The 68,215-nt window shown below is 36.2% G+C and overlaps 3 protein-coding genes across 3 annotated transcripts; 1 reads left to right on the top strand and 2 right to left on the bottom strand.

Moving 5' to 3' along the window:
- Positions 1 to 1,039: 1,039 nt before the first annotated feature.
- On the bottom strand, positions 1,040 to 7,007 carry LOC128552451 (uncharacterized; the record flags this gene model as incomplete). Its single annotated transcript, XM_053533491.1, has 7 exons — positions 6,913 to 7,007; positions 6,238 to 6,367; positions 5,227 to 5,313; positions 3,305 to 3,493; positions 2,556 to 2,617; positions 1,787 to 1,886; positions 1,040 to 1,108 (listed from the first exon to the last, which is right to left on the bottom strand). Coding segments are annotated over exons 1-7 (690 nt in total), but the record flags the coding sequence as incomplete, so codon positions are not given.
- A 19,999-nt stretch (positions 7,008 to 27,006) lies between these two features.
- LOC128552450 (CST complex subunit CTC1-like) lies at positions 27,007 to 67,424 on the bottom strand. The gene is made up of 8 exons (XM_053533490.1): positions 67,292 to 67,424; positions 58,604 to 58,698; positions 38,756 to 38,817; positions 36,310 to 36,470; positions 33,696 to 33,947; positions 32,243 to 32,384; positions 30,742 to 30,874; positions 27,007 to 28,010 (listed from the first exon to the last, which is right to left on the bottom strand). The coding sequence occupies exons 1-8, from the start codon at positions 67,357 to 67,359 to the stop codon at positions 27,874 to 27,876; spliced, it is 1,050 nt and encodes a 349-aa protein (XP_053389465.1). The 5' UTR covers positions 67,360 to 67,424; the 3' UTR covers positions 27,007 to 27,873.
- LOC128552449 (uncharacterized) lies at positions 45,845 to 50,883 on the top strand. The gene is made up of 2 exons (XM_053533489.1): positions 45,845 to 45,978; positions 48,581 to 50,883. The coding sequence occupies exon 2, from the start codon at positions 48,582 to 48,584 to the stop codon at positions 50,685 to 50,687; it is 2,106 nt and encodes a 701-aa protein (XP_053389464.1). The 5' UTR covers positions 45,845 to 45,978; position 48,581; the 3' UTR covers positions 50,688 to 50,883.
- Positions 67,425 to 68,215: the final 791 nt, after the last annotated feature.

The following is a 68,215-nucleotide window of genomic DNA, read 5'->3' as shown; positions in this document are numbered from 1 at the left end:
GATCCCATGAAAAATATGGCCTCTAGAGAGGACACAAAGTTTTTCTATTTTTAGACCTACTGACCTAGTTTTTGACAGCAGTTGACCCAGTTTCAAACTTGACCTTGATATCATCAAGGTGAACATTCAGACCAACTTTCATAAAGATCCCATGAAAAATATGGCCTCTAGAGAGGTCACAAGGTTTTTCTATTTTTAGACCTACTGACCTAGTTTTTGATGGCACTCAACCCAGTTTCAAAGATATTATCAAAATAAACATTCAGACCAACTTTCATGCAGATCCCATGAAAAATATGGCCTCTAGAGAGGTCACAAGGTTTTTCTATTATCTGACCTACTGACCTAGTTTTTAAAGGCACATGACCCAGTTTCGAAATTGACCTAGATATCATCAAGGTGAACATTCTGACCAACTTTCATGAAGATCCATTGAAAAGTATGGCCTCTAGAGTGGTCACAAGGTTTTTCTATTTTTAGACCTACTGACCTAGTTTTTGTCGGCACGTGACCCAGTTTCGAATTTGACCTAGATATCATCAAGGTGAACATTCAGACCAATTTTCATAAAGATCCCATGAAAAATGTGACCTCTAGAGTGGTCAGAAGCAAAAGTTTACTGACACACGCACGGACGGACAACGGATGCTGCGCGATCAAAAAAGTTCACCTTGTCACTTTGTGACAGGTGAGCTAAAAAGGGGAAGTCCTGATTTCCCGATCGGGAAGTTTCCCCCACTGTTGAACTACTCTAGAGTATGCTTCCTGAAAAAACCAGTAGGTACTGGTGCCTTATCCATCAACCACGGTTGAGTGGCCAACATCTTAACCACTAGACTACTGCTGCCCTTAACACTGACTAATTGTAGATTCATTACAGTTTAAATGAGCATCATAGCATTATGACGTTGAACTGAAGCAAAGACTTTGTCTTTGTACAACATTACCATAGTTCTTTTTTGTAAAATGCTTCAGATGACAAAAAAGGAAATGTACAATTTAAGACACAGAACAGTAATGTGTATAACATCTGAAATACCTGCTGAACAATTTCATCTATACACTGTACTTTGGTCAGCATACAGCAATACACACTAACTCTTGGATACTGAAATTATATACATGTTATACATGTACATGAAGCTACAGTTTAAATGACTGAAAATCTGAGATTCTTCAAATGTAGTGAATTATAATTCATTCCCACGCAGCTGTACATGTTTGCTCTGGGATACTTCTAAAGAATAAGCTGGCCATGATGGCCCTATATAGCTCACCTGACTCAAATGAGTAAATGTTTTCAACAAACTTGGTAGAGAACCAAATATCTAGTCTCTAGGCCTTGAGAATTTTGACAATAGGATTTTTAAAGCTTTTCTTACACAAGTCTATATAAAACAAGTGACCCTATTGGCAAGGCCAACTGGATCCAAGGGGCATGATTTGAACAAACTCAGTAGAGGACCATGAGACAATGCTAGATTCTAAATATCTAAGCTCTGGGTCTTGCAGCTTCATACCAGATTTTTGAAGTTTTTTTTTAAATAAACAGGTGACCCCCAAAGCAGAGCAAATGTTTGTTCCAGAGGCATGTTTTGAACAAAACTTGGTAGATGAACACTACACAATGCTACATCCCAACCCTTTTGCACTTCAATAAAATATTGTGTACATCCACTGTATGATTTATCATGTACTTTTTACACATTGTCAAAAACAGGAAGGAATAAAATATGTTTAAGTCAAATCAAATATTAACCAATAATCACAAAGTATCAAATATTACCTGTTTAGAAGTGGTGTAGTGTGCATTTTGTACAAGAACTGTCATCCCCAACTTCAGCATGGAGAACTTGTGTACAGCAGGCACTGGACCAACAAACAACCTGAATACAAACTGATAATCTAAGAAAGTCCACAAACAAATATAATATGAAACACTGTACCTTTTGATTCCCCACTCAACAATATAAAATGCAAACAAATCAAGATTAAAAACCACTGCTGTTTGTCTTTTTTTTTTCAAATATCTGAATTAATTTTACAACGCTTTTTCCATTGAATGACAAATATTTAAGTAGTTTAAGCACAGTAAGACTTTTCCATTTCTTAAAGACATTTTAAATTATTCTCCCACTTCTACATTACACAGTCTTAATCCTATTTTTACAAGGAATATTGTATTAAGTGCATGTCTCATAAGGTCTTCATATGTAATGTAATAAATATTTAAAGTTTTTCCTTAGGTTGCCATGGCAACAAGAATTTTTCATGGATGACCTAGATTTGAAGGACTTTGAAAGAGGCTACGATGGAGGAAGATATCTCTGAAGTTTTGTTGAAATTGGTTTATTGGTTACCAGGAAATTTCTTTAAAGAAGTTGTTGAAAACAAACAGACATCGGATGGTCCAACGATGGACGGCTGATTTGGGCGACAATGGACATCCAAAATTCCTAGCACATTCTCAAGTCAGCTAAAAACTGCAGATCACAATCAAGGTTTTGAACCCACAACAGTAAGGGTCAAATGATTGTTTGCAGGCATGCTCCTACCTTACAGTGCTATCAAGTTCAAACACACTGAGGCCTTGATCCAAAACTGCTGTCACCTTTCCCTACAAAATATAATCCTAACTCAACTCAGCATTTATTCATGAATACATGTATATTAAGCCACAAGTTTTAAGATACAGTTTTATCCTGAATTTATACATTTGTATCCAGTAACAGGCTAAAAATATTAAACCCTTACCTTGCTAAATTTCTGAACTTGTCCATCTTTCAATTTTGACAGTACCATTAACTGTTAAAAGGGGTGCTTACCAAAAAGATACTCAGACTGAATGGCGGAAAGTGCAGATTTTGATCAGACTGCATGGATGTGCAGGCTGATCATGATCTACACTGGTTGCAGAGGCAGAATTAATCGTGTCCAGCATGATAAGAGTTAAACCACTCTATTCTTTGATGCTAAAATTGATTAATAAAGATTAAAAGAAATATCTTGCATAATGTGAACATTTTCTATTCCTTTTTCATCTTCTTTTCTGCTTGAAATGATTGCCCAAATCTCTTTTACAGACTTGTGAGTTGCAGACTTAACATGGGACTAGTGAGCTACAGAATAAATACTGAAAAGTGAGTTGCTCACGCAATACAAACTAGTGAGTTGTGGCCTTGATACAGACTTTAGTGAGTTACACACTTGATACCAACTGGTGAATTTCAGACGCATTACGAAACTAACAGGCAGCCTTGAAAGTTTGATTCTAAAAGATGATATTGTTGATTACAATTTATACCTGGTAGGAAAATAAACTATCAATTACTGGGTCCTGTCTGTGAACACTGGATACTTGTTCTACAGCACCCTGTAAGCCATACTGTTTCAACATTTCAGATTCTGTCATAAATCTCATGTCAACCTCATCCGGCAGAAGCAGCTTACTACTACTTGTCACTGTAAACACTCTCTGTCGTGTACTACTGCCCTGAAATTCATTTTTTATAAAAGTCCGACACTGAAAATGGCCTAATTTGTGTAATATTGCAATGGGTACAGTTATAATATTTAAGTAGGGAAAACAGGAACAAACATTGTAGAGGATGTTGGTACCACAATACAAGTTTTAAGTACTTGAACTCAGTGTTTTTATATTTTCTGGTTCTTTGGGATCATGAAGTCTATTCAATTGTACTGACTACTGTAATAGTATTTTCCTTAAGCCGGCACTAGGGGGCAATGAGAGGTGTTGCACATGACACATGCCCCCGATGGCACTTTGAATGAATAGTTATGGCCGATGTTAGAGTTTAGGACCTTTGACCTACGGAGCTGGGTCTTGCCCGCGACACGTCGTCTTACTGTGTCACACATTCATGCATAATTATTTTAAAATCCATGCATGAATGACAAAGATATGGACCGGACATGCCCATCAATGCACTATCATGAAAAATATCCTTTAACGTCTAAGTGTGACCTTGACCTTTGAGCTACGGACCTGGGTCTTGCGCGCGACATGTCGTCTTACTGTGGTACACATTTATGCCAAGTTATTTGAAAATCCATCCATCGATGACAAAGATATGGACCCGACACGCCCATCAATGCACTATCCTTTAACGTCTAAGTGTGACCTTGACCTTTGAGCTACGGATCTGGGTCTTGCGCGCGACACGTCGTCTTACTGTGGTACACATTTATGCTAAGTTATTTGAAAATCCATCCATCGATGACAAAGATATGGACCCGACACGCCCCATCAATGCACTATCCTTTAACGTCTAAGTGTGACCTTGACCTTGGCTACGGACCTGGGTCTTGCGCCCGACACGTCATCTTACTGTGGTACACATTCATGCCACGTTATTTGAAAATCCATCCATCGATGACAAAGATATGGACCGGACACGAAAATTGCGGACAGACCGACAGACTGACAGACTGACGGACTGACAGACGGTTCAAAAACTATATGCCTCCCTTCGGGGGCATAAAAAGGAGATCTGCCAAATAAAAACAAGAGCACTGCAATGCAGAGCAGTATACACAAAGCAAAGTCATATATGACCTTTGACCCTTAAGTGTGACCTTGACCTTGAAGCGAGTCATCCGGAAGATGCGCTCTGCACATCGTCTTGGTGTGGTGAACATTTGTGTCAAGTTTCTTTGAAATCCTTCAAGGGGTTCAAGAGTTACAGAGCGGACACGAAACAAAGTGATATGACTTTTGACCCCTAAGTGTGACCTTGACCTTGAAGCAAGTCATCCGGAACATACGCTCTGCACATCGTCTCAGTGTGGTGAACATTTGTGTAAAGTTTCCTTGAAATCCTTCAAGGGGTTCAAGAGTTACAGAGCGGACACGAATTGCTAACGGACAGACGGACAGACAGACAGACGGACACCAGCGTCATAACATAATACGTCCCTTCGGGCGTATAAAAATCATGTTTGAAATAAATTTTGGCAAAAATAATCAATTAAGATTAATATATTCTTTCTTCTTAAGAAGGAAATTAGGACAATATTTAAAAAAATATATATTTTTTAAAGATGTTTGAAATAAATTTTGTGTGTATTATCCTTTTTACATGTTCTATAACCAAGAAATGTGTTTCGATATGTGCACATGCAATCGTACTCAAGTTCATCCCCCACACCCCAACACAAGTGGGCTGTGCCGATATTTGTGCTACTGACAGATATAAACCACAGTACCTTCTGAAGGGTTGTGGGTCTCAGGTCTGTTAGTATATACTCCTTGTAAGGTGTCAGTTCAAGCTGCCAATGCAGAAATTCTTTTCTCTGAAAGAATAAATTTGAATGCATCACTATTACCATAGCACTAGCTGATATGTATAAATCACAGGTGACTTTTTTGTCATCCAATGTGTAACTGACTGCCCTGTTAGATCATCACACGATTCCAACAACTTACGTGTAGACTTTAGAAAGCATTCAGTCCAGTAGTTTCTTAGAAACCTGCTTACATACAAAACATCTGTAATGCAGAAGCCAACATTAATGAAAAGGAGACAGCAATAGTTTTACTTTCAAATACACGAGTTAAACACATATTAGAAAAAATTCCCCCAAAAATAAAAAAAATTGTCTGGAGACCAGTCTAAAATAGCCCAAAAGTATGAATCTAGTTACCTCATCGTATAATAATCTCAATTGCATAACCTTGGTAGACTATTATGTATTTCATAGTAAATTTAAAGGTTTTAAAGTTTTCTTGTATTCTCAGGCCTACTGACCCAGATTAAGAATATCTGAATGTATACAAATGAAAATAAAGCTACACAGGTATATATAAATGTGCTATAATAATAATAATAAAAAAAATATATGGATGTCAGTCATAACATGTAAATTATTATACCAATATTCAGACATGATATTCATGCTGATAACTAAATTAAGATTAAGTAATTAGCTGTACTAATCAATCAGAGTTTTCTCCATTAATCCTTTTATAATAAGATTTTATACTGTCTGAGTCCTGACCTCTCCCATTCTGGTAAGTCCTTGGGCAAGGCATTTTATCAGGAATGCATCAGTTAACCCGGCTGTAAATGGGTACAAGCAAATTGTTGAGGATAAGGTATACAAGTTATCTGTTTTAACTGTTCTTAAACTGGCACTGCTCGAAAGATCTACAGGACTTATGTCAATTGTTTCACAGAGCAACGGTAAATGTACATTTGGAAGATTATTATTGCTCACCTTAATAATAACATCAACATTTGGAATAAACTTGACCATGAAAAGATGGTTATCTTTAATCCTAACCACTTCACTCACACATGTCACCTTCCCATACACATTGACCAAACAGTCGGCCCCTTCTCTGCATCTGAAAGTAATATCTTGTATGAAATTGTGCTTTGAAGCTTTCTAGACTGAAGTGCATAAGAACTGGATAAAACTCTGAACTAATCATAAAGTCAATATCTATTAATATGCATTATCGACATAATTATCTATGTTATCAATACTGTTACACATTGGTAAGAAATAATTTAAAAGAAGAAGAAAACAATCAATTATTAAAATGAGCATTTGTAATTACAATTTAACTACAGAGGTTATATGAAATTTCTAATTTCCATTACCTATAATACTGATACATTATGAGAACATAATTTCAAAACTGCAAATGGTCATTTTCCAGATTAAAGAGATCTTACAACTAAATGCTGAATAATGTTCATGCCAAACAAATCAGGTTTTACATTTCAACAAAGCAAGGCTAGTGAAGAACACAAGAATATGAACAGCATGAAAATTGAATACATGTACTGCAATCTGTCAAGCTGAGCCTACTGAACACATAAAATCTGTCAGAAATTAAATGTGTGTAAAAAAGACTTTAGAACATTAGTAGAAATCTGTATATACCTTCCACTTAAAATTCCAATGGCTGTTTCTGCACTGACCACAGAAAATGACATTCTGTTCAAAGTTCTGCTTTGCGGTAACTTTTACATCACATCTCTTGAATCTGCAAACAAATAAATACCAGTTGTGACACAATTTAATTTCCTTGTTATAAATTCCATGTTTTTCCACTAAATGGCTGTTTGGTTTGTGCAAATTTTATTTGTTTTCAAACATCAGAAATGAAATTAATGTGAATGTTTGTTGGACCAGGTATATAATTTGTACATTTGTATCACTGACATGACAATCTTATCCATCTCCAAGCTCTGACAGCCATCCTTTTTGCTGAATCAAAGGAATTTCATCTCCCACATAACTCCCTAATGGGCCTCACAGAGAGATAACGCAGCCAGCAGCTTAGCTCATCAGAACGAGGCTTCAGCCTAGGCTTATCAGTCGCAAGAGAATTTTTTCAAAAAAATATCTACAAGAATCACGTGTTTTCACTGGATAATTATTATATTTTTACATTTTATAAGTTCACATACACTTCTTAGTTCTTATTGTGGATAAATTTCGGAGGTAAGTCAAACATTTTTCGGTTATTTCAAGGTTTTTCTCGGCCGATTCTATGCTGGGAATGATGGCCGGCTGAACGCCGAAACATTTGTCACATGATAACTTGAAAAGTCGACGTACTGCTGGAAAGTACTTCATTGAAAATGACCTTCACTCTTATATATAAAAATTTCTCCGAGACTCTGAAATTTCACTCGATTACAAACGGAAAAATTTTAGTTTTAAAAATGATTTTTATAAGTTACAGGTTGGGATCGACGATCCGCATATAGTCGGGAGGCTTAACATAAAACTGGTTTTGGATCGGAACTGATAGTTCCCCAGTCATGAAATGACAGACATTAGCCGTGAACCGGCGATAAAAATTTTTCCAACTGCCAACAACAATTAAAAGATTAATTGTGTATTGCCCGGAAATATTTTTTCGATTTCGCCGAACCACGTGGCAGTCCCGACATGTTTATGATTCGATATGAAATATCATTAACGGCCCATACAATCGACTATTTTATCGTTGGAAAAAATTTATGATATGAAATATCAGGATCTTTTAAAACGGTAGTTAACACGGGTTTTTGTTTGTTTGTTTTCCAGATAGATTTAGCAAACAACCAGGTCGTAGATGACAACGATATTAATGGTGCGCATGCGTGCACAATACCGGATGTAAACAAAGGAAAATTGGATTCTGTGATCCAATCTTTAGAAAAACAAGTCAAAGAATTTGGGAACGCCACGAGAGACATCAAAACGTTGGCGGAGGCTGTGGTAGAAATCCGGAAAGACATTGTGTCATTAAAACGGAAGTCGGAGGACCCGGAAAGCGTGACAGGCACGAAAAAACGGATTATTTCACTGGGGGACGATTATGAAAGCTCGGAACGGAGTGTCGTTGTTCCGGAAGGAAATGTCACGATTTCACACCAAATCAGTGACTGTGAGAGTGAAGATTACGGCGATGGCGAACAACAATCTGAGCTACTGGAAAATTATCTCAGTCGAGAGGACGACGGCAAGGACGACGGCTGTACCCGGGATGAGTTTCATGAACTTGAAGATTTTTTTCAAGGAAAAGAAGAAACCGGGGAACCAGTAGATGAGCAGCTGGCACGAATTGCAGAGATGGCACTGAGAGGGGGTAACCCCAAAAAAGATGAGGAATCCTTGACAGAATACAAACAGAAATACAAAAGACCATCAAATGTTACAAAACTACAGGTACCAAAAGTAGATGAATTGTTATGGAGACAATTAAAATCCAATGTAAAGTCTCAAGATTTAATGCTCCAAAAAATGATGTCTGCATTCAACCTGGCATTAATTCCAACAATAAAAGCACTGGAATCATTAAAGAAAAATGAGCCAATTCAAAAAACCCAAGAACATGTTATAACATTCAAAATACTATGTCTACTAGTGAAACAGACAACGGTCACGAGGGCTGAGAAGATCAAAAAAGAGTTGAAACCTCAATACAAATCAGTTTGTGATTTACCTGCGAGTGCTACCAGCTTATTTGGAGACAATCTCCAGGAATCGTTGAAGAAGCTAGACGGACCAAAATTCAACCTTACGGTAACAAAGACCTCTTTTTTAGAGAAAAAAGGGGGGAAGATAAACCACAACCCGTCTACTCACCACAACCAACGTCACTTTCACAATCGCCAACCGAGCCGCTACAACTTAAACAAATGATATTCGAACGGGTGGAGTATGGTCTAGCAATGAACAAGAACTACACATAAATGTGCTTGAACTTAAAGCTTGCCAATTAGCTTTGATGTCCCTTTGCAAACATGTAAAAAACACCCACGTAAGAATCTTCATGGACAACACGACAAGTTGTTCATATGTTAACAAATTTGGTGGAAAGAAATTAGTGCTAGACAAAATAGCTAGGGACATTTGGTTCTGGTCCAGAGACAAGAATATCCACCTGAGTGCCGCTCACATACCTGGAAAGGAAAATTGCGAGGCTGATAAACTTTCTCGGAAAATTAATGATGACGGGGAGTGGGCACTTGACAGTAGTCTATTTAAGGAAATATAGTGTCTCTATCCAAAAATGTCCACTGACCTATTTGCTTCTAGACTAAATTACAAACTTGATAAATATGTTTCGCGTAGACTAGAACCTGATGCGATAGCAATCGATGCATTTTCATTAACATGGAAAAATGAACTTTTCTATATGTTTCCTCCTTTCAGTCTCATAGCAAGAATCTTACAGAAAGTGGAAGAGGATGGAACAGAAGCAATACTGGTAGCTCCAATATGGAAAACACAGAGCTGGTGGCCAAGCCTTCTTCATCTAATTTCCGGACCATGCTTCAAACTATCGAAAGTGGTACAAAATCTTCATCTCCCTCACAAACCAGACGTAAAACATCCTCTAAAGAAGATGAACTTAGGAGTTTTTCCTATATCAGGGCAGCGCTTAAACAAAGGGGTTTTCCAAAAAGTGCTAGGGAAATCATACTTAACTCATGGCGCAAAAGTACAAAACAACAATACCACTGTTACATTTCCAAATGGATTCAGTTCTGTGGGGAAAGGATTAACCCCCTTCAACCCTCTATCAACCATGTGTTAAAATTTTTATCAACACTATTTCATAGTGGTATGAAATACAAGACCTTAGGACTTGCAAACTTTGCCGTCAGTGTATTCCTAAAACTGTGTAGTAACATTGACATTAGCAAATCAGAAGAAATAATCAGATTCATGAAAGGTGTCTTCATAGAAAGGCCAGCTTTACCGAGGTATAAGCTGATTTGGGATGTAAATAAAGTATTGTCATATTTAGGGACACTCACTGAAACAACTTTGTTACAACTATCACGTAAACTATGTATGCTATTTATGTTGTTGACAGCACAACGATGTCAAACCTTGCATTTGATTGAAATGTCTGACATTAGAATTGCAGACACAGGAGTTACTATTTTCCCAAATCACATGTTGAAGCAAACTAAACCGGGAAAACATCTTGATGTTATTCAGCTGAAAGCTTACGAAGAAAACAGTTCCTTGTGTATTGTTAAGACCTTTTCTGAATATCTAGGTCGTACTAAGCACCTAAGAAATGGTGAAAGATTGTTAATAAGCACTATAAAACCGCACAAACCTGTTTCTAAAAGTACAGTTTCCAGATGGATTAAGTTTATAATGTTAAAAACAGGCATTGATGGGGGGTTTGCGCCTCATAGCACACGATCAGCTTCAACGTCGAAGGCCAGGTTTTCGGGGGTTCCTTTGGAAACTATTATAAGTACTGCGGGTTGGTCTAATGCCCGGGTTTTTGGGAAATATTACAATAAACCCATACATACTGGCAACAAATCCTTTCAAGATGCGATATTACATGTATCATAATTCTGACAGTACATGTGGTTTTTGCTAACAACAAATTTGATTTAAAACTATTGTTTAAGGCACACATGCAATGATGTATATATTCAATAAACAAGTTGTTTGTCATACAGTGTAATAATTTCTGAAAATCATCTCTAAAATCTCTGTGAGGCCCATTAGGGAGTTATATGGGAGATGAAATTGAATAATTAAACAAGACTTACCTTCGCAGAAGGGAAGGTGAAGTTTGGTTATAATTTCATCGACCACAAACTCCCTAAGGGGTCACACACCCACCCTGCGCCCACCCAGGTAATGATTTTCAAAAATACATAGTCAACATGTTGGACACTATGTTGACTACTTCTCTAAAGACTGATGAGCTAAGCTGCTGGCTGCGTTATCTCTCTGTGTGACCCCTTAGGGAGTTTGTGGTCAATGAAATTATAACCAAACTTCACCTTCCCTTCTGCGAAGGTAAGTCTTGTTTAATTATTCAATTTAAAAAGTAGTTGCAGAATATTTGGGAAAAAAACTAGTGGAAAAGAAACAATTAGCATTAGGAAAATTTAATGGTAAGGAGGCATCAGCAACCTTAAATAACATGGTTGTCAGTATTATTAAAATATTCTACAATTCTTTAACCCTTATCATGCTGCTTTTGTGACCAGTGCAAATCATGAACAGCCTGCACATCCATGCAGTCTGATCATGATCTACACTGTTCGCCATTCAGTCAGTATCTTTTTGGTATGCACCCCTTTTAACAGTTAATGGTTTTGTCCAAATTGAAAGATGGACAAGTTCATTATAGAAATTTAGCAGGACACGGGTTTGCAAGAAATATGTAAACTACAAACTTAAGTGTATAAGGTGCAAAACAGAAAACAATCCGATTTTTTCCCCCCAATTTAACATTAATTGGTTTAACAGTCTTTTGCATTGCAGATTGCAAGACATAAAATGCATACATGATGACATCATAGATTTAATGTAAAGAATAAGATACTAGCGATATCACCCTCACCTAAAAATATGAGCAAAAGGGGCAATAAATCTTGCAAAAAGCAGGATGGAGTTATGTTTCTTGCTGTGCAGGGTCAGCTTATGATTTTGAACAAGTGTTGCAAGTTTCAAAGCAATACATTGTAGCTTTGATAGTTTAGGAGAAAAGCTGACCTAAACATAACACTCAACCTGGCAATGCCGACGCCGATCAAGTGATGACAATAACTCATCATTTTTTTTCTTCAAAAAGTCAGATGAGCTAAAAATGATAATTGGCTGCAAGATGTTTAAGACTTTTTATCATTTTGGCTACAGCTATATTGTATATTTTGCTGTATGTATAAGGGCGATGCTTTTTCCTTGATGTCATACATGCGTAACTTAAACAAGAAGCATGTAGACATAGATTAGCTCTAAACTTAGTATACAGTAGAACTTTTAAAGCCAATAAAAGATGAAATGCCCCAATTTTCCATGTCTTAAATATACAACTGTAGAGAATATATAAGATGTGTCCAAGCACCTTAGTTTCGTAGCATTTTTTTCGAGTAAGCAGGGTTAAGTTTTCGTACATAGTTACATGTCTGTTAACCTAGCTAAATCAGGGACCTACATACAGGTTTTAGTAACAACAGTAGTTATCAGAATCAAGATCTGATAATGTAGGCAACCAAAATGTTTTTCAGTCAATTACACTGACAAATGAACAGACACATTTAATGATTAATAAACAGACAGACAAACAGAATCCCTGCCACTTTTTCTAATTGCACTTAATAAGACTATGGACTCGGGAGTTTAGAAGTATCGAAGGAAAGCTTTGAGTATCAATACACAGGTGAATATTATTTTTTTTTATTAATGGTTACATTCTTTTCAGTACCTGATGCACTACGTTTACTAGGTAAATCTATGTGTTTTATATGGGAGTGGAATACTGTCTAAATGTGAAAATTGTAAAATTTTAAAATTGTACAACTTTGAGATAATTGGTGTTGTACAATTAGAACCTACTGTCTGTTGAGGCCTTTATCGACACCCTTACTGAAACAGTTCATTTATGCTAATGCCACATGCTTTGATATTTTCTGCGACATTTTTATGAGGTCACAAGTTCTTCATAAATGTCTGTGAATCCAAGTGAAACTCCTGCATACTATCATTTTACATCAAGATATTGTTCATACTAATAGGGCATTTATCCCATTTCTCCAACAGCAATGTTCTGAAGACTTATTGCAAGTCTTAAGGTGGACAGTGTCCCTTGAAATTGCTTTTGAAAATTCAGTTATTTTTGCATTTGCAACACAGGGCAGATAGGAAAGATGTCCTTGACAACAATTATTGAGGGAAATATTACCAAGATGTCAAGGATACAGGACAGAATGGGGTGTTGATATCTGCAGTTTTCGACGCCTTTAGAAAATTCAGTCTACATTGTTTCCCTAACTTGTCGATATAGATCTTTTATGCTTCTTTCAGAACAGAAAACATGTAGATCTTTATTAAACCTGTATACATATATAAATTCTGTAAAAAAAGGGCTTGTATTTCACAAGTTAATATGAATAGGCAGAAAAAAAGTCTCTTTTGTATTGTATGCTGCTGGACTACTTTCACTTGAATTCGAAAAATAAACAAAAAGCTAAACAAGAGGGCCATGATGGCCCTATATCGCTCACCTGAATACCATTGCTTACAAAAAAAACGAAAAGAAAAAATTCTTACAAGGTACAGATATGTCAAAATACACCTAAAAATTGGAGGAACCATCCATATTGTACCACAGAAAAGTGGTCTCCGTTTTTCCCTACAGCCAATAATAAAAAAGTTACTAAATAAGCTATTTATAGTAACATAAAACGGAAGTAATTAACAAAATATTTATTGTAAGGTGAACATTTGTGTCAGGTTTCTTTGAAATCCTTCAATGGGTTCAAGAGTTACAGAGTGGAAGGGAAATTGCAAACCAACAGACAGACAGATGGACACCGAGGCGATAACATAATACGTCCCTTCGGGCGTATAAAAAGGAATCGAGATCTTATGGTAATACAAGTTGTGTGCAAGTCTGGTTAAAATCAAATCATAAATGAAGCTGCTGTTGTGCAGACAAGGTCAAAATAGCTAATTTTGGCCCTTTCAGGGGCCATAACTCTGGAATTCATAATGGGATCAGGCCATTCAAAAAAAGAACCAAGATTTTATGGTGATACAAGTTTTGTGCAAGTTTGATTAAATTCAAATCATAAATGAAGCTGCTATTGTGCAGACAAGGTCAAAATAGCTAATTCCGGCCTTATCAGGGGCCATAACTCTGGAACTCATAAAGGAATGTGGCCAGTTCAAGAAAGGCAACGAGATCTTATGATAACACAAGTTTTGTGCAAGTTTGGTAAAAATCAAATCATAAATAAAGCTGCTATTGTGCAGACAAGGTCAAAATAGCTAATTTTGGCCCTTTCAGGGGCCATAACTCTGGAACTCATAAAGGGATCTGGCCGGTTCAAGAAAGAAACCAAGATCTTATAGTGATACAAGTTGTGTGCAAGTTTGGTAAAAATCAAATCATAAATAAAGCTGCTATTGTGCAGACAAGGTCAAAATAGCAAATTTTGGCCCTTTCAGGGGCCATAACTCTGGAACCCATAATAGAATGTGGCCAGTTCAAGAAAGGCACCAAGATCTTATGGTGATACAAGTTGTGTGCAAGTTTGGTAAAATTCAAATCATAAATAAAGCTGCTATTGTGCAGACAAGGTCAAAATAGCTGATTTTGGCCCTTTCAGGGGCCATAACTCTGGAACCCATAATGAGATCTGGCCAGTTCAAGAAGGAACCAAGATCTTATGGTGATACAAGTTGTGTGCAAGTTTGGTTATAATAAAATCATAAATGAAACCACTATCGTGCAGACAAGAAATTGTTGACGGACGGACGCACGGACGGACGGACTGACGACGGACGAAGGGTGGTCACAAAAGCTCACCTTGTCACTATGTGACAGGTGAGCTAAAAAAAGCCAGAAGATCAACCCAGAAACAGGACCTAGACAGGTTCAAGAGATTGTAGAAAGAAGTACAATTATACCAGATACCCATTGCCAACAAGAAATACCTTGTGGACATAGTCAAAGGGCAAACATGTATTCAATATATAATTTCTAAAGGTCTAATAAGTGCGTCGAAAATGTGCGATAATCAATCTACATTTTAAATGATTCCACCTTTTAAATTAAATTATTGTTTAATTGACCGTTTTCAATCATCTCTTCCATAAAATTTTTAGCTACATGTAGCTTCAACGCTGACGTGCTAAAAACGACATATTTTCATCTATTATTCCCAGTTAAAGTATCATAAAACAGTAATAGATTGCAAAATCCTGTCAGTTCTTAATCAGGGTCATTCAAGGTTGATGAACCCACGTGACGGCCTGCTGATCAAAGCTGCTATAATGGACGGTACAATACATGGAACATGTCCCGCGGACATTGGCATATCTGGCTGGTTTTGAAAGGGCAATCTCTCAAAACTATAACATCATAACAATGCCTTGATGCTATTTTCATTACACATAACATTGGATAATATTCAAATGGGGTTTTTTTGAATGCTGATCAGGGTGATCGGGTTTTGGCTTCCTAATCGGGATAATCCTGATTGAATCGGGAGGGTTGGGAAGCATGCTCCATGTACACCAGGAGTTGAAAGTGTTACTAATAATGTACATTTCAAAAAACTGCAAACATTGAAAAAAGAAAGTGAAAGTAGAGCTGTAGTATTCCAACAAATATAAAAAACTATTTTTCATTTCCCGAAATACCTAGAATGATAAGCATATAAGACACAGAACAATAACAAACTTGGGGAAAAAATATGTTTGAAAAAGAAGATATTTTGTATAAAATATGTGGACAGTTGAATTAAGTACGTGTATTGTCAGACAAAATACATATTACCAAACAAGGTGACCTCTACAGGAAGTATTTTCTACTTCTTCTGAAAAACTGGAGCCGAAATGGATAACTCTGCCCATCCATGGCATCAACCTATTAAACAAGAGCTGTTGGATGACAGCGCGCTCGACTATTCGAAGAATTGATTGTAGAATGGGGTCAAAATATTACCCCAGATATTCAGATAAAAGAAAAAAAAAGATTAGACAAACAATATTCCTGTATTTGTGGATTTCAATAAGTCTTGCACTAAATGGCAATGTGTGAACCAATTTCAAAGTCCAAAAAGGGCCATTATTCAGCCAAAATAGTTGGCAGAGTTATGTACATATGTCAAACATTTTACACAAAATATTAACAGGTACAAAAACTTAACCCAGATTTCTAAGTCAAAAGGGGCCATAATTCAGCCAAAATCCTTGATGGAGTTATGACTCTTGCCTATAACTGGACATGGTGATGGTAAACAGGTGTTGAAAGTTTCAAAAGCTTTATCTCAAAAGACTTTGTCAAAATATGAACTGGTACGAAAAACTTAACCAAGATTTCTATGTCAAAAAGGGCCATAATTCAGCCAAAATCCTTGATGGAGTTATGTCCTCTTGCCTATAACTGGTAGGGGTGTAACGATACATCGAAATATCGATGCATTGCGATACTGAGTGTCCCGATAGTATGCATCGATAGAAAAGTCACGATCCAATAACAATCGCCGATAGTTCCTTCAACTATCGATAGTTTCGAAAGTTTTGAAATTTTAGTAAATACAGAAATAATTTATAATTTATAAACCAAGAAACAGAGCCAGTTTTCATTTGCGCCTCGGAAAATGTTTACGTCTCCATTACAATAATTACCCTCACGGAAATAAACTACCATAAAGGACTAGGAAGTCTGGGAGATAATTAATAAATTTATTTTTTTAGAAACTTTGATTAAATATATTTAAATAACCTGTTAATCTTAAATGAGAACAAGAGCTGTCACTAACGGTGACAAATGCCCCCGCAGCACCTTGACCTTTGACCTGGTGACCCCAAAGTCAGTAGGGGTGGTGTACTCAATAAGTACTATCAGCATGTGAAGTTTGAAGGTCCTGAATGAAGTGGTTTGCATGTAAAGTGCCTTCATGCAAAAAGTTAACGTTGGCCCCTGTGACCTTGACCTTCAACCTGGTGACCCCAAAGTCAGTAGGGTTGGTGTACTCATAAAGTACTATCAGCATGTAAAGTTTGAAGGTCCTGGGTGAAGTGGTTCGCAAGAAAAGTGCCTTAATGCAAAAAATTAACGTTGGCCCCTGTGACCTTGACCTTTGACCTGGTGACCCCAAAGTCAGTAGGAGTGGTGTACTCAATAAGTACTATCAGCATGCAGTGCTCCAGCTAGGATTAAAAAAGGGCAGGCTGCTGGCACTGAAAAGGGCACTTCTGGGGTGGTGGTCGGTCCGGGACCGTGCTCCCCCGGGAAAAAAATGTAACTGGTCCATGCGTACAGTGCATTCTAACATACTTTAGGCATGAAATTTGGCATAATTTAGGCATGTTTTTTGGCACACTTTAGGTATGGTCTTTTAATAGGCTATGTCTGTCATCTCTAATGCACCTATTTACTAACTAAAAATTCTGCTGTTTGTATTTTACTTGGCATTGATTTTCAACTTGGAACATTTCTTTGTAATTGCATGCTGGCCTATTTTGTTACAATTTCAGTATACATCTTCTCCATGTAGGCTACTTGATATTTATAAATTTATACGTGCAACATATTATAAGTATATAAACTTCCACTTAAATAAATGAAATCAGGCAAAGTTTTTAACTTTCAACAGTCTAAAAGCAAGTTTAGCACTTGTAATAGACATACAGGGTATCCAAAATTTTTATCCGGATATGGTTACACTTTTTTCTAAAAAGTCGTCGAATGTCCAGTTTAAACAGTATTTTTGAAAAATTATTATGATGCAAAGACAGTTTAACAGCATTTTACAGTATCTGACATTAAAGTGTACCCTGTCATTACATCTTAGTAAACTAATTTCAAAGAAATCTCCATGAAAAATCGGCAATTTCACAAAGCAGACGACAACCTACTTTCGATTTCAAAAACATGTAAAACGATAAAATCAAAATATTTTCCTATTTAATTTGGATTGTGATCGATTTTTATTAATTAATAGATTTAAATGTCTGTTGTCTGGACTTAAGTTTCAGTTGTGTATAAAGGGGTATTTACGACTATATTACCGAAAACGAAAGTACAATTTGACAGGTGGCGCGAAATTATAATGATTTCAGACTGGTTTGCAAACTGTTTAACACTAAGGTTCAGTGATTTTAATGCTAGTGGAGCAGTCTAAAATATCATGGTCTGCCTCGGGCACGATTACAGCAGGTAATTGTTTAATTGTTTGCTAATTATGTCAATGCCCCCCGGCGTGTATCACTCGATAAAAAGGGGGCAATAAAGCAGTGTATTATAATCACTGAGGCAAAAAAGGGAAGTCTGGCTAAAAAAAGAAATGAATGGTTGTAAAACGGGCAGGGTGCCTGGCAGGGCAACAGGGCGGAACGAACGAATTTCGGAACGGGCGATGCACCCTGCTGTAAATAGCTAGCTGGAGCACTGAGCTGCATGTGAAGTTTGAAGGTCCTGGGTGCAGTGGTTCGCGAGTAAAGTGCCTTCATGCAAAAAGTTAACGTTTGCCCCTGTGACCTTGACCTTTGACCTGGTGACCCCAAAGTCAGTAGGGGTGGTGTACTCAATAAGTACTATCAGCATGTGAAGTTTGAAGGTCCTGGGTGCAGTGGTTCGCGAGTAAAGTGCCTTCATGCAAAAAGTTAACGTTGGCCCCTGTGACCTTGACCTTTGACCTGGTGACCCCAAAGTCAGTAGGGGTGGTGTACTCAATAAGTACTATCAGCACGTGAAGTTTGAAGGTCCTGGGTGCAGTGGTTCGCGAGTAAAGTGCCTTCATGCAAAAAGTTAACGTTGTGGCTATCGAACAAACGAACTAACGGACTGACAGTTGAAAACTAATATGCCTCCCTTCGGGGGCATAAAAAGTACTATGGACATGGAGAAAGTAGAATACTTGTATGATATAGCAAACTGTTCGGTAGGGTCCTTCATTTAGTGCTGGTACCTTAGTCCGATCCTTTCGGTTTTCTTCGATGCTTTGGGTTAATAAACACGTTGACATTTGCAACAAAATGGCCGATTCGTTTGAGTATACCTTGCTGAAGTTTGGGGCTGTGAAAATATTGATATAATTGACCGTTTTCAATTAAAGTATATAAAATTAATCCTCAATCTTAAACAATCTACTCCTACTTTTATGATTTTTGGGGAGCTGGGTATTTTACCTATATCTCTACAAATAAAAAGTCGTGCATTAAATTTTTGGTGTAAACTGTTGCATTCTAAATCTGATAAAATTTGTCATGTATTGTATTCCACAACTAGAAAACTATATGACGTCCATAACTTGAAATTTCCATGGCTAAAATATATTCATACTACTTTAGATAGTTTGAGTCTTACAAACTTTTGGAATAATTTTCCATTAGATACTGTTTCTGTTAATCAGTTCAGAAATATATGTAAAACAAGAATTAAAGACCAGTTTATGCAAAACTGGAGCTCTTTTGTACATGAATCTAGTAAATGTTTAAATTATCGGCTGTATAAGAATCAGTTTGGATTTGAAAGTTATTTTAATATTTTGCCTCAGGATTTAGCTATTTCCTTTCTAAAATTTCGTTGTAACAATCATAAGATGCCTATTGAATCTGGTCGTTTTTATAACTTGCATCGGAATAATAGAATCTGTGAATTATGCGATCTTGAGCAATTAGGCGATGAGTATCATTATCTATTATGTTGTCCCTTTTTTAATAATTTTAGAAATAAATATATTGATAGTGAATATTTTTCATATCCTAATACTTATAAGTTCTCTCAGTTAATGAACATAGATGATAAGGCAAAATTGTTAAATCTGTCAATATTTTGTAAGAAAATTATTTCTTTTTTTAACCAGTAATACAGACTCTCATTCTCCAATATTCATCATCTGTTTTACTGTCATCCATTCAACTTTGTGTATTTTGTCATATTATATCATGCAAATAAGTTGTTTCTTCTTTTTTATATTGATCATTATTGTTTTGTTTTCTTGCCGTTTGTATGTGCTATTCTGTTTGTTGTTTATTGTCATATCACATGCCCAGTTGGGCCTTGATTTATTCAATAAACTAAACTAAAACTAAGCATAGGTTTATTGTTTTACTTATTGTTTCAAAGCCAAGGAAGGCAAGAAATAGAAAAACTGTTAAAAATATTTAATGTTAGATTTATTTCTGTCCATTTCAGTTATACAAACATCTCAATGTGTATTAACATTAACATTATAAACAGTGCCGTGGCTTACACTGTGTAATAATGCCAGTTGGTAGTTTTACTGTATAAAACATGGTGGCCGATAACTATTGCAATAGTATCGCAATAGTAACCTGCAATAGAATAGTATCGCAATAGTTTTTCAGCAGTATCAATAGTATTGCAATAGTCAAAATTGGCCTCAATAGTCACCCCTAATAACTGGGCATGGTGATGGTAAACAAATGTTGAAAGTTTCAAAGGTTTATCTCAAAAGACTTCGTCAAAATATGAACTGGTACGAAAAACTTAACCAAGATTTCTAAGTCAAAAAGGGCCATAATTCAGCCAAAATCCTTGATGGAGTTATGTTCTCTAGCCTATAACTGGGCATGGTGATGGTAAACAAGTGTTGAAAGTTTCAAAGCTTTATCTCAAAAGACTTTGTCAAAATATCAACTGGTACGAAAAACTTAACTGAGACTTTTAAGTCGAAAGGGGCCATAATTCAGCCAAAATCCTTGATGGAGTTATGTACTCTTGCCTATAACTGGACATGGTGATGGTAAACAAGTGTTGAAAGTTTCAAAACTTTATCTCAAAAGACTTTGTCAAAATATGAACTGGTACGAAAAACTTAACCATGATTTCTAAGTCAAAAGGGGCCATAATTCAGCCAAAATCCTTGATGGAGTTATGTGCTCTTGCCTATAACTGGTCATGGTGATGGTAAACAAGTGTTGAAAGTTTCAAAGCTTTAATCTCAAAAGACTTTGTCAAAATGTGGACTGGTACGAAAAACTTAACCAAGGTGTGACGTCGACGCCGACGCTGTGGTGAATAGGATAGCTCTACTTATTCTTCGAATAGTCAAGCTAAAAGGTATTATTCTATTTATCCCGTCACCCTTTTCTCCAGTTCATTAGGGTCGCTACCTTTAAACCGATACTTCCTGAGTTGCATCCCTTTTGTTTGTTATTGTTTACTAGGAACTGTTACTGATATACTACAGGCGCTTGCTTCGGGTCAAAACGTGTACCGATTGACACTGTTATTGATTTAGAAATGTAACAAAACAGAACAAAAATCAGATGAACATAATTTTTATTTTATTTCTTTTTTACCGGGCAGTGGAATCTGTTATAAAATGCATTTTAAACATGATATTTGTTTTGAATGCTGAAAAGTCCAGACCTTTGTGACGTTTGACAAAAATGTACGGCTAGTCACGTGATCACCTGCCTTAGATCAAGGTCATGTGATCAAGTGCCACAGATCGAAAAAAATATACGGCACCTTACTATTGGATCAAAAGTGACAGGATAAGTTATGAATATTATGGTTCTGTCAGGTATAATTTCCAAAAAGAAAATTTAACCAAGAGGCAGTCTCAAATGCTTTACATGAACCTTAACATTTGGGAAGTGGCTATTCTTATGGCCCCGTAGGAATAGCCTTGCAGGCTATTCTTACGGCTCTCCGGCTCTCCGTAAGACTAGTGAAAAGCTTGCAAGTGTTTATTCCTATGGCAGTTTTGTGTTACAAATAAAATATCAGGTCTGAATTGATGCAAACATGTCAAGACTTCAAGCTGATGTGTGAAAAACGTCAAGTTGAAACTGAAGTAAAGTGCAATAAACTTGTTTAAAGTGGTAAGAGATTTGTACTGTTGTGAAAAATTTGCATGTGTATACACCAAACATAGATCATAATTCTCTAACTGGTTTAGTTAAAAACACTTGGTCAATAATTTTTAGAATGAATGTGTTTTTGTAACTTACTTGCTTGCTCAGGATGCGTAAACGGTATGGAAATGGGCTTTTAAGTAAGGTTTTTCTGAAAGATTATTCTTTTGCCCAAAAGACAGCCAATCATTGATAAGGAAATATTGTTTTTAAAAAAATATATGGACCTGGAAGCAATGCACATGTCAAACTGTTCTTACCTACCTTTCTCATGGCTCATTTTCACAGGTGCACATTTTTTTCAAAATGGCTTTTTGTCATTTTTTTCCTAGGAAAACATTATAATTGTAATAAATTTAAGTGCATATGACTCATGGACCCATACTGTATCCTAGGTACGTTACTGCCACCTGTGTCTGCAACTAACCATTTTGTGACAATGTAATTCATTCCGTAGAGCTGATTCCCCGGGGTGTTAAAGCAGGAGATTGCCTTATCTGCATCTATAACGTTACGCCATTTTTATAGTGGTTACTTACATGTCATCGCTTTTCAAGTCCTCCAAAATAAATCCAAAACTTTATTGCAAATGGCGTATCACCAACAAAGGGGCGAAACTCCTTACTGTACACTAAAACTTAAGGAAGTGTCTAGGGGTTCGGATCCGTACCTCTAGAATCTGTTTCTAGAGCTACGGATCCGTACCTCCAGACAAGCCTTTTAGGAGTTTTCTAGGGGTACGGACCTCCTTATTGTAGAGATTTAGGGTTATTTAATCTGAAATTTTGTTGAAAATGAAATAACAGATAAGACCTTACCAGTGTTCATTTAAAACTTGGATCTAAATGGTTTACAGATACCAGCGTTCCTCAGTGTTTACCTTCTCTTTCAAAAACTAAATAACCGAGGAACTCCAAATCAACACAAGTCAAGTCAAGTCAATATTGTCGGTTAAATAACATTATAAACATAAGCTATGTAGATCTACAGCTTTCAAGACCGACATATTCATACATATATAAAATCTATCATAACTGATATAAACTAGAAGTTGCTTTTGTAGAAAAGCGCATGTCAATAGGGGACAGGAGCAAAAGTCAAAGCAACACTGGTGGCTGGATGCAGTAGGGACCATCTCTTTGGAATGTCCATTCATTCCACAAAATTCCAACATTCTGGGCTAGGTGGTTCTCAAGTTATGAATTGGAAACTGTGACCTTGGCCTATGATCAGGTGACCCCAAAATCAGTAGGGGTCATTTACTCTGCATATCCAATCAAAATTCTGGGTCAAGTAGTTCTCAATTTACTGAACAGAAATGTTTTTCCATGTTCAGGCTCGTGACCTTGACCTTTAATAGTGTGATCTCAAAATCAATAGGGGTTATCTACTATACATATCCAATTATCCTATGAAGTTTCAACATTCTGAATCAAGTGGTTCTCAAGTTACTGATCGGAAATGGTTTTCCATGTACAGGCCCCTGTGACCTTGACATTTAACGGAGTGATCCCAAAATCAATAGGGGTCATCTACTCTGCATGACCAATCATCCTGTGAAGTTTCAACATTCAGGGTCAAGTCGTTCTCAAGTTATTGATCGGAAATGTTTTCCATGTTCAGGCCCCTGTGACCTTCACCTTCAATGGAGTGACCCCAAAATCAATAGGGTTCGTCTACTCTGCATGACCAATCATCCTGTGAAGTTTCAACATTCTCGAAATAAGAAAGGTAATAAGCACTGATAAGTACTATTTGTTTAAGAGTATGGAAATAAAATTTCTAATTCATTGGTTAAGTAAATAAATAAATATACTGTAATAAATAACTAATCTGAATAATAAATAACTAAACTTAAAATATCTAAGCACATGCACATGCAATGACAGAAATGGATAAAAAGCTTGAAATAAAGTACAAGCAGTTTGCAACTAAGACAAGGCAGTCTGAAAGACAGCTAAATGCCCCGTCACTGCTATGGATAGTAAAAGGATGAACCTTTAGCTGTGACCTTGGCATTGAACTGACATTGCTGACTCATGAATTCTGCACAACCTCTTGATGTGATCATTTGATCCAAGTTTCATGAAAATCCTTCAAGGGGTTTAGGAGACACAGAGCTCTAACCTTTGACCTTGAGTTGTGACGTTGACCTTGATTTGCCATGGCTGACTCATGAGTTTTTGATGAGGTGATCATTTGACCAAAGTTTGAAGAAAATCCTTCAAGGGGTTTAGAATATACAGAGTGAACACAAAATGGAAGGCTCAAACTTAAGTTATGAACTTGACCTTGAGCCGGCATGACTGACTCATAAGTCCTGCACATCGTTTTGATGAGGTGATCATTTGACAAAGTTTTATAAAATTCCTTCAAGGGGTTTAGGAGATAGAGCGCGGACACAAAATAGAAGGCTAAAACCTTTGACCACGAGTTGTGACCTTGACCTTGAGACAGCATGGCTGACTCATAAGTTCTGGTGATCATTTGACCCATGTTTGATGAAAACCCTTCAAGGGGTTTAGGAGATATAGAGCGGACACAAAATAGAAGGCTCAAACCTTTCACCCTAAGTTGTGACCTTGACCTTGAGCCAGCATGGCTGACTCATGGGTTCTGCACATCGTCTTCCTAAGTTTCATGAAAATCCTTTAAGGGGCTTAGGAAATATGGAGCGAACAAGAAAGTGTTACGGACAGATGGACGGAGACCATTCCTATAACCCCCACCACTTGTGGAGGGGGATTAAAAATAAACCATACCCAACTAAAACAGCCTAAAAGCACATATTCAATATAAGAAAACATATAAACTTCTAAAGACTAGAAATTAAGACTCAGACATAGTTAAAAGATAACAAATAAAGCAGATTAACACAAGCTAAGGTAATTCAGGTTTACTGGCAAAATGAACATGAGCAGCTATCTCTGTTCCATGCACCAATCAAATTTTTAAAGTTATTGTATTCTATTTTGGCTATTTCAAGGGCTGTAACTCTGTAATAAGCGCTTAGATTCTCTAGAAGAATTCCAAGCGCACAAGGTCACATCATAATAAAGACTCGAGCATTGTTTTCATGAATTTACATCAATTACTTTTTGAGCTATGCACATAATTAGGTGAAAATGTTCATGTTTTAACTATTTCACAAAAATATCGTGCGGGAAAAAATATTCCGCTGGCTGGATTCAAACTTGGTACCTTTCGGTCAGTAACTTACAATGACAGCGGCGTTGTCCTCTATGCTACGTATCCATGCAGGCTGCAGGTAAAGAAACATAATGATAATCCAGGTACACACTGGAAAGTAAAAACAATATGACGTTACTATCAGGTATCCCTGGTCGGATAGTATTTCATTAACTTTTTACCTTAGCATATTTTGGTTTATTTCAGATCAGTGAACTTGTCAATGTAAACAAACACCTGTCAGTAAATCCCCTACAACGCAATGATTTACGCTTCAAAAAAGACGATTGTGTAATCATTCGGTTACACAAATTTAAAACTAATCAAAGGGGTAAACAACTATACTTAAAGTTGCCCAGACAGCCCAGTTAAGGCAATTAAGGAATTTCTGTCTGTGTGGTCAAGCATTCAAGCCCCACTTTTCTGTCATCGGGATGGGTCTGTTACAACTTAAAGGACTCAATTTTCTGCAGTCTTAGCAAAAGCCATCAGTAAAACCTGCTTATTTTGGTGCACAGTACAAAACACACAGTTTTAGGATTGGTAGAGCCACTGACCAAACTTCCGATGGATACCCGTCGGAAATCATAATGAAACTTGGTAGATGGACATCCAACTGTGTTAACCTTTATGTTCGAACATGATGTTAAATCTGCAGGTCATATATGGTGCAACACAATCAACTTTATTTCACAATAGTATTAATTACCATTCTAAATGTAATATTTTCATCTATTTATTTTACCAGCTATAAATGAAAACTATTTTTTATTCAGACGTATGGGTTCTGGGTGACTCTATCCCGTTCTGGGTCGGTGAACATACAAAGATGACTAGGAAACCAAATGTAAGTGTAAGGGTCTGTTACAACTTAATTAAAGGACTCAATTTTCTGCAGTCTTAGCAAAAGCCATCAGTAAAACCTACTTTTTTTGGTGCACAGTACAAAACACAGTTTTAGGATTGGTAGAGCCACTGACCAAGCTTCCGATGGATACCCGTCGGAAATCATAATGAAACTTGGTAGATGGACATCCAACTGTGTTAACCTTTATGTTCGAACATGATGTTAAATCTGCAGGTCATATATGGTACAACACAATCAACTTTATTTCACAACGGTATTAATTACCATTCTAAATGTAATATTTTCATTGATTTATTTTACCAACTATAAATGAAAACTATTTTTTATTCAGAGTATGGGTTCTGGGTGACTCTATCCCGTTCTGAGTCGGTGAACATGCAAAGATGACTAGAAAACCAAATCTTGGTATCCCGAACATTTCTATTGCTTGGTGGGCAGTCAGAGGTCTTTGTTGGAGAGGTTTTAGACATGCAATTGAAACTCAGGTCTTACTTTCATCTCCTCCTTCAATCTATTGTCTGGCGAGAACTTACAAAGCACTGTATTTTCGGCGTGTGTTACTCTTAATATGTGGTTACTCTAATGTTGTTGTGTGGCTAGGGTTGAATAGGTTTTGTCCATAGTACCTGGCGAAATCTTGTATTGTGTATTGCTTTGTATTGTGTTATCAGCCCTCTAGCATGCAACTTACTACTTTCCTTCACAGTGGTTTTGGTATGTGGTGACCCGTCATTCCCGGAACCTGGTCGTGTCTGGTAACTATCATGCCATGACCACTGGCATCGAAGTTTCCTTGCATTACCACATTATGTTTAAGTTAGTCAGTATTGCTACATCATTATATCCGACAGTGCAGTTACGTTATGTTGAAATTAGCCGGTTTTGCTACCACCTTATGAAAGTGTAAATTATATGCGACAGTGCAGAGTTTCATTGTAATAGTTTGCAAATTTTAGCAAGATGGGCCTGGTCTTCTTCCGGTTACTTTATTCACGTACTTGGTGAGATACCTCGTCAAGTACATCTTTGTTTTTGAGCGACCAGTAACTACCCAACCTTGTATTTATTTAGTAAACATTTTGTTTGTTCGAGTTGTAACATTAAAATATCAACATTGCAATATAAAATCTTATCGTGTAGTAATTAAAAGATATAAAGCTGGGTTTAGTTGTAATCTTTTTGAGTATTAAAATGAATTAATATCTTACAATTACTATAGTGTTGGCAAGTTCATATTTGGTAAACAATAGCGTAATTGTCAAGTACACTTGATTACATTCTGATATTGCACATATTGCCAAGTCTTGGAGGAAATAAATAAACTAGAGATGCTTTTGAGAAAAGCGCATGTCTCCCACAACTGCCTAATCATCTAAATAATAAGTCAGTCTTTATATACTGTTTACTGAATCAACATGTGCATGTGCTTTCTTTACACCAAAAGGACCCCTATACTACTAGTAGTATAGGGGTCGGTTTGGAGGTAAAACTAGGCAAGAAATCTGAGTGGTTTTGGTAATTCAAGGGCCATAATTCCAAAGTGCCTAGGCCGATTTGGCTACTTATCGAACTTGGCAGAGCACTTATTGGCAGACACATTTTATTGAAGTTTGATGAAGATCGGATGAGAAATGTTCGACTCAGAGTGCGGACAAGCTTTGTGACAGACAGACACACAGACTGGAGTAAATCAATATGTCTCCCACACCACTGTGTGGTGGGAGACATAATAAATTGGGTCATTCATCCGTGAATGATCACTTTCTTCACACAGAAATCTCTGCAGACCATTAATTTTTTAAACTGGACCTGTTTCTGTCACACAAACCCAACAACACATATAGCTTATTTCAGGTGTGTATTTTGGCCGTCAGAATCCCTTCACGAATCCCAATTTTCACTGGCCGTCATGCCATACTATGTACCACTGATTAATGACTTCACGATTTATCAGCTCGTCACTACCTGACACTGAGGTGATGTATAGCCCAAACAGAGGGTTCAAATATGTTCATGGCCACACATTCTAGTTGCAGAAATGGTAAACATTGTGTGGAAATCCTAGATGACCCAGTGTCAAACGTCTTCATACAAAACTCTGCAAAGTATGAATAAACTATAGTCAGATTCTTGTCAACAAATGCAATTTCAGTAGTTTTCTTTACAGAAGTTAAACAAACATGGGTATTGCTGTGGACTGGACTCATAACCCATGTTGTTACTGTACCTAGCTGAATCAAAACAAAAACAGTTTTTGGAGTTCTCAATACTGTCTGGTAAATTTAAAGAAACTGCATACATGTGCATTTAATACCTAATGATTACTGTTTCATTGCAATAATAACAAGAGCTTGTCGAACACGAAATGCCCCCCTTGATGCATTCAGTAATTGCACAAGGAATAGAAATTATATGCTCACTGTAAACAAAAGTTCTACTGTTCTGGTTCAATCTGACCTTGACCTTTAACCTACTGACCTAACAAGAGGGCCATGATGGCCCTATATTGCTCACCTGTTATCATTGCACTTGAGGACAAGAAGGTCATCAGAAAAAATATCTAAGTCCAAAGGACAGGAACAACAAAGAAAAGAAATTTAACCAAAAAGAAAAAAAAATTCTTACAAGGTACAGATATGTCAAAATACACCTAAAAATTGGAGGTACCATCCATGTTGTACCACAGAAAAGTGGTCTCGGTTTTTCCCTAAGGCCAATAATAAAAAAGTTACTAAAAATAAGCTATTTATATTAACGCAAAAGGGAAGTAATTAAAAAGAAAATTATTGTAAGTGAACAAAAGAAGGATCTGCCAAATAAATCTGTTGACATAAATGAAATTTCAGATCAGTATCTTCAATAGTTACGGAGATATACCCATTTTAATTTGAAATAAAGGGAGGTAATTTGACATAAAATCAGTCCATAGTTGTCTACCCTGATTGTCTCAGTCCAACTAATGACAATAATGAAATTTCAAATAAGTCCTGTAAGTACTTACTGATATAAATCCATTTTGACTACAATCAGGGGAGGTAATCAGATATAAAATAACTCTGGAATCTACGATTGGATCTGATTTGTCATGGAATCCAAGATTTATTGTTGTTGAAGATATTTTGGAAGTTTGTATCAAATAAAACCATAAATGAAGTCTCTATATGGCTGCAAAAGCCGAAATAGCCAATTTTGGACCTTTAAGGGGCCATAACTCTGGAACCCATGACAGAATCTGGCCATTTCAAAAAAGGAACCAAGATCTTGTGGTGATACAAGTTGTGTGCAAGTTTGGTTAAAATCAAATCATAAATGAAGTTGCTATTGTGCAGACAAGGTCAAAATAGCTAATTTTGGCCCTTTCAGGGCCCATAATTCTGGAACCCATTACGGGATCTGGCCGGTTCAACAAAGGAACTGAGATCTTATGGCAATATAAGTTGTGTGCAAGTTTGATTAAATTCAAATCACAAATGAAGCTGCTATTGTGCAGACAAGGTCAAAATAGCTAATTCTGGCCCTTTCAGGGGCCATAACTCTGGAACCCATAAAGGAATCTAGCCAGTTCAAGAAAGGAACCAAGATCTTATGGTGATACAGGTTGTGTGCAAGTTTGGTTAAAATCAAATCATAAATGAAGCTGCTATTGTGCAGACAAGGTCAAAATAGCTAATTCTGGCCCTTTCAGGGGCCATAACTCTGGAACCCATAAAGGGATCTGGCCAGTTCAAGAAAGGAACCAAGATCTTATGGTGATACAAGTTGTGTGCCAGTTTGGTAAAAATCAAATCATAAATAAAGCTGCTATTGTGCAGACAAGGTCAAAATAGCTGATTTTGGCCCTTTCAGGGGCCATAACTCTGGAACCCATAATGGGATCTGGCCAGTTCAAGAAAGGAACCGAGATCTTATGGTGATACAAGTTGTGTGCAAGTTTGGTTAAAATAAAATCATAAATGAAACCACTATCGTGCAGACACGAAATTGTTGACGCACGCACGCACGCACGGACGGACTGACGACGGACGACGGACGAAGGGTGATCACAAAAGCTCACCTTGTCACTACGTGACAGGTGAGCTAAAAATCAACAGGGGTCATCTGCTGGTCATGATCAACCTCCCCATTAAGTTCCGTGATCCTAGGCCCAAGTGTTCTCAAAGTATCATCCGGAAAGGGTTTAACTTTTACAGGTCAATGTCACCTTCACCTATGGCCAACTGACCTCAAAATTTGCAGGGTCATCTACTGGTCATGACCAACCTCCCTATCAAGTTTCATGATTCTAAGCCAAGCGTTCTCAAGTCATTGTCTGGAAACAGTTTAAATGTTCTGGGTCATTGTAACCTTGACCTTTGACCTACTGACCTCGAAATCAATAGCGGTCATCTGCTGATCATGATAAACTTCTCCATGGTCTTTTATGACCCTTGGCCTAAGCATTCTTAAGTTATTGTCTAGAAACTGTTTAACTGTTCCTGGCCAATATGACCTTGAACTTAGACCTAATGACCTCAAAATCAATAGGGGTTATCTGCTGGTCATGACCAAACAAACTTTAGTTATCATCCGGAAATCAATTAACTGTTCCCAGTCACTGTGACCTTGACCTTTAACATACTGACCTCAAAATCAATAGGGGTCATCTGCTGGTCATGACCAACCTCCTTTCAACTTTTATGATCCTAGGCCCAAGCCTTCTTGAGTTATCATCCGGAAACAGATTGGTCTACATTTTGACCAACAAACAGACCAACTGACCCACCGACATCTGCAAAACAATATACCCCTCCTTCTTTGAATATAAAAAAAATGAAATAGAAAACATTTACCATCATGGCCAATTTTATTGATGTCTAATGATGACCTTGTTTTCAATGACATAAGCCAGGTCTGTTTTACAGCATGGTTGTCACACAACATGTAGACAAACCTCTCTACTGATGTAGAGAGAGTAGGACTGAACTGAAAGAGAAAGTTGTATCTAAATATCAATAAAGAATATACAAGAGATCACAGAGTGATCTTGGCGCCCACCAATGTGCCATTTTTGAGTGTCCCATATTTCAAGACTTATTGACTAGCTCAAGGTCAAATTTCATTTCCGTACATAACACTGTGCATGTGGTCCAAATTCGAAAGCTGTAGTTTGAGTAATGTGAAAGTAGGTCACTAGATTAATTTCAAGGACAAAGTTCTTTGTACACAAAACTATGCATGTGCATCAAGTTTGAAGGCTGTGGCTTGAGAAAATTGAAAGTAGGTCACTAGGTCAATCTTAAGGTCAAAGTTTAATTTGGTACACAAAACTACGCAAGTGGTCCAAATTTAAAGGCTGTAGCTTGAGAAATGTGTAAGTAGGTCATTAGGTCAGAATTAAGGTCAAATTTCACTTCAGAACACAAATCTATGCATGTGGTCCAAATTTGAAGCCTGTACCTTAAAAAATCTGAAAGTAGGTCACAAGGTCAATGTCAAAGTTTGTTTCGGTACACAATCCTATGCATGTGGTCTAAATTTGAAGCCTGTAGCTACAGAAATGTGAAAGTAGGTCACAAGATAAATCTCAAGGTCAAAGTTCATTTCGGTACACAAAACTATGCAAGTGGTCCAAATTTGAAGGCTGTAGTTACAGAAATGTGAAAGTAGGTCACTAGGTCAAAATCAAAGTCAAATCTTATTTTGAAATATAAAACTAAACATGTGGTCCAAATTTGAAGCGTGTACCTTTAAAAATGTGAAAGTAGGTCACTGGGTCAATTTAAAGGTCAAAGTTTGTTTCGGTACACAAAACTATGCAAGTGGTCCAAATTTGAAGGCTGTACCTTGAGATATGTAAAAGTAGGTCACTAGGTCGAAATCAAGGTCAAATTTTATTTCGGAATACAGAACTATGCATGTGGTCCAAATTTGAAGCTTGTACCTTCAAAAATGTGAAAGTAGGTCACTAGGTCAATGTAAAGGTTAAAGTTTGTTTCGGTATATAAAACCATGCATGTGGTCCAAATTTAAAGGCTGTAGCTTGAGAAATGAAAAAGTAGGTCACTAGGTCAAAATCAAGGTTTAAATCAAATCCAATAAATAGTAATAACAGAAAAGTTCTTATAAAACACTGTTGGTGACAAATAATGGTCGGACATCAAAATATCCTAGAAGTGCACCATGAGCATGTGCTAATGTCAGCTAAAAAGGATTAAGATTTTAAGAGAATTACTGAGATGTACAAAAGATAATGAGGTTGTTAAGCCTGTCAATTTTAAATGAATGGGAAGGACTATCTTGTCTAGATAAAAGTTTTACAAACTAAACTTTCTACTGGTAATTTGTAATTACCTGCTGTATAAACACTTCTCCAGTTTGGCCAATTTTTTCTTCCAGACATTTCCACTGGTCATGTGACAGCTGGAGCAGGCTCTGTACACTACTTCCTGTTAGTGTTACCATAGCAACAGATGTGCTGTCATCAATTATTGCACTAACAAATAAAGAACAATAAGATTAAGTATAGAATATTTATCAAACTGCCTTAATAGACATCATTTATAGTCTATGCAAAACAGTATTTATGCAGTGTATACAACACTGACCTTTCTCAGACTTGCATAGACTTATAAAGAAGTACTTTTTAAGCAGCAGTCTACAATAAACTGATCTGTTTGTTCATATATGGTGAAAGTGAACAACAGACTGTACCTGCCACAGCTGAAGGTAAAACTTTCAATTTGTTCAGTTTTAGACTAAATGACCTCTGACACTTTCCTTGTGATCATGAACTTTGACCTATTAACCTCTAATTCAACAGGGACCATCTACTGTCTACAAGCAATAATTCAATGACGTTTCTTTAGTTACTGGGCAGAAACCATATTCAGTGCCTAAGCCAGACCTTCAACATACTTGCTCTCAAAACACAAGCTGCCCTGTACTGTCTACAGGAAATCATATTATGAACCATATGCTAAAGTATTCTTTAGTTATCAAGCTCAAACTGTCTGCAGCCTCTAGGTCACTGTGACCTTGACCTCTGATCTCTTAAACATTTGCTGACCACAGTCAATAATGGTATGAAGTTTCACTGCTGAAGGCGTAAGCGTAAGTTATTGATGAGAAACCAATGAGAAACTAATAGTTCATCAATAGACTGACTGACCAACTGACAGACATGAGCAGATCAATATGCTCTATCGAAGCATAAAAATGTTATGATGAACCTTCCAAGGACTTGGTCAATCATGTATTAGTAGTCAATATCAGATCATAGATAAAGGAACTGAACTTTCTGATTACATATTTCACACTCACTCCTCTATATTTTTTTAACCCTTAGCCTGCTGGCGGCAAGTGATTCACCCTTTGGGACCAGTGCAGACAAAGATCAGCCTGCACATCTGTGCAGTCTGATCATGGTCTGCTCTGTTCGCCATTCAGTCAGTATCTTTTTAGTAAACTCCTCTTAACTGTTAATGGTATTGTCAAAATTGAAAGATGGACAAGTTCATTATAGAAATTTGGCAGGGTAACGGTTAATAAATACATACATTTAAACACAGCCTCTATAATTTTAGTCTAGATTCTACTTCTGCCATTTGTTGAATGAAAGAATGCAACATTTTTACTAGTCTACTCCCCCCAGTAATACAATCTAAGGCCTCTACGCATACTGCCAGTTCAAAGACTCATTTATGGCTTTGTCTGATGTGATTCCTGTTATGTCAGTTGTTTTCGACAGATCTATTGTCATAGCTTGCTTGATTTGTCAAATATCTCTAAACTGGCAACAACCTACCTTGCCCTGGCTAGGAATTTGTATGCTCCACCACCATTACATGCAGTATTCAAACACGCTGTGTTAATCACTACACTTCCACAGGTCTCACACAAACATTTCAGAGAAACTTTCAGAATCTTTTCAATATCACAGATTGCCTGGAAAACGTGTCCAGTATTTGATGGAACCCACAAATCAACGAGGGACAGTAGTGGTATCTGTTTACTTCTGTCTGCTTGATTTTGGTTCAATATTTGTCTTCCAACAGCCCTGAAATAAAATTTCATAAGCTATGTAGGTCCACTTGTTTCCTTATACTGTGAAATCATTTAATTTCGTGGGCATGAAATTTCATGGTTTTGGACAAAATGGGAACTTCATGGGGATATGAATTAGTGGATTACAACTTTTGAACATAAAGTGAATAGGAAATTTACTTGTTCATTGGGATTAAATTTCGTGGATTGACTCAACCACGAAATCCACAAAAATTAGTCCACCACCAAAAATTAATGATTTCACAGTACCCTTGATAGAAAATATGGTAACATCTGTTTGGTCAAACATTGGTTTCCAAATACAAAATTTTCATGAAAATATTCCGGTAAATTTTGTTAGTCCAACATTAATTTTGTTTCCCAATACCCTTAAAATAAAATATGGTAACCTTTGTACTAGGTCAAAACATCTGATTTCCAACACTCCTAAAATTCAGCATTTTAACATCCAAAACACTGGATTCCCAACACTCCTAAAATGTAGCATTTTAACATCCAAAACATTGGATTCCCAACACTCCTAAAATAAAGCATTTTATCATCCAAAACGTTTGATTCCCAACACTCCTAAAATAAAGAATTTTAACATCCAGAACATTGGATTCCCAAAACTCCTAAAATAAAGCATTTTAACATCCAAAACATTTGATCCCCAACACTCCTAAAATAAAGCATTTTAACATCCAAAACATTTGATTCCCTACACTCCTAAAATAAAAGCATTTTAAAATCCAGAACATTTGATTCCCAACACTCCAAAAATAAAGATTTTAACATCCAGAACATTTGATTCCCAACACTCCTAAAATAAAGCATTTTACCATCCAGAACATTTGATTCCCAACACTCCTAAAATAAAGCATTTTACCATCCAGAACATTTGATTCCCAACACTCCTAAAATAAAGCATTTTAACATCCAGAACATTTGATTCCCAACACTCCTAAAATAAAGCATTTTAACATCCAAAACATTCGATTCCCAACACTACTAAAACAAGAGCTCATCAACACGAAATGCCCCCTTTGAAGCATTCAGTAATTGCACCAGAAACATAAATTATTTGCTCACTGTAAACAAAAGTTCTATTGTTCTGGTTCAATGTGACACTGACCTTTGACCTATTGACCTTAAAATCAACAGTGATCATCTCCTGGTCATGATCAACCTCCCTATAAAGTTTAGTGATCCTAGGTCCAAGCGTTCTCAAGGTATCGTCTGGAAAGGGTTTAACTGTTCCGAAGCAATGTGACCTTGACCTTTAGCCTACAAATCTCAAAATCTATAGGGGTCATCTACAGGTCATGACCAACCTCCCTATCAAGTTTCATGATCCTAGGCCCCAGCATTCTCAAGTTATTGTCTGGAAATGGTTTAAATGTTCCGAGTCACTGTAACCTTGACCTCTGACCTTCTGACCTTAAAATCAATAGGGGTCATCTGCTAGTCATGATGAACCTCACTATCATCTTTCATGACCCTTGGCCCAAGTGTTCTCAAGTTATCGTCCAGAAACTGTTTTAACTGTTCCTGGCTAATCTGACCTTGAACTTTGACCAAATAACCTCAAAATCAATAGAGGTCATCTGCTGGTCAAGATCAATCTCCCTATCAATTTTTCTGATCCTAGGCCCAAGCCTTCTTGAGTTATCGCCCAGAAACCTTTTTACTGTTCCTGGTCAATGTGACCTTGACCTTTGACCTACTGACCTCAAAATCAATAGGGGTCATCTTTTGTCATGACCAACCTCTCTATCAATTTTCATGATCCTAGGCCCAAGCAATCTTGAGTTATCATCCGGAAACAGTTTAACTGGTCCGGGTCACTGTGACCTTGAACTTTAATATACTGACCTCAAAATCAACAGGGGTCATCTGCTGGTCATAATCAACCTCCCTATCAACATTCATGATCCTAGGCCCAAGCATTCTTGATTTATCATCTGGAAACCGTTTAACTGTTCAGGGTCACTGTGACCTTGACCTTTAACATACAAATCTCAAAATCAATAGGGGTCATCTGCAGGTGATGACCAAACCTTCCTATCAACTTACATGATCCTAGGCCCAAACGTTCTTGAGTTACCATCCGGAAACAGATTGGTCTACATACAGACCGACCGACAGACTGACCGACAGACCGACCGACCGACATCTGCAAAACAATATACCCTTCCTTCTTCGAAGGGGGGCATAATAAAGCATTATCTGTATGTTCAGTATCTGATTTTACAACACCCCTGAAATAAAACATGAAAACGTCTGTTTGGTCCAACATTCCCAACACCTCTGATTTTATCAATCAAAAAGCTTTTAAGTCAACTGCCGATGATATAAACCTGTCTGGTTCTCACCTTTCAGCTTCAGTACATAATATCTGGATGCTAGACAATGGAACAAGTCTACAGTAGATATTATTCAGTTGTGACAATTTTCTCTCCAGCCCATAGAACCTGACTCTGTTTCCTGGTATTAGACCTTTCTCACTGAGAATATTGCTGTCATTTAAATACACCTGTAATGATGAAATAACACTTGTTTAAAGTTTATTCATTGCATCACTTAGTTAACAGATATCTCACAATTACTAAATGGAGCCTAAATGGCTGAGGGGGTAAGGTGAATGGTTTGAAATCACTTGCAATGATTCTTCTTTTTAACTCTTGTCATGCTGGAAACGACTAATTCTGCCTTTGCGACCTGAGTGCATATCATGATCAGCCTGCACATCTATGCAGTCTGATCATGGTTACACAGGTTGCCATTCAGTCAGTATCTTTTTGGTAAGCACCCACTTTAGCAGTAAATGGTTCTGTCCAAACTGAAAAGTGGACAAGTTCATTACAGAAATTTAGCAGGGTAAGGGTGAAGTTCAAAAACTTGCTCAAGGTGAAAAATTCATTTCATAAAAGAAAGCCATCAAGGTGGCTTGCTGAAGGCTGGTAATTGCACCACCAAGATGGACTGCAGATTTTGAAACTGGAACAACATGTGGAGTCTTTCACCGATATTAAAGTTAATTATAGCTAATAAGGTCATCTCTGTAGGGAGCCCATTAGACTGTGAGTCTAGGTCTTAACCTTGACCTTTGAGCTAGGGGTCTGCATTTAGCGCACGACACATTGTCTCATCATGGGGAACATAAATGTTGTGCCAAGTAATATTAAAATCCCTTCATGGATGGCAGAGTTATGGACCAGACAGGAAAAAAGCCCTGTTGACCTTTGACCCACAACTGTGACCTTGACCTTTGAGTCAGAGGTCTGGATTTTGTACATGACATGTTGTCTGATCATGGGGAACATTTGTGCCATGTAACATTAAAATCCCTTTAATAATGACAGAGGTATGGACCAGACACAAAACAGACCCTGTTCATGCCATGTTTACATTTGACTGCTGTGACCTTGACCTTTGAGCTAGGGGTCTGAAAGCTGTGCATGACATCATCTTATTATGAAGTACATTTGTGCCAAGTAATACTAAAATCCCTTCATGGATGGAAGAGTTATGGACCGGACAGGAAAAAAGCCCTGTCAACCTTTGACCTCCCATTGTGACCTTGACCTTTGAGCCAGGGGTTCGGGTCTTGGGCAAACAATCAGAAAACATTTGTGCCAAGTGATATTAAAATCCTTTTATGAATGACAGAGTTATGGACCAGATACGAAACAGACCCTGTTCGTGCCATGTTAAAATTTGACTGATGTGTGACCTTGACCTTTGAGCTAGGGGTCTGAAAGTTAAGCATGACATATTGTCTTATTATGAGGTACATTAGTGCCAAGTTATATTAAAATCCCTTCATGGATGGGAGAGTTATGGACCGGACAGGAAAAAAGCCCTGTTGACCTTTGACCTCCAATTGTGACCTTGACCTCTGAGCTAGGGGTCCCGGTCTTGCACATGACATGTCGTCTCATCATGGGGAACATTTGTGCCAAGTAATATTAAAATCCCCTCATGGATGACAGAGTTATGGACCAGACACAAAATTGTGGATGGACGGACAGACGGAATGATCGAAGAGCGCATTAAAAAAAGTTAGTACTTTCTAAATGCAAAAAGGATAAAAAGTGGAAATTACATATATCCCTTCTGTCACCTGAGTATTGTAATGTAAAATTTACCAGAAAGAAAAGAAAAGCTTTTTTCTCAATAAAGTGTTTGGAATTAAAATATGATTAAAAGAACAGGGAAAGTTGTTCTACACATATACAAATAACTCTAACAATTTTAAAGCATTGTACAGTCATGTTTCATGAAGGACAATTATTTCTTTTTGTTTTAGAAAGGAACTACTAGATGTGTGTCCATAGAACACAGGTGCATCCCCCCACCCCCACTCCTGTCACTGTACAATCATGGTTTCATAATTCTAGATGAAATATTTTTAAGATATACTGTAAAAGCATATATTTTCGCTGGGTCAAAATTCCGCGAATTTGAAATTCTGAGTATGTTCGCAAGGTTTCATATTTGCAAAACTGTAAGACAGGTATCATACTTGAATTTGAATTATACTAAGGGTGAATATCTACACTAGGATTAATTTTTTGCGATATTTAGGGCCTCGCGAATATAGCGAAAATTAAGCCCTCGTGAAAATTTCTGCTTTTACAGTATGCAAAAAAACTTTTTGTCACTGAGTGAAGGACCATAACTTCACGCCTTGCTGGGTGAAATCCCAAAGAGAATACCATGTGCACAATTTCACATCCTCTAATGTTTTATGACTCGGGGTCAAGCATGGGAAACGGACTTTTATTTTTACTAAAATATGTCAGATTACATTCTTACCCAAATATCTTCACTCCTGCTGGAATCCTGAAGATGTAGTCTTGTATACATACAGGAACTACCTGCAACAACAATTAAGCACAGCAAAGCTCTTTAAAAAGTAACAAAATTACTGTTGCAGTAGATCATAAACAAGAGCTGTCTGTTTACTGCACACTCGACTATTCTCAGTGCTTGATAGTATAGTACAGTCAAACTTGTGCTAGCGACTACCCGTGAATAGCAACCACCTGTCGACAACGACCGGTCTCTGGTACCCCCGTAAAAAACTACTTATAAAAAGTCTGTGAATAGCGGCCACCTGGCAACCGTGACCAGCGACCGGCCTTATTCATTCCCATGGGTCATATCTGCCCCCAAAAAAAGACCAAGCTGGACCATTCCGGCATAAAAATACTTAAATTCCGCCGAATTTTCACAACTTTCATTTTATAGCAAACATAATAATTACTGCTTGATTGAAAATTTGCAAGTTTGCACCAGCCGAATTAATACATAGAACATAAAGAAAGCAAGAAGCTGTGAAAATACTTTTTATCAGCATGATAATGGCTAACTGAGAAGTGACTCCCCACCCCCCACCCGGAATAAAGACCACCTGTGAACAAAGACCACTTTTGCTTGTTCCGAAGAGTGGTCTTTGTTCACAGGTTTGACTGTATAAGCTACGGGTGAAACTTTAACAATACAATCAGCATATTCTAAGTCGAAAAGAGGCCATAATTTAGTCAAAATGCTTGACAGAGTTGCCTCCTCCATTTTACATGAAAACAATATCTCAATGGACTTTGAAAATATTTGCGGTGGTACAAAAACTTTAACATTTGTGTGACGCTCACACTAACGCCGATGCCGGGACGAGTAGGATAGCTCCCCTATTCTTCGAATAGTCGAGCTAAAAACAACACTTATTTATTTCTAAATAAATAATGATGTTTACACGGTGATTTTGTCTACTTAAAATTAGTCTAAACCTTTGTGGAGCAGAGGAAGGAAAATTTGCATAAGTAAGTCCAGTATTTTACTTTTTAAAGTAATATGTGGTCAAACCCTTTAAATCATTCATCAAATTTTATCCAAACCCCTCAAATAGGTTTTTATCCAAGTAATACAGATGCTTAAAACAGTCAGAAAAGAATTAATTGGCATTTAAAAGTATTTTTTGCAATAAAGAACTATCTTTATTAATGGCTGACTGTGTAATATTAGTCAATGATCTGTACGTTATATATCAGCAAGGTAATTAGTATACTTTCAATGATTGGTAAATTCTGTATAAGTGTACTGGTACACTCATGTAATGTGTGTGAGCGTGTTCTGGTTTAATGTCTTTTTCAACAATTTTTCAGTCATATAAATGACGGTGTCTACTTGTAGCAGTCAGCACAATGCCCAACTTTATAGCGCTGCCTCACTGGAATATCATTCCGTAGACATGTAACATGATTTCCCACCCAGTCACATTATACTGACACTGGGCTGAAGAATCCTGGTACTATCAATTCTTAATACAGAGCGCCAAGCGAGGAAGCTACTAGTACCATTTTTTGTGTCTTTGGTATGATGTACTAATACAAATTAAACACTCACTATTTTTGTTTCTACAGGAATTTGATTGTTTTTTGAAAGTCAACAACTTTTAGCATAAATAACAGCTTATCTAGTATACACTAAAATCATTAATATTTTAGCCACTACATGCGATTTTGGGCCTTCCAGCGAAAATTTGTCATTCTGATCTGTAAAATACAGTCTATACCTAGCTCAATAGTTTTTGTTTCTTGAATTTTGACCCGTTATTAGCAAATATATGGCGATTTTTCATTTCTACCAGTTTCTGAAATTTGAAAAGTCTGACGCTGTTTTGACATTCTGCTGACACCCAGCTGTAACGATCCTTGTTCAATTCTAAGGATGGTAAATTATGACATTATGTCATTAAAATCACATTCTAAGACCCAAAATCGCACACTGTGGCTCATCTGGGGGACTGATTTTCATGCACTTTGTGTGGATTTCATATTGGTTCAGTGAAACCATGATATTAAATCCCAGTAATCCTTTATAGGCAAAGGTCAAAACCCATGAATTCATATCTCTGCAAAACAGCCATTTTAGTAAAACTAAAAACTTTTTGTACCCATGAAATTAAATGATTTAACAGCACCTGAAATGCTAAATGATCAATCATAAAACTCCTGTTTTAAGCTCCTTCTATAACGTACTACACTTTGAGTGCTCAGAGTTCAGAACAAAATACTGCAGCATCTTTAAATTTTGTGGCATAAAATTTCATGACTTTGCCCAAAATGACTATTTCATGAGGACATTAATTTATGGATTTTCACTTATCATAGTAAAATGAATGGGAACTTTGCTTGTTCGTTGAATTTGAATTTCCGCTAAAAATATTAATGATTTCATAGCAGACATAAATTTGCTTCCCTGGTACAACAAGGCTGCCTAGAAGACAGCTATATCCCCTGCCCCTGTTATGGATAGCAAAAGGGTTGATGGTATTGGATGGAAGCATCGACGTTATTAAATATATTTTATAGTCCATTTATGACAACATCAATGAATTTGAAAATCATTGAAGGCGTTTAGGAGATACAGGGCAAACACAAACTGGAAGGCTCAAACCTTTGACCTGGAGTTGTGACCTTGACCTTTGGCCGACATGGCTGACTTATTTGTTCTACATATCAACTTGATGAGGTGATCATTTGACCCGAGTTTCAAGAAATTACTTAAGGAGTTTAGGAGATACACAGTGGACAAAAAATGGAAGGCTCAAACCTTTAACTTTGAATTGTGACCTTGACCTTGATCTGATATGGCTGACTCTTCAGTTTTGCACATAGCCTTGATAAGGTGATCATTTAACCTAAGTTTCATGAAAATCCTTCAAGGGGTTTAAGATATATGAAACAGACAGAAGTGTTACAGATGGATGGACAGACGAAGACAATTCCTATAACCCTCACCACTCATGGCGGGGGATTAATCAAATCCATTTAGGGACTGAGTGAAAGTTCACAAACACTTTAACCTAAAAACCTAAATAAAAAGAGGGATAATTCAAGAAATATTGGTGAAAGATTTATGACCCTTATGCAGTATGATGTGGGTGATGATGAGGAATATCTATTTTAAGTTTGGAGTCCATCAAGTAATTACAGAGATAATTAGAAAGTGCATTAAAACTATAGCCAAGGTGTGTATGCAGATGGATGCTGAGGCCGGGTAGAGTAGAATAGCTCTCCATATACTTCATACAATCAAGCTCAGGGTTTCCTCTGGGTCAATTTCACTTTGCGCCAACAAATTCGCCAATCAGGAAAAGTTTGCGCCAGTGGCTCTCAAGTTGGAGCCAATAGTCTGTGATGGGCGACATACCATTTTCTTTTTCAATCTCTTTTTCATTTGATTCTTTACAGTAACCATGCAATTTGCTCTTGAACCAGTCACATATATCACATTAAATCAAAATAGTTTTTAATCTTCTCAACCATTTTCAAGAACATTTTCTAAACAAAAGTAATTGCTCAATCTATAAAATTATCCCTTTATATAGTTTGCCATTTTTAATTATCTCCCTTTAACGGTCATTTTCACTAAATAGATGTTTTTAAAACATGAATATTTATCCTAATATCACATTGAATCAAAAAAAAGTTTTTAATCTTCTCAACCATTTTCAAGAACATTTTCTAAACAAAAGTAATTGCTCAATCTATAAAATTATCCCTTTATATAGTTTGCCATTTTTAATTATCTCCCTTTAATGGTCATTTTCACTAAATAGATGTTTTTAAAACATGAATATTTATCTCTTTATTCTTTTAACTTTTTATTTCAAATTTAATTTAGGTCATTTATCAAAAACAGTGTTGTTTTATATTATTTTGTAACTTTTGAAAAGCTTTTTAAAATGCTTAAGTTCCATTATATATATAACTAAATTTCTATTTCCTTTCATACATACTAATGTATAGCGAAAATACCACCTACAGGTATTATTAGCACTTTGTTTTGAAGCTCTGGGGTTGAGCTTTTTAAAATTATCCCCCCTGTATCAATGCTTTACGTTGGGCAGGTAAAAGAACTGCTTTAGTTCATTTGTATCTCAAATATTCTCCGACTGAAATTATACGACCGCGACTGAAATTTACGAACGCGTAGATTTATTTAACAACGCTTGTGCAAAATTTATCTATTTACGATCGGAGAATATGTGTATCTTTTGATCGCGCTTTGACGTGTCATTATTTCCGGCATTTTCTCGGTCTCAATTACTTCGGCGAATCGGATTGTCATTCGCGTTTTTTGCATCATAAAAAAGGTGGTGCATTAGACGAAGCACGCAGCTAATATTTCGTTTCATTTGCTTTCGTGTAAGTAGGCGGGGCTAAATTTGGCGAATCAGATTTACTGATAATCGTTCTTGCGTGGAGGAACGCTCTAGTGACTCGGCGAAGTTTTAAATTATGCCCCGAGGTGTAAATCGATATTGACACGTTGTGTATTGTCTTCGTGTAGTGTTAAATATCGGATAATCCGTTATTGCGTCATTGAGAAAGATCAGAAGATCAGATCAACGATTATCTTGTAGGCGCCAATGAAATTCGCCAACTGAAGATTTTTAGCGCCAGAATTTACATTTTGTCGCATTTGGCGCCATTGGCGACCGACAGCGGGAACCCTGAAGCTTATAATTTTTTTTTTCAACATAAATCAAACTGAACAAGGAAACTGACACATGGTACTAGAGTAGGCCATCCTGCTTACTGGGCATTTATTCTAAAAACTTCCATGTCTGATTTCACCATAAAAACAAGAGCTGTCCGTAAGACAGCCAAGCTCGACTATTCGAGATATTGTCACAAAAGCAGGAAATTATTACCCAAAATGTTAAATATCAAAAGAGTTTTAAGTTCGAAAGGGGACATAATTTGACCAAAATGCATATCAGAGTTATGGGACTTGATGCTATTAATTTTATAACCCCCAAGAAACATTTTAAGTTTCAATTCCATATCTGCATTAGTTTTGGAGACTTTAACCAGAATTTTCTAAGTCCAAAAGGGGGCATAATTTGCTCAAAATACATGTTAAGAGTTATGGAACTTGACCCAGTGAGGTTGGTAGACCTAGAAAAAGAATAAATAAGTTTCAAAGCTATATGCTTTTTGGTAATAGCTGTATGTACTTGCATGCAAAACTTTAACCAGGATTTTCTAAGTCCAAAATGGGGCATAATTTGCCCAAAATACATGTCAGAGTTATAGGACTTGATTCTATCAACTAGTTTTATAACCCTGAAGACACATGTGAAGTTTCAATTTAATATCTGCATTAGTTTTGGAGATAGCAACTTGCATGTAAAACTTTAACCAGAATTTTCTAAGTCCAAAAGGGGGCATAATTTGCTCAAAATACATGTTAGAGTTATGGAACTTGGCCCAGTGAGGTTGGTAATTTATCTAGAAAAAGAATAAATAAGTTTCAAAGCTATATACCTTTAAATGATAGCTGTATGTACTTGCATGCAAAAACTTAACCAAGGTGTGACGCCGACGCCAGGGTGAGTAGAATAGCTAGACTATTCTTCGAATAGTCGAGCTAATAAATTAAACTAGGCAGTCTGAAAGACAGCTGAATACCCGCCACTGCTATGGATAGTGAAAGGGTAAACCTTTGACCTTTAGCTGTGACCTTGACCTTGAACTGACATGGCTGACTCATGAACTCTGCACAATGTCTTGATAAGGTGATCATTTGACTCAAGTTTTATGAAAATCCTTCAAGGGGTTTAGGACAAACCTTTGACCATTTAGTTCTGACCTTCACCTTGAGTTGACATAGCTGACTCATGAGTTCTTGATGAGGTGATCATTTGACCCAAGTTTGATGAAAATCCTTCAAGGGGTTTATGAGATACAGAGTGGACACAAAATGGAAGGCTCAAACTTTTGACCCTAAGTTGTGACCTTGACCTTGAGCCAGCATGGCTGACTCATAAGTTCTGCACATCGTTTTGATGAGGTGATTATTTGACCCAAGTTTTATAAAATGCCTTCAAGGGGTTTAGGAGATACACATCGGACACAAAATGGAAGGCTAAAACCTTTGACCTTGAGCCGGCATGGCTGACTCATGGGTTCTGCACATCATCTTGATGAGGTGATCATTTGACCCAAGTTTCATGATTATCCTTCAAGGGGTTTAGGAGATATAGAGCGGACACAAAATGGAAGGCTCAAACCTTTCACCCTAAGCTGTGACCTTGACCTTGAGCTGGCATGGCTGACTCATGGGTTCTGCACATCGTCTTGATGAGGTGATTATTGGACCCAAGTTTTATAAAATTCCTTCAAGGGGTTAAGGAGATACAGAGCGGACACAAAATGGAAGGCTCAAACCTTTGGCCTTGAGTTGTGACCTTGACCTTGAGCCAACAAGGCTGACTCATGGGTTCTGCGCATTGTCTTGATGAGGTGATCATTTGACCCAAGTTTCTTGAAAATTCTTCAAGGGTTTAGGAGATATGGAGCGGACACGAAAAGTGTTACGGACAGACGGAAGGAGACCATTGCTATAACCCCCACCATTTGTGGCGGGGGATTAATTAAAGTGAATTGAAATTCTTTCAAGATCCTTCACAATGTAACTTGCTGATGGATAGTGGCACAGAATGCTCACAGAGGAAAATTTGAAAATTTGATCACCAGATGTTTACATTTCTACTAACTATATGTTTTTTGTTTTTTTTTTTCATTCCAAATAGACTTTTCCCCCAGATTTTAAGCTCAAATTGAGAGTGCTCATTATAAACAGGTGCACATTTCAAATGGGTAATAGTGAAATCCAGTAAAATACAGAAACTACTTCAGTACAATCATCAAATAAAGATTAATGAAATGTGCGACTAAATGCATAAAACAAAACAGAAATGCCCAACTGGAAAACAAATAACTAAGCATTACTAAGGAAGTGAATGCCAATGTCAATTTTACAACTGATATTACAAATTTATTTCCCTGATTAATAACTTCAAACCAAGAGAGGAAGTTATATTTGGGAAAAACATTTTCAACACATTACGTCGGACAAATAAACTTTTCAGTTTTCTGTAAAATATAGGAAGTTATATATGGGAAATACATTTTCAACATATTACGTCGGACAAATAAACTTTTCAGTTTTCTGTAAAATATAAGGTCAGTTATCTTATTCAATTCACTGTTTCTTATTTTAGTTTGTGACTTCTTTTTCTAATTTTATTCACTATATCTTGTTCAATTGAGTGTCTTTCCGAACTTTATTCAATGTCTATTTCTTAATTACATGTATTTTTCATTTGTTTCGCATTATTGTGATATTGCCAAAGTCTAGCTGTTTTTGTTTTTTTAGTTAAAACAAATTTGTGTGTGTGTGGGGGGGGGGGGGGGGGGGCGGAGGAGGAGGAGGAGGGGAATGTTTTTTTGTCTCTTCCTGTTCATTTTGGTATACAAATTTATTGACCATATCAGCATTATAGGATAAATCCCGTCCTCTGGTATTTCCATAAATGGGGGGGGGGGGGGGGGGGGGGGGGGGGGGGGGGCTGGCGAAATTAACCAATATCATTATAAACAATATTAGCGATTATTTTTATCAGAAGATAAGGACTGAAGCCCCCATCACACCAAACTAGTTCTCAAAACGTCCCAACCCATCCTAAAATATTATAAAACGGAATGCGAGCTGGCTAGAATGTTTGTACTTTGGCCGGAAAATATCCATAATGCGATCGTACTTAAACAGTCCTCGATACGTCCATCGCGTCTTTATCCCGTCTAAAGTACGTTTATAGTAAGTTCAGTTCGGAAAAAATGCCCGTTCACCTCATGTGGACACCGTTTGTAGGCAGTCCAAGTCCGTCTGTAGTCAGATTAAAGAAGTTCGTAACTAGTCCTATTTCGTTCTGAGTATGTCGAAATACATTCTAACTAGTTGTTAACCCAACCACCTCGTTCACAGACAGTTTACCCGTTCTGATTACGTCCTCATCTCTCCCTAGTACGTTCAGAACGTAAATTGCAATCACGTTCTGACCCGATGGCTATAAAAAACATCACGTTTCGCCCAGTTCTCATTCTCATTTGTCCCTTCAACCTCTTCCACAGCAATAGGCAAGTATCAATATGACTCCAAAGAAAAGTGAAGCCAAATAGGGTGTAAAGTGTTAAAGCAGTAAAAGACCAATGTCTCACAAAAGCCGATACAGAATCTCCTGAGTCAGCCCCTGAACGTGAAAGTCGAGTGGATGAGCGTCGTAATTTATTTCCTGCACCTTCTGACGAGTCTGTCTCCAAGTCCGAGGATGAAAGAGGACAGAGTCAGAAACTAAAAGGCATAAACTTGGCTGAACCTTGTGCTCAAATCTTGAACAGGATTGACGTTGTAGGAACTGTGAATAAACATACTAAACGTACTAAAAGCATTCGGAGCATATTACGTATTGTAAACTCTTAAAACTATTTTGAAACATATTGCAAACTTAGTATTTTATTTTCATCGTTTTCAGACAGAATAACGAGGATTCAATGCGGTCGAGTTAAGTCTTTCTGTGAACGGGTTAAACGAGCTACAAACGGATCTGGTCGGTGTGCACACGTACTTAAATTGACCCCCGATCGCATTACGTCATACAACGTCTCTAGTACGATCGAAGTACGGCTGTTCAGTTCTTAGTACGCCCATCTCGTTTTAAGTATGTAGTCAGTCCATCTAACCATAGGACTGAATGATTGGCAGAAATTTTTGAGTAGGCTCAAAGTTCTGGAGCACCATTCCCATTCAACCCCATCCGAGCCAGTTCATAAAGTTCTTAGACAGACTTTAGAACGTCATCTACATCTGTTCCGTTGCCACACAGTTTGAGTATGTTCGGCTACATTTTTAGAACGCACTGAAAACGAGCTTGGTGTGATGGGGGTATTAGGGAAGTTCTTACTTTCTCACAGTGAAAATACTTTTTTACGACCTGAGCAACAAAATCTCTGCAAAAATAATTTGTTAACCTTGAAAAATGCGAATAATGTCACACCATCGGTATAAAGCCACGGAAGTGGCAGAGTAGAAATTATATATGACTTTTCTTATTTTGATTGGGGCAGTCTTTTTATGACAAGCCAAACTGCATGCAGCAGTTGTTTCCCTTCAACTTCAGAAATCTCTAAATATAGGAAAGAGAGATCACTGCATAGAAGATTGAAGTAAAGAGCTTTATTATTTATTAGTCTGATTCCTTTATTTCTAAAGCATCAACTTTAAATACTTATACCGCATTGTCGTTAATTAAACATTTAAATTCACAGCGATCGAAAATTGCTTTTATAAAATAAAACATTCACCAGAAACACACTATGTGCAGTAAGACCTCATCATGCCACTTTAAATATAAATCTTTCTTTTGCTGACAAGCTAATATAAATATTTGGAGTTGCTGCGAAAATCTTAAGGTCAGTAGGTAAAGGGCAAACACACTTTATTTTAATTTACACCTAAACTACTACACTAAATACATTAACAAAGTAAAAGGAATTAATTTGTCTGCCTCGTTTTAGTTACTGCATTTTTGCATGCATATCAAAGTCTCTGTTTTACGACATTCTTATTTTCAGCTATTTTCTTATAAACAAAAATCTTCCTTATACTTCCATATAATGTATTATAAATTTTACAACTTTAAATTGGATATCAACAGGAAAATAAACAACATTTAGCATGAAATATATTTTATCAAAACAAAGTTATATATTTGAAATTCTGTTTCAGGATGTTTCATACACCAGATCACTACCACAGTATATCTATGAGACTTTCTGAGGTTTTAGGTGATATTGGAGTTAATGAAAAGCTGCTGCTAAAGAGAAGAAGGTCAGAGGTACTGGAAGAAACCAATAAAGCAATCATATACAGAGCAAGAAAATGTCAAATGACTGCTTATAATTTTGGCAGTTGGCCAGAAGGTACTACAACAACAGGACTTAGATCAGACACTGACCATCTTTTAACTCTTGATTATATAAATGTGATACAGGACTGGTCAGAATGGACTCTAGGTAAGTATAACTTCCTGATGATCCAAAATGAAACATCACCTCCTGGATATTGTCTTCTACAGAGGCTTAGAGATGATACTCCACTTCCTTATACACATGAACATAATCATTTTGTCAAGGACACTAGTGGACGGATATTGCTCAAGAATACAATTCTTGATACCATTGTGGAAGGAATAGAGCAGAGACAAGGACCATCAATAGCAACAACACAACAGCCTGGTATGCTAGATAGAGACATAGTATCAGCATTTCCTTGTACATCATGGCCACAATCAGCTAAAGCTTGCCTAGGTCATTTAGATGTAAACAATTGGCCTACAGCTAATATGTACAGATATATAAAAACTACAAAGTGTTTTGTTGTTGGTGTTGGCAACAAAGTCAGTGAAAATGCAGATTTTGAATGGAGACTTTCTACCTCATTAGCTGAAAGGTGCTTGATGTTCAGTTTGAACATTACTCAAATAAGATGTTACATTTTAATGAAAATGATTATAAAAACCTACATTAATCTTGACAATGAAAGTTTCATTTCCAGTTTCATGTGTAAAACTGTTTTGTTTCACTGTATAGAAAGTAAACCATTATATATATGGAAGGAATGTAACATTTTAAGTTGTTTAACATACTGCATACTTACACTGAACAGATGTATATCATGTAGAAACTGTCCACATTTCTTTGATCGTGAAAACAACTTGATGGCAGGAAAGTTTTCAGATAAAGTAAAACAAGAGTTACTTCAAACAACAGCGAACCTGTTACCATGTGATGGAATGTCACTTCTTGGAATTCAGTTTGATAATGTTGGTGAAAGACTTCAGATCAAGCTGAACATAATGAATGGAGTACATCATAACATTCCAAGCCCAGATGAATACACTAGACATACTTCAGCTCAGTTATTACGACAAACAGCTAGATTTATTTTAGACATGCATAATGTTGTTATTCATGAGACCAAAGATGAAAGTTTAGTTATGAAATTGAGAATTCTGTTACAGATAGTACAACATTTAACTAGATACTACAGGGATGGTGATATGTTAGTTAAGGTATCAAGCAGACTTCTAGCACCTATATATTGCAGCTCTATAGGGTCCCTGATAGCCTCTCATAACATTCAAATAAACAACACAGTTTCTCCTCAAGCACTAGCCTGGCTTGAAACAGGATTTGACTCGGATGTTGCTTCAAGCAGACTTAAACTTGCTTCTATATTGTATTGTACAGGGCAAATGGAAAGTGCAGCATTTATTCTTAATGATGTAGATCAACGATACAATATAGAAGTTACTCAGCCTCAATGTAGCTGTTACGATTTCCCTATAACACACAAAATAGGATTTGAGCAGATTTCCAGTCAATATGGTGAAGAAGCAGTTAAGTACATGGTTGCATATTGTGTAAGATTTAGTAGAGAAGAAATAAAATGTGTACCACATGAACTTCAGTATGAGATGTTCAGATCAACACAAGAGGACATTCAACACAGAGATATATCTGATAATATCTGGATGGACTGTGCTGTGGTAGACTCACTTCCATACCTTTATTTTCTACAATACAAGACTTTAGGCAACCTAAACAGGCCCGAGGAACAGCAACAAGCACTGAACAAACTGGTATGGGTGACTGAAACAGAGGACAACCTTGGACACAGAGAAACGGCACTGAATCTACTTGGACAGTGCATGGAACAGGAGAACAGACTAGATGACGCTCTACAGTGTTACATGTTATCCCTACGTGAAAGGGAAACAAATAATGCAGCAAAAATTCATATCTGCAGATGTTTGGCTAACATACGATTATAAAGACTCTGCCACAAAATATCAAAGTCAGTGAAACATCTTGGGGGGGGGGGGGGGGGTGTTCATGCAGAAGGTATATTCTCCGACACACTGTGTATGTTGCAACAATTTGTAATTTTTATTTCATTATTTGATTGTTAAAACCCTTATTGGGGAGTCAGGGGGCTCTCCCATTGGAAATTTTGAAATACAGGCATGAAATGGTGGCCTCTGGTGCATTTTTAGGTCCAAAGTTTTGACGTAATGGAGGGGTTAGTACCCTCCTTATGGAGGGGGGAGGGGGTGGGGAGGGGGACTTTAATGGGGGAAAGTTGTGACAGGAAAGGCCGTACCGGCGACAGTAACCATCAAAACAAATCAACACCCTTTACAATATTTACAAATTTATTTACAAAAGATGATTATTAACAATGAATAGATATGAAAAGAAAAAAAAACTGATTATAAGAAAGAAAAAAAAGAAAGTTCAGTATCTCTAGATACAAAAGTTCTTAAATTCCATTCTAATCTGACGTGACACAGTTCTTTAATTCAATTGTGAACTTTAAGTAGCACAAACAATATATGACAACATATCTTCTAGTCCAGTCCCTTTAAACCGTGAATACGTTGATTCCGTGTTGGCTCCCTATGGTGGTAGGTGATTGCATCCCTGAACTGACTTCAGAGGATAACAAAAATCATCGTCTTTGCGGTTTACGGCACAACCATGGGACGAAAGCTCTGCGCTGGGAATATCACATCCAGGCGAGTGAAGACAAGTGAACCTCGGGCATTGTACTTCCGGGTTATGACATCACCAGGAAAAATCGTCTGGTGGAAGAAGCTAAAATATATAACATATGGTAAGCACCATAGCAAAACAAAAAGTCAGGGCATAAAACTGCTCCTTTGGGTACACCATACCTCCGTAGGCTCCCATAAATAATACGTGCTACTTATACAAAACATATGTGCTACAAAGTTCAAACGTCACATGATTAAAATACGTCACATATTACTTCCATATTACAAAGATTACTTACTTAAAAGACTAAAGTTAAAGTATGAAATGATATGAAAAGTATATGATGAAACATTATAGATACGGACATGATAAACTGCAGCCATTATTTACAACTACAAATTAACAAAATTCAATGTAAATCAAACGTTATATGAGAGTTGGCATCCATATAATATCTAATGCCATACACTACAACGGACATTAATTAGATGTGCTATAGACTGGCACACAATTACAAATTACAATAATATATTACAAACATGGCACTAGACTTGCCATATAGATTTATACATAACAATACAATGCAGTAATGGCGTTCCATAATTAACAAAATGTTTGACATAAGTTTTTGAAACAGTGCTTTACAATTATCACGATACAAATTTCAGTATAAATTTAACATCTTATATAAACGAAACGTTTAGACTCCTCTTTCTAAATAATTTACAAAAATCTGAAAAATTTAATAAATTATCCTGACATACCGAAACTAGCTAAAATCATGTGCCGAAAAGTAAATGTTACAGAATTCTGTAGAATGAACAAAAATTTACCAAATAAAAATCGTAATGCAAAAATCATACAAAAATCTAACAAATAAATTTCTTACCTCGATCGAGCATAAATTTCTAGCAAGAAAATTTAATCAGACATAGATTCGTCTATAAAGTCGTAAGGTGGTGTGCGCAAGGCATATCTAATCCAGTCTATTTAAAGGATAATGTCCCGCCAAATACTAAATTTCATGGGATTCACGGCCTATGCCGTGGACTCCGACTATTTGTGTTTCCACGGGATTCACGATATAGCCGGGGAATCTAACTACATTGGCGCGAATTTAAATTGACAATTTGAGGCCCATTATAGTGGTTTTGGGGATAAAAACATAAATTACTGAAGTTTATAAAATATCAACTTTCTTATTACTGAACAGAATTTAATGAAACTTACATGGACATTTAAGTTATGAAATACAGAAAAACATGAGAGGTATTTCATGCGTGAAATCTGACATTTACCTCAATAACTCAAAAAATTTACAAAAAGATGATGCAATACCTGCATTTACACTACAGATAAAATAAGGCCCGTATGTCAATTTGTGACAAAAGTAATGAAATATAGGTATGGATTGGTGGCCTCTGGTATGTTTCTTGGTTTTAATTTTGAGAAAATATTATTATCATTCCTTTGCCAAAACAACAGGGTACTTCTCAGCAAACTTCGGAGGGGGGGGTGAGTGCTTGAGGCTTAAGGGCATGGAATTGTATTTTAAATAAATTTAAAGGGCTTTATAAATCAAACAAACAGTCTGCTGCAAGATTCTAATAGAGATATACACTGTTTTGTTTTGCATCTGACAATTCGAGTTTAAATTTAAAATACATCTTCTCTGAATGAACAAAATAAATCAGAAACACCGCGAAAATGTGTGACAAACAAATAATAGGCAATCAAAACTTGTGTTTTTTTATAAAATGAAAATTTATAACTTATTTTCTATGACCAGAGTTAATTTTTACCATTGATTACTGCCTATTGATCACAGTTTTTCATTGGAATTTGCCAATATGATTTAACAAGAGTGCCAGAATGTCACAATATACGCCCGTCACAGCAAATATTTTTTTTTTTAGAAATTATTGTAATTCTTTTATTTTTCAAAGTCCACAAAAAAAATCCTTACCAGGTACAGATACCTTAAAATACACCGAAAATTTGAAAGTTATGTTGTACCACAGAAAAGTGGTCTTGGTTTTTCCCTACGGTCAATTATAAAAAAGCTACAATGTAAGTTATTTATAGTAACAGCTAAGGGAAGTTAATCTTTAAAGAGAAAAAAAAAAATTAAAAAAAAAAAGTCCACACAAAAATCCAAAAATCCTTACCAGGTAGAGATAGCTCAAAATACACTTCAGAATTGGATGTAACATGCATGTTGTACTACAGAAAAGTGGTCTCGAATTTTCCCTACGACATGTAATGAAAAAGTTACAATATAAGCTATTTATAGTAACAGCAAAGGGAAGAAATTCAAAAGAAGGGACCAGTGCATGACACTCCGTCTCATGATGGTGTACAATTGTGCCAAGTTACATCAAAATCCCTCCATGCATGAAGAAGAAATGCTCCGGACAAAGTCATTCTTGTATCTGACCTTTGGCCTCTAAGTGTGACCTTGACCTTAGACCTAGGGACCTGGTTCTTGCGAATGACACTCCGTCTCATGCTTGTGAACATTTGTGCCAAGTTGTATCAAAATCCCTCCATGCATGAAGAAGAAATGCTCCGGACAAAGTTTTCATTCTTGTATCCTTGACCTCTAAGTGTGACCTGGACCTTACCCTTAGGGACCTGGTTCTTGCGCATGACACTCCGTCTCATGATGGTGAACAATTGTGCCAAGCTACATCAAAGTCCTTTCATGCATGAAGAAGATATGCTCCGGACAAAGTTTTCATTCTTGTATCCTTTGACCTCTAAGTGTGACCTTGACCTTAGACCTAGGGACCTGGTTCTTGCGCACGACACTCCCTCACATTATGGTGAACAACTGTGCCAAGCTACATCAAAATCCTTCCATGCATGAAGAAGATATGCTCCGGACAAAGTCATTCTTGAATTTTTTATTTTTGTATCATTTGGCCTCTAAGTGTGACCTTGACCTTAGACCTAGGGATCTGTTTTTGCGCATGACACTCCGTCTCATGATGATGAACAATTGTGCCAACTTCCATCAAAATCCCTCCATGCATGAAGAAGATATGCTCAGGACAAAGTCATTCTTGAATTTGACCTTTGACCTCTAAGTGTGACCTTGACCGTAGACCTAGGGGCCTGGTTCTTGCACACGACACTCCATCTCATGATGGTGAACAACTGTACCAAGTTTCATCAAAATCCCTCCATGCATGTAGAAGATATGCTCCGGACAAGGTCTGTGGACGCCGCCCACCCGCCCGCCCGCCAGGGGCGTTCCCATAATACATCCCGTTTTTCAAACTGGCGTATAAAAATCTAAACCAAAAATATAATATCAACCCGTGCTTGTTTTCAAGAAAAATTAAAAAAATATTCACTCCACCCTCAAAAGTATTTTTTCATTACCCCACCCACCTAAAAATTATGAACATTTTGTTTTCTTACAAAACAAATTGCACAATGTTATAATCAGTTTCATAACTATTTTTCTTACTCACATGCGGAATATGCTCCTTTAAGGTTGCATGCCTCTAGGTCAAATACATTTTGAGAAACGTGCTACACAAGCTTTCATATGCCATTTACATATATATTTGATCACGTCAAGGGACATAAATCTGTTTTTTACTGAGTGAAACCTCAAATAAAAGCACTGGTACTTTTGAGGTATATGCGACACAAATGTTTAGACCCTTTATGTACAATTTGACTGTCAAGGGCCATAACTCTTGACTTCTAAGTGAAATGCGAGATGGGGCACAAAAAAGTATAACAACATCTTTAGGAAGTCACATTTGAACTTGAAGGAGATAGATCTACGTTAAGATTTTCTGGAATTATATTTGATTTGGAGTCGGCTACAACATTACTGGACCAAATAGTTTACTTTCAAATTGGCTGTCCACAATGTATTCGATTCGAGCACTTCCTATGACTACTCATCCAATAAAACACCATCACTTTTAAATGTAAAATATGGATGCACGACCTATATTGTCAGTAAATACGATATTTTTGCGCGAGTGCGCTGCATATCCGACAATTATGCACTTTCGGTGGCGAATTATGAACTTTACAGTGGTTATCGCTTGCTGCACGATTGGGCTGTGCACAAAATATTGTGATGAACCTTTAATACTGGTCGCTGACTCAAACAAGATCTTTATATAGAAAAGCCGTATTATAATATTTATTAACCAAACTTCGTCTATTTCTACGGAGGATTTTGAAAGTCAGAAGTGTGCGCCGTTTCAAAGCGTAAATTATACGTATCTTTCGTACATGTTGGAAATCAGCAAGTCATAAAACCGGAGTATAGGCATCTATTAAAATCAGTAAAGTTGGAACAGTATTGCTCTTCTTTCTAGTGATAAGTGGGTACGGACCCACTTAAGTAGCCTAAGCATTTATCTGCTACCCTCAGCATACCTACACTAATATTACAGAAGCTTTACAGAACCATTAAGGATGCCTGAATTTTGGGTGTTCTGTAATTTTGTGATCAAGTCTTTGTCTGTCTGGGTAAAACATCACCTCTATGAGCTCGCAGGATCATTACAGATACTAGAATATAGTATTCTGTAATTATTGTGATCAAATATTAGTCTGTCTTGAGAACAGATCAACTGTACAAGTCCAGCAGTCGTTGACACGTTTCCACAGATACGCACATTAACCAAGTTGAAACATAGCTGAACCGTAACAATATTGGTATAAAATAGAGGAAAATTGGGCGAGTTAAATAAATCAGCATTACACTAAATAAAACACTATAAAAAACACTACAGTCGAATCTCGTTGGCTCGAATTTGAAGGGTCCGTGAAAACAAGTTTGAGAGATCGGTTGTTCGAGCCATCAGTATGGTGGCCATCTTTGATTATATACGGAGCTATTGTAAAGTACGTACATGTCGTGTATGACATAGTTGACCCATATCTAATCTGGAAATGTATTATAAAGTTTCAACAAAAAATAATTTAAATATCATTTTTATTAATTAGTTTTATAATGTATATTAATACTTTCATCTAAAAACAAATATTTGATTATAAAACAAATAGTTAAGCACATTTAACTTCAAAGCACATTAAATTTTGACGTCGGAGTCTAAAACCATGAATGTTCAGAAAAATCAAACACGCATGTACAGAATGTCTAATTTTCTTTTAATTCCTTGTTTTCCGGTAGCTGACTCTGCTTTGTTTTTGTTGCCGGGTCCTTCACTGTGTTGTCTGACTTGCATATTTCAACTGTGGAAATGTGAAACGTGTAAGCAGTCAACCCTATTTAAAGTAAAATACAGACATTCTTTGCTCAGATTTTGTTTGAAACATACAATTCATTAATTAAAACATTAAAATGGATGAAAATCTAATTAAATTTGTTTGACCTGTCATGTATTAATTTCACAACATGCTAAAACTACACGCACCGAATAAAGCTGTTTTGTTTTGGGTTTAATGCCGTTTTTTAACAGTATTTCAGTTATGTAACGGCGGGCAGTTAACCTAACCAGTGTTCCTGGATTCTGTACCAGTACAAACCTGTTCTCCGCAAGTAACTGCCAACTTCCCCACATGAAATATCAGAGGTGGAGGACGAATGATTTCAGACACCATGTCATTTATCAAATCGTCACGGAGAACATACGCCCCGCCCGAGGATCGAACTCGCGACCCATAGACCAACGCTCTCCCTACTGAGCTAAGTGGGCGGGCCGAATAAGGCTGTAACAATAACAATAATAGAGGTGCGAACTGTTTGCATTATGAAAAGATTTTTGGCACACAATTGTCTGTTCGACCCATCAGGTGTGATTTACATCATAATTTAGCTCAAGGGACCAGACAAGGAGTTCAAGAGTTCCAGTTATTGGTGTTCTAGCCATACGGAGTCGAACAATATGTATACAATATATAAGCAATGCTAGTCCTGGCCATAATAATTTAATAGCCACTTTTTTTTTCAGGGAAAAAATTAATAGACAAATTTGGCGTGTGAGTTATTCGCGTGCTCTTTCGCATTTCAATAAAAAACATAAAACAGGGTTTTTATAGCTATTTAATCCTTTTTTGTTCATGGACCACTGAAACACACTTTATTTTTCAATTATCATTATTCATGTTTATCATATCAGGCTTTGAATAATCAAACATTTATGCATCTTCAGCTCAGTCATAAAACAGTTTGTATTTATTAAACAAACAGGAATAATGTTTTTTGTTTTTTTGTTTTTTGTTTGTTTTTTTTTTTTTGTCATTCGAAAAGAATTCATTGCAAGTTTCTTCTAGTGCAAATCTGAATACATTTTCAATAAATGTCCTTATACATTCATCATATCACTACTGAACATACCGTTGATACTTGTGTAAAATGCGCAGATTTATGACCAACCCGGGACTAACCCTTTGTTGTGAATGTATAGTGTTCACAGGTATAGACGATTTTCCAACTTCAAAATAAGTTCATTTGCAATTTTCGCTATTTCGATAAAGGAAAACAACTCTAAGTGCTTACTGTCTACGCTAAAATCTAAGATTGCATGCCGTTACATACCGTAAAAGAACGAGTGGTTTTTTTGTTTTGTTATTTTTTCATAAACAATTTTAATTTCATATAAATTTAACATTATTTTAATGGAAGATATATAATAAAAAAATCATAAATATTATGATACTAATTAAAGATCGAGTGTTATCTCCAACCGAGATCAAACTGTGAGCAACAAAACTGACACAAGGTGTCATGCTAATTGCCGATAATTACTTATACCATTTAATAAACAGCAGACTGTGTTCAATTAAGCGTGTCAAAGTCACCGTTTAGACGTGTAATTATGCCTCTGAGCAATTACCTTTCCTGCTACCGACTTCGCACCTTTTTGTCGATAAAACTATGTACCCCCCGGTATGTTCCAGCTGTTTATGGACAATTTTTTGCAATATTTTTTTGTACATTTTTATTAATTAATCGCCATTTTTCTATCGCCAAAAATTGCGTTTTAATTGATTTTTGAATAAAATAATCGCCATTTGGCGATAATGTCGACTGGCAGCGCGAGCAGTGTATAAGAAATAAGATTGGGACTAGATGATGAGTTCGAGCGAACGGGGGTATTCGAGCGATCCGGGTTCAAGCCAGTAACAGTCAACTGTAATTAGACCCAGTCATAGCCTTTACTGAGACAGATAGATGGAATATTAGGCATACCTATATCTTTAGAGAAAGAGTTAGGACCAAATCCTGGTTTCACTAATGTTCTGCTTATAATCCAACCTTCAAAGCTCACAAACTTATCTGTTAACCTGGAAAACAAAATATTCTTAAAAGGTTATTTGTCAGATGAGTATATCTTTCCATGGAATAAATCATTCAAAAAAATACAACTTGAGGCATGACGAACACAACCCCCATAATACGGCCTTGTCACAGAAGTATGGCAAATTTAAAGTTGGAAAGGGGCCATAACTACATAAAAAATTGGTGGTTTGTAGCCAAAGTCGAACTTTACCTGTATTTTATGATTGTTAAACCTGTGTACCAAAAATTATTTAAATCTGTCAAGCCTTTCATGAGTTACTGTCCAAAAACCATGAAAACCAACGGACATACCCATAAACTTAGTTTTGTCGGGCATAAAAAGATTATATCTAAATTCAAACAATAAGCACTCTCCATGAAACTAAACCATTAAAAAATCTAAATTTTCATGCTTATAAATTTGGTTGTCCAATCAAGACAGACATTTTAAGGTACTCCCGCAAATTGAAATTAGAAATTTATGTGAAAAATCAGGATCCTCGAAATGGCTTTCGAAATGCAAGGACATAAAATATATATCATAAAAGTTCAAAAGATATATCTGTAGGCAAACTTGTGAGCATGAAAACTATGCTGAACCCTATTTCCACAGTGCTTTGGAAGAAAATGAGTGAACATTTTTGGTGCAAAATTTTGGTATCGTATGCAACCTAAATTGCTATAAAAAATTTATTTTTAAATCAAAGAAATGCCAAAATAGTGCATACGAGCGTTACTTTTTCAAGAAAATGTCGTTAAGGTGGAATGCGCCCCAAATTTTTTTGCCGAATATTGTCATGAAATTTATACTGTATAAAATTCAAGATATATGCGATTGAGCTCCGGTATTACTTTTACGCCATATTGTTCATGATTTTTGCTATTGTGTCACAAACATGGCCCCTGACGTCACTTTTCGTGCAACGCCCAGTTCCGAGTGTTTTCGGCATTTTTCCTTTCCCGCGCTCTGAATGTCATATAAATGAAAAATACAAAATAATTATCATTTTGCAAACAGAAAATGCTACTCAGTTGTATAAAATTCAGTGAAATGAAATTGACGCTTAGGACGTCAGTGACGATTTTGTGGCGTCAGAACGGAAAAATTCATATCAAGTTTTGCTAAAAATTTTGCCTTAAAATTCAGTTTATTAAAAATCGGCTCGATAAAAAAACGTGTGATTTTGGTATGTTGTTTCGCAATGTGTGTACGTCTAGTAGACACATAAATACTTAGGGGTCACCAACTTTAATTTTTCGCAATATAACATAACTTTACCCTCACCCCCACATGGTTTGTGGCTATTTGACGTTAGAGTAAAAAAGAATGTGTTTCAATTTACACAGCTCACGTTCGTGTTAAAAACGAGATGTCTTTATTATAAGAAATTTTTTACGATATATTCGATCTCAAATTCAGATGCCATGTACTAGTGAAAGGAAACACCTTTGACAAAATGTATATCTTGTACAATTGTCCGTAAGTATTTGACCTGACAGTCATCAATCTTCGCTAATATGTTCGGACGTTTTCGTTACTTTACGCAATATTGTATCCTGAAAAGATCTATAACTACACAAATATTCTCTCACTTCCACGCACGTTACAATGGGTACTGAATTACCGCAGACCATTTTTTAAATTCAATATAGTGAAGTGTTACCGTATTTGCTTTTATTCTTACAATGTCTTTTGCGACGATTTTCACGAATTCTAATTGTTTTCTCTTGTAGTATCTATTTTCGGAAGTAATTTGTCTTTTTTATCTACGATACCTTTAAAGATTTTATTCGACACTTACCACAAAATATCTTGAATACAAGTATATTTCTTTCAATAAATAAACCATAAAAAATGAATAGGCAAGTGTATTAATTTTCCGTCCTGTAAATTTTGGAGATAAAATTTGAAAAAAAGATGTTAGACTGAGGCTGCGAGATTGATGACAGATCCAACTTAAAACGTAAGATTTAATGTCTTCCCTCGACAGGATTTGTTAAAATTTCTGTATTTTCTTTAACAATTGTATGCTTTCTATAATATTTATTTTGACAAAAAGTACATGAATTCTACTTTTGAATTAGTAAGTTTTTGTCGTATATTGACTTTGATAATGGCGTTTAATATATGTATACTTTAATCTAGCCGCGATGTCACACGTGTCAAAAAATGCAAAAAATAAAATTACGAAGTTGTTAGGTGCCGAAATATTTAAAGAAATATGTATTTGTTTACAAAACAGCGACTACAGTCTGAAAGTACATACAATTGTCTGCAAATTGATATGCATTAGTGTTACGTTGAATATGAATTAAATTTAACACATGAAAATTGCAAAATCTAGCCGAGATGTCACAGCCGTGAAATTAATGTAACGTCGACGTTACGTTTGAAAACTAAATAATGTATATGTATTACAATTGTATCTGAACACCGCAATATAATTCACTGTCTGATAAATAATTACATTGAATAAATATTATATAGTACATCTATATCAAATATTTCCTTTAATATCGAAACAACATGATTTATGAAAACTGTAGTCCAACCACCCCAAGTAATCCCTTTAACGTCTAAATGGCTAAAAACGACAATAACGTCAGTTACGCCAATAATGAGCGTAACGTCTTGTATTATTCATCTGTTTATATAAAAGTATCTGGAGTGAATATGTACTGCTTGACATTAAATATAACTTGCTCTTGCTTTTCGTTTCTGTAAGATCATGTTCGTATCATCTCAATAGCGGTTATTGAAACACTTGATATTTAAGATATCTGCACACGTTTGGATAGTTATTGTAAACATCTTAAATAACTTGAAATAGTTACATGAGTGTTGATTTTATCTGTATATTTTGTACATGTTTGTAAAACTGTATTGAATTTGTTCATTGTACATGCATATCTTTATCATATATGTTGTAAATATGTTCTGCTCTCCCTCGAGGAGGAAATAAAAGTATCTATCTATTCCTACTGATGGTTTCAAAATGCAAATTCGAAGCTTTAAGAATAGATGTCTTTTCTGTTACTAATCTTCTCAGTCTAATGTAAAATGCTAACTTAGCTTTCTAAAAAAGCTAGTATGCGGTCAGTTGATGATTTGATTTCGTGAAAATAGGTACTTAAACATGTTTTAAACATTTAGAAATTTCGTTGATATGTAATTTTATGATCGAGGGTTTGCCTGATTTTACCAGAAATATTTATCGACGCATGTCGGACTGTTGCTCCATCTCACATGTATAATCGGCACGAAAACAATATTTATATATTTATATAATACCAGATTCTATATCTGATATGAAATTAATATTTTTTACACGGATTAATTTATTGTGAATCATGAAACAAATTCTACCAATTTAGACATCAATCTCCACATCTCATTCGTGCGAGATTACGTGTCGAGTGAAGAATCTGTTCTACAAGCATAATGCTGAGCAGTTGGTATTATTTTTTATATCCTTGGTAAACGACTAGCGATCAAAGTCCCGACCTTCCGCACGAGCGAGACAAAGCGACGAAAGTGACAGTGAGGCCATAGTAAGGCAGAGTAGCTAGTCCAGGGAACAGACTTTATTCTTTAAAAAAAGATCTTCAGGTGACTATTATTGCAGCTGGTCAGACGCAGAGAATTTATTCTTGAGACAGTGTCTTTTTATTACAATCAAGCACAACTGCTGGTCCGATGCAAATAATTTATTTCTTAGCGGGAACCTTCTGATCAAGTGCAGTTACAAGCTCTTAATAATGAATACTAGAAAATATTTCATAAAACCCTCAATAATTGCGGCGTTCAGATTTAAGAAGTACGGAAAACGTAAAAGGCATATCTGTTTCTCCGGATGCTCTGGATATAGATATAGAAATGTAGTTTCGTGTTCAAAATCTAAACACTTGAATTTGAAAAATTATAAGTCATATCTAGGAATCAACACACATAATGCATGTTGATTAACCAATTATCAAAAGTAATAATAATTTCGATAATGCGAAATGTCGTTTACATAATTTACACCCTTTATCAAATAGCTCATTAAGATATTTCATATCTACAATTCTTCTTTTCGGAACAGGTCCGTGATCACCTGAATGTTATTACATGTTTTAAAAATTTCGACTTTTTCTTTAACACTTTCTTAGCAAATCTCACCAAATGTCTCTCAATACTTTCATGTCGATTCATTTCATCAATTCATTCCGAAATTACCGTTAATACATGCAGCTTCGCATATTCTTTAGATTATTTTGTTAAAAAATGACGATTAAACGTGTCATTTCTTCATGGGGTAGGGGTAAAATATCGTCAAATATTGAAAAATTAAAGTCGGTGACCCCTAAGTATTTATGTGTCTACTAGACGTACACACACTGTGAAACAACATACCGAAATTTTACGTTTTTTTATCGAGTCGATTTTTTATAAACTGGATTTTAAGGCAAAATTTGTAACAAAACTTGATGTGAGTTTTTCCGTTCTGACGTCACAATATCGTCTCTGACGTCCTATGCGTAAATCCTAATTCATTGAATTTTATACCATTAAGTAGCATTTTCTGAATGCAAACTGACAATTATTTTGTATTTTTCATTGATATGACATTCAGAGCGCAGGAAAGGAAAAATGCCGAAAGCACCCGGAACTGGGCGTTGCACGAAAAGTGACGTCAGGGGCCATGTTTGTGACACAATAGCAAAAATCACGAACAATATGGCGATAAAGTAAAACCAGAGCTCAATCGCATATATCTTGAATTTTATACAGTATAAATTTCAAGACGAAATTCGGCAAAAAAATTTGGGGCGCATTCCACCTTAAATAGTCTAATGCGCAAAACACGTGCACCGTTTTTCTAAAATATTTCATCGCCATGTTTATTTTAAGGAATAAAATATATGATTGTTCTTTTACCTCAGATTTCCTTACTGAAATATGTATGTCTCCTTATTCATGGTTAGAGATATCCATTTAGTATAGTTTTTCACTGTCTGATCTCCTTAATCTGTTACTGATCCTTCACATTTAAAGAATAAACGCAATGTGTAATGATAGTGTTTCGCTTTACACACCTCTCTTAGACAAGAAAGCCGTTTCACTTAAAATTTGTAAGCATCCGCTGGCAAAACATTAATGAGAGATCGGAACTTTTTCTAAAATAAAGTTGAATTTTCAGTCATTTTCAAAACAAATCCCCAAAATAAACCATTTTAGAACTTTTTCGGGAAATATACATTTCAGCCGAACAACGCATTTCAAGATGACACAAAACTGATTTCTCTTCGTAAACAATGTCAAAGTTCACCTGAGGAACATTGCTGAAAAAGTAAAAGTGCTTACTTGTTTCAGTTTTACGCCCTGTAGAAAACAATCAACTTTCAACTTTAAATGAATATAATGTTCTATAATTATTCCAATATAAACAACCGTCCGATCTTTTCTGTGAGAAATAAAACGAAGCAAATTTAACTATTTGTTTACACTTCAACCATGTGAAATTAAAGGCATGTACTATCACGAGACTCCCGTGCATTTTGAACCTCGTGGTGAATAAACTGAATTTACTTTAAAGTATGGTGTCTCAGTTGAGCCAGTTATTTGTTAATTTCAGAGAAGCGTTTATGAAATTATGCATACGTACAAATATTTACTAGTCAACTTTATATTAACGACGACAGAAGACAAGTGTGCACTCGGCAAATAGCAAGTCTATTATTTTCAGGTCTATACTGAACAATGATCCCAATGTTCGTAATTTTCAGATAAAGAACTCGTTATCCTTTGTTTCATAGACAGTCTTAGTACTGGACTGCTGCTTCCGCTGTCAACACCGCAGTAATCACTAATATAAAGTCAGTGTGAAATTCAATACACATTTAGTATCGGTTTAAATCTATAAAAGTGTGCAAAAATATCATTGTTAAACGAAGAACCAAGATACAGAAAAGTTACTTTTGAGATATTGCTGATTTTAATTATCATGTTTTCGTGTGAGAAGTTCAATTGATTGCATTTTGTAAAATGTTTCATAGTTATCTACAATTGTATACAAATTCTATTACCTACTAACATATTTGGCTGTACATTTTTTCTGCGATTTATTCTCACTGTGTTTTTGAAAAACATGCTGCATAAATTCTCATATTGTATAAAAAGTCGATAAATCAAAATTGGTTAGTTTGCGACGCATGAAACATCTAATAAGGAATCATTATACACATCGAACTTGTCCCGGACCGGTATGCGGAAATACTGTTGCCAAATGTTTCAAGATTGTTTAAAAGATATTTGCATATATCGTGATAAAGCAAATATTTCGATTGTTTTTATAATTTATAAATATAAAATCACGTATATGTGAGAAAGTTACGTTAAGTAATTTCGGTAGTTAAAGCAGAAAGTGCCGAAAATTCCATTTGCTCCAAATCTTCCGTGAGATAAACAGCGCGTAAGTCCATAAATTCCACTATAATAAATTAAATCTTTCTTATACTTGCACAATCCTTGAAAAGAATTTTGGATCGTTGCCAAATCTTGCTCACATTAAGTCTGAGACTTGTCTTACAATTTTAGGCAGTTTGGTACACCATACATAGAAAAATCATTGTCCACACATTGCACTACTTTAATTTATGTATGCTGAAAATAGCAATATGTACAGATTTATTTTCGTTTTAATACATGAGGTGGTCAGATTTGAAAACAGATTTTGTACTAAGTTAAGTTCTATTCAGTAAGACAATTCTCCTATGCACTAATTGAAACTTTGAACTAACTTTTGCCATTCATGAATTTATAAATCTAACCAAAAATTTGGAAAAATACAGGTAAAAGATCTTCTTTGTTTATTTCTAAGTTTTAGTTTTACTTCTTATACAGCTACTTTTAGGTCAGATCTTGCAAACTGAGCTGCTTTTGTACTCTGGAATAGCTGCATTTGAATGCTTTTGTTCACTATATTTTCACACCTCAAATGAAGGTCACTCTAAATTCAAGATGGCGGAAGTACCTTAAACACTTAATTAAACCAAACATTTGTGCTGAATGTTTTTACAATTCTGAAATAATGAAATGCTTCAATGAATACAGGATATGGTACTAGTGTCTTTTTTATACTGATTTTTATCAAATGAGTACAATAAAATAATAAAAGATGAGGCTCTGCTGAGTTTTTTATCAATTTCTTTCAACAAATTTAATTGTTCAAGGTAGAAAGACTTAATTGTATTATTCTTTTTATCATATTACATGCTCATGAGTGTCTTTTCATACTGAATTTATTAAACAAGTTCAACTAGAGTTGTCACAGGAGTGACGAATTATACCCTCACAATATGGCCTTGTCACAGTACTAAGCCAATGTCAAAGCCGAACTTGCTTGAAATTTCACCTACTGACCTCAAAAACAATAGAATTCATTTGCTAGTCATGATTAACCTCCCTATGAAGATTCATGATCCTCGGCCCAAGCGTTCTAAAGTTATTGTCCGGAAAAGGTTTACATGCCTGGGTCACTCTGACCTTTGACTTTTGGAACTCAAAATCAATATGGGTCATCTGCTGGTCATGACCAACCTCCCTATTAAGTTTCGTGATCCTAGTCCCAAGCATTCTGAAGTTATTGTCCGAAAACCGTTTAAATGTTATGGGTCACTGTGACCTTGACCTGTGACCTACAGACCTCAAAATCATTAAGGGTCATCTGCTGGTCATAACCAACTTCCCAATCAATTTTCATGATCCTAAGCCAAAGCGTTCTCAAGTTATCATCCGGAAACTGTTTAACTGTTTGGTGTTATTGTGACCTTGACCTTTGACCTACTAACCTCAAAGTCGAATAAACCTGTATTTTATCATGTTACACCTGTGTACAAAAATTTATGATCCTAGACCCAAGCGTTCTCAAGTTATCATCAGAAAATCGTTTAACTGTTCTGAGTCACTGTGTCCTTGACCTTTGACCTACTGACCCCAAAGTGGAACTTGACCTGTATTTTCTGATGTTACACCTGTGTACCAAGAATTATTTAAATAGTTATAAGTTAGGAGTTATCATCCGGAAACCATGAAAACCAACGGACCGACCGACCACCAAGCTCACTCCTAAATACACCACCACCCCACACACTGTTTTGTGGGGTATAATAAAGTAATAAAATGCAAGACTCTGCCAAGAACTGATTTATTTCATTCATACTGACAACTAGTTTTACTAAATTTGATTTGGAAAAACATAAAATTTAATGTAATATTCTTTTTTATCACATGAAAGCTTTTCATGCTGTAACATTGATATTAAATTTTCTTCTTTCTATGCCTATTATAGACCAAGCCAATTCAACCATCAACTCTAATACTTAAAACAGCAGTTTTATTACACTAGACTAAGACTTAGTGAAATATCAAAATTATTTAATGACTTTATTTCACTTCCTGAAAGTCAAGCGAGTAATAAACATGTAAAATTACTATAGTAGAATTTCAAAGAATTGTATCTCGATCTAAAGAAAGAAATAGTTGCACATAGTTGTGACATTCATGTGTAAAATGCCAGCTGCTTGCACAAATGATGGGATATACTGAAAACTTACTCTGGTTTTAGAACATCTTGTATAGACATGACTATGGATGGCATCAAGCTGTAGGCCTGTGGGGACATATTCCATAGCCTGGTAACACATGCATTCTCACTGACAGTAAGGCATCTCCTGAAACTGAAATGAAGTTTCATCTGCTTAAACAAGCATGCCCCAAAATGCACATCTTAGTTTCAACACTAAGAGACAGCAATATCTGCAAGTGATACCCTATAACAAAAAGTAACAAAACTATCCAGGACAAAGTCAGAACTTATGCCAATAACTGGAATCATGCACAGTAAATTAGTCAAAATTTTTTGCCTGAGGTCCAAAATACCAGCAAGACATGAATATCTTCTCCATTTTTGTTATAAGCCATGCAAATCTGACTAACTATAGACCGGTCCATTGTACAAGTTATGGACCAGAACTTTTTGTATAAGCAGTCATGTACGATAAAGTAAGTCAATATATTTTTAGTATTATTTGGTAGGTAAGGTACATGAACAACTTAATTTCTTCTATTCTACAACAAAGCCTTGTTGCATTTCAAAAGTGGCTGATAGCTTTTCTTCATAGTTTTTACATTACATGAGTATTTCATACACTATGCAAGTATTTTATACACTATGCAAGTATTTTATACAATATGCAACTATTTTATACATTATGCAAGTATTTTATACACTATACAAGTATTTTATACACCAAGTATTTTATACACTATGTAAGTATTTTATACAATATGCAACTATTTTATACATTATGCAAGTAGGTTTATGAATTATTACTTCCTAGAACTGACCTGACCACTTATAAAACCAACTTCACCCTTAAAATATTGTTAAAGATACACAAATATTAAGAGATGTATCAAAATTACATTGCATTCCTTCTCTACTATCTCAAATTTGTCTTTTAAGACAGAGCAGAAAG

Source organism: Mercenaria mercenaria, unplaced genomic scaffold, assembly GCF_021730395.1.
Source record: "Mercenaria mercenaria strain notata unplaced genomic scaffold, MADL_Memer_1 contig_2812, whole genome shotgun sequence".
In the NCBI taxonomy this organism is placed as follows: Eukaryota; Metazoa; Mollusca; class Bivalvia; order Venerida; family Veneridae; genus Mercenaria; species Mercenaria mercenaria.
The sequence above is the reverse complement of the archived record's forward strand: the minus strand, read 5'-3'. Positions and strand labels throughout refer to the sequence as shown.

Bases quoted from the DNA above. Each gene is read 5' to 3' on its own strand.
- LOC128552449 (XM_053533489.1), top strand. From the start codon at position 48,582: ATGTTTCATACACCAGATCACTACCACAGTATATCTATGAGACTTTCT.
- LOC128552450 (XM_053533490.1), bottom strand. From the start codon at position 67,359: ATGTCCCCACAGGCCTACAGCTTGATGCCATCCATAGTCATGTCTATA. The intron at 38,818-58,603 runs GTATGCCTAATA...TTGTTGTTGCAG, and splicing joins CTCTTTCTCTAAAGATATAG to GTAGTTCCTGTATGTATACA. The intron at 32,385-33,695 runs GTAGGTTGTTGC...TTTATTTGTTAG, and splicing joins AAATTCCTAGCCAGGGCAAG to TGCAATAATTGATGACAGCA.